A 72,089-nucleotide genomic window follows, 5' to 3' on the forward strand; every position below is an offset into this window, starting at 1 on the left:
CGAGACACTCTGATGTTTTAAAAAGGAAATAATGATGTATTAATTGTGAATTTGAAAACATATATTTTTGGGAATTTATGGTTTATGCAATGATTCTATTATTGAAAAATGAAATTTTTATTTGTAAAAACTGGGCTGTTACACAAAATGAAATAAATTCAAGTTAGTTGATTCAATCCTTAATATAACACCCAAATGAAATATTAAGCCTAGGACCCAACACAATATTCTACAACTCGGAAGAGGGATGCCGTAATCCAGCTGCATACGTATTTGAAGGTAGGTAAATGACGATTTACCAATTTCCACCATAAAAAACAAAAAATTGAAAATTAGGTTTTAAATGAATTGAATCTCCTAGATCTTTTGAGATTCATTGAACTTTTCAATGGCATGTTTAATCTCGATTATGCCCTTCAAGTTTGTGACTGGGATGCCGAGGATCACAAACAAGGTGTGAAGAACCATGCAAATTATCTTGGTACACTCAAAGACGTATATCACCTAATCAATATGTCTGTTAACCACACACGCTCCATTGATTTATGATAATCTATGAGCTACCCATTGCCATCCTTTATTGGTCCCATATTGATGTGTCGATTAACCACACATGCTCCACTAACGAACAACAATATGCAGTGTGCAATTTCATGGATTAGCACCAAGTTCATATTTTTTCTAAAGTAACTAAGATTTAGGAATTTATAAAAGCGTTTAGTTACTTCGTATTTCATTATACTTATAATGGAAGTTTATGTCCTATCCTACCCGTTCGACTAACGACCCTCCACTAGTCGACTGCGGTGGGTAAGAGTGGATACCCAATGTCAGCCATTTTACAGCCCGCTTCCTTAAACACTCATTATAGACCAGCTTCGTGAATGAGACATACTAACGGTATGACTGACCTTTTACTTATACATATATATATATATATATATATATATATATATATATATATATATAAGTATTAAGCTTTTAATATTATAATAGAATAAGAGTGTATTTTAAACATTTCAAAATACTAGGGTTTTTAATCAAAATTAAAATTTTCGAAAAATTAATACATTTTAATTTTAAAATCTTAAATATTAAAACTTTGATTTAATAAGTATCCAAAATTAAAAAATTAATTTAAATTATTAAATCTTAAAGGATTATCCATTAAATTAAATAATTAATTTAACGTAATCTTTTTATCCCCTAGATTTCAAAAATTTAGGAATGGATATTTCAAAATCTTTAATTATCCATTTAAACAATTAATAAGATAATTACCAAAGATAACATTATCCTAATCCATAAAATTTTGAAATCTAATCTTGGGGAGGAAGGTATTTTTTGAAAACCCTAAGGTTTACTAACCCTAAAATCGAAAATATGGGGCCATAGGAAAAGGGTTCAAGAAACCCTAACAAATTTCGAAAACGAGGGTTTTGAAACCCTAATTTCGAACATCCAAGCCCTAGAGTTTATTTTCCATAAACCATAATTTTTCAAATTCATGCTTTTGTATCATATCTAATTAAAAATAACAATCAAAAGCTCTGATACCACCGTTGGATTTTATACATAGCAAACAATCCTATATGTTCATGTAACCCTAATTTGAGGATCTATGTTTTCACTATTAGAAATATAAGCATTGAACACAAAAAACTAGAAACCCTACGAGGCACATGTAATTTTCGAAATTAACATATAATTAGGTTTAGGATACATACCTTTATTGTTATATTGTAATAACAATCAAATCCTTGAAGATCTTGAACTTTGGCAGGGGAGAGAGAAGGGAAGTGGAAAATTTGGCTCTAAGCCTTTTTTGGAGTGCATGGGACGAAATCCAACCCTATAGGGGTTTATATAGGTGATAAGGAAAGTTTAGGATAAGGTAGATGTATCTTAGATAACCCTAATCCCTTAACTTCCTCCCTAAGGCTTCCAAGGCACCCTTAGAGCCCAAGGAAACCCTAGGACACTATAAATTTCGTTCCCCCACCTCTAAGGGAGGTTCTAGAATGCTTAATGCTCAACTTTTGAAGATTGTCACATTTAGTCCCTACAATTTTAATTCCTTTAATCCTAAAATTAGTTCCAAATTAATTAATCTCTGATTAAATATTAATTAAACAATATGATTTCTAATTAATATATTATATCCATAATACATTAATAAATCATTTATCTTGGTTTCAAATTAATTTATTAACCAAATAATAAATTAATAAATCATTATTCTCTCTCCAACAGTTATCCTATTCATTTGCCAGGTTTGAAGGCAACCCAAAAGGACATTGCTACTATCAATTCAATACATACCAATTATAGTTATGAACTTAAACACCTAATCCAACAATATACCGATTATCCTGGTGTTTTGCCATGCGAATCCTATCATCCTTCCTAGTGTTGGTTTGAGTCCTTATTTTTAGGTGTGCGGTAGTTATTGGAAACTGTGTTCGTACATAATTTTTGTTGCGCCACCGTTGTCGATGTATTTTTGTATTGTCGATGTGGGCTTGGATTCTATGTATTTTTTTATTGTCGATGTGGGCTTGGATTATAATTAGGGTTTCTCCTTCCCATTCTAGCGGTGTAGGGTCTTCTGGAGAAAAATATACTTTGTTTGTGGTTATCTTATGGTTTGTGGGTCGCTGGGCTGCTGCTTTCGCTCGTAGGTAGTATGGCGCTCGTATGGCTAGGATTTATGTGGTTCTCCCCTTATCATTATGTTCTTCTTTCTTTACTTTCTGGAGTGGTGTGGTGTCGACATTCGGTCGGATTCTTTTGCGGTACTCGTAATATTTGCTTATGTTTGGGAATTGGTGTGTGATGCGACGTTGGGGTTGTGGTTTGTCAAATACCACTAGGATGTCCGACCTTATGTATATCTTGTCGTCGTGTGTGTAGGGTTGGAATTGCCTATTTTTCCTGTGCGTATTGATGTTGTTTCTCTGGGGTCTGTGAGGAAACGTATGTGGTTCCATCTGGTTGTGTACTAACCTTGCTGCGTGGAGGAAGACTTCTATGAAATTTATTTTAAAATAAGAAGATAAATCCATTAATGAAATGGATATTCATTTATTATTACTTTTATAATAATTATTACATTAAAATATTATGTAAAATTTATTAAAATAGAAAAAACCATAAAATTACATGTGAAAAATAAATTAATTCAAAATAACAACAAAATAACATCTGACAAATTGAATCATGACATATGATAAAAAAAATCTTCATTTATTATAATAAATAGTGGTTAATTTTCTAAATTTTTAAAAATTAGTTATTATTAATAAGTTATTTATTTATGCTCACTAACATTATCAAGTTTTTTTTTTTTTTTTTTTTTTTTTTTTTTTTGAAATTGAAGGTTTAAATTTCATTCTAAACATAGATGAAATTAAGTATTATATTAGGAATAGATTAAATTTACGGGTTAAAAAAATTAATTTAGTTAATTTGGATTTGATTATCTCGAATCCAACAATTTTTAATCGTCTAGATTCACTTATTTGAACTTTTGTTTACTCTCCTTATCCACTTGACATTCCCAATCGGTGCGAAAATAATACTCACAAAAAACAAAAAATAAGCATCAAAGATCGAGAGGCAATTTTACTACGCCAAGCAAGCTAGCGAGCTTTCAGGGGATTGATTCATCACTCCATCCTTTCGTCAATGCCTTTCTTCCTACTCCCTCAATAAAACTACTACCAACTCATCTCATATTCTCATCTCCATCTCCATTTCGTCAACTACCTCTGAAAAAATGGGAACAGAGAACCACAGATCGTCCGTTGAAATATCGGAACCCTTGCTTCACGATTCAAATCAGGAGAAACCCATCGAATTGGATCTAGAAACGATTCCGGAATGGAAAGATCAGATCACGTTAAGAGGTTTAGTTGTGAGTGCTCTATTGGGGACGCTTTTTTGTATCATCACCCACAAGCTCAATCTCACCGTTGGGATCATCCCTTCGTTAAACGTCGCCGCCGGTTTGCTGGGGTTTTTCTTTGTCAAATCATGGACTACTTTTCTCGATAAGTTGGGGTTTTCTGTTAAGCCGTTCACGAAGCAGGAGAACACTGTTATTCAGACTTGCGTTGTTGCTTGCTATGGCCTTGCTTTCAGCGGTAATCCTTTTCTTTAGTTACTTAATTGCAGAGTTAATCGTCATGCTTTTTGACAGTGATTTTACCAATATTTGTTTCTGTTATTATCTGTGCTTGAATGTTTACTTTAGAAAGGAACAATCATAATTTTCGTCTATTTGAAATTGGGCAAATTACAATAGATAACATATCACTTTCATTTCATTTGTAAATTAGGTTTACTTGAGTCAAAAAAGCCATCCAACTTTTTAAATCCATTGCATAAACCATCTAAAGTGCCTACTTTTGGTTGTCGAAAATTTTCTAGTTTTCCATGAAAATTGTGAAAACGCTTTTCATTGATTCAATTTTCAAAAAATTTCCAAGAAAATGAAACTTTTCTGTTTTCCAAATTGTATGTAATTTAGAAAAGTGATTTTTATAGTTTTCCAAATTTCTAAGATGGAAAATGAAATCACTTTTCTAAATTACATACAATTTGGAAAACTAATTTTTTTTTTTTAAAACTGAATCAACCAAACATTTTTTCACAATTTTCATGGAAAACTAGAAGATTTTCCACAACCAAACGCACTCCAAGCCTTTATGTCCGAATTGGAACTAGTGAGGAGGGCATTCACGTCTTTTTGCAATTATAGTCTCAGTTTTAACTTTCAAATGCAATAAAACTTATTCTAAAAGCATGAGATATCTTTTGCATATGAAGAGATCTGTATGGCTATTACCATGTTGTGAATTGTGATAGTGTTTAAACTTTAAAGCATTTGTTTAAAGTGTGTATGTATGTATGTATGTATGTATGTATACAGGTGGATTTGGGTCATATCTACTTTCAATGGATGAAAGAACATACAATTTGATTGGTGCTGATTACCCTGGAAATAGAGCTGAAGATGTTAAGAACCCAGGTTTATTATGGATGATGGGTTTCATTTTTGTTGTCAGTTTTCTTGGCCTTTTCAGTCTTGTACCACTTCGCAAGGTAATAATTAATATCTTTTTCTTTTTTTTCGCTTTGATTTTGCATCTTAATTTTTAAGGTATAACAAGTTTTGTTTTAGTAAAATTATTTGGGAAGTTAACAGAAAACTTGAGAAATGGAAGGAAAAAACTAAAACAGGTCTGAAAAATTTCAGGTGATGGTAATGGATTATAAGCTTACATACCCCAGTGGAACAGCCACAGCAATGTTGATAAATAGTTTTCACACTACAACGGGTGCAGAGCTTGCAGGGTAATATGGTCTTTTACATCGTATGCTTCTATTTGTTATTTTTTTTTTACTTAATGAAGTAAAATAACGTTTATGATATATCTTTCATATAGGAAACAGGTAAACTCTCTTGGGAAGTATTTGAGCATAAGTTTTGTTTGGAGTTTCTTTAAGTGGTTCTTCAGTGGTGTTGGTGATTCATGTGGTTTTGATAATTTTCCTAGTTTTGGATTGCTTCTGTATAAGAACACGTAAGTTATTATTATTATGATTATTTTTTTTTTTTTTTTATAATGGTTTGAAAATTTCCAAGTAATAACAATCTTACAAATTAGAAATTATAATGAAAAAAGTAACAACATACTTTCACCCCACTTTCATTTCTTTCCGTTACAACATTCTTTTTTTATAAAATCAAGGGTAAATTACAGAAATGGTCCTTGTGATTTTGTCAAACTCGCACTTTTGGTCCCTAATTTAAAAAATTGATAGGTTACATCCTTGTGGTTTTAACAAATTACAGTTTTGGTCCCTAATTTGGACAAAGGGACCAGAACTGTAATTTGTTAAAACCACAGGGATGCAATCTATCAGTTTTTTCAATTAGGGACCAAAAGAGCAAATTTGATCAAATCACAAGGACCATTTGATTTCTTACTCTAAAATCAATCCCAGCCAAATACAAAGGAATTTTCACTGCTATAACTGCTACTTATTTTTGATATTTGGTTTTACTTGTTTATGCAGATTTTACTTTGACTTTAGTCCTACTTATGTTGGATGTGGACTTATTTGCCCTCACATAGTCAACTGTTCAGTGCTTTTTGGAGCTATTGTCTCATGGGGATTTCTTTGGCCTTACATTACTACACGTGCAGGCGATTGGTATCCAGCTGATCTTGGCACCAATGACTTCAAAGGTCTCTATGGTTACAAGGTACGTGTTTTTCTACCTATTTGATATATATATATATATATATATATATATTATAGCATCCTACTTTCAATTCATCTAAATATAAAACAATTTTCATGGCTATAATTTGGTTTTTAATTCAAGAAAATGAGAAATAAAAAATATAGAGTGAATTACAAAATAGTCCTTGTGGTATTATTCCCTTTTCTCTCCTTTGGTCAACTTGTGTAACCTTTTTCAGTTTTTGTCCTTATTGCATTGTTTGCTATTGATTTGGTCTGTCTCAAGTCTCAAGTTAAATTACTCTTTTAGCCTCATCCAATATTTTTTTTATAACTTTTATACATTTATTTACCGTGACTTTAATTGTTATAATGTTATTTTATAATGTGGGCCCCACCTCCCCCACTTTGAAAAGAAAGACCAGAAGGAACCAAAACTAAGATAAAGGACCAGAATTGTAAAAATGTCGAAAAATGGACCGGAAGCAGTAAATATTGACGTCCAGAGGGACCATTTTTGTAACTTAGCCAAAAAATAATATATTTACAAGTACAATGTATAATTTGATAGATATTTCAAAGTATAATGCTTTAATAAGAAAAAAAATGAAAGTACATCGTAATAAAAGAAAAAATCAAAGTAGGATGCTATAATACACAAATAAACAAAAGTACATTGCTCTTGCATTTAGCCCATGATAACACATCATCAACATTGTTGCCTTTGCAGGTATTTATAGCTATTTCCCTAATTCTTGGAGATGGTCTTTACAATCTTGTAAAGATAGTTGCCATTTCCGTTAAGGCAATCTGGAACAACACCACCAAACCACAAGATCTCCCTACAGCAAAACAAATCCTAGGTAAGATTCAACTTTTATTTCCATTGTCATATAAACCTTTTCTTTTTTATCATTCAAGTGTATATATATCAATAAGCTAACTACATTTTAAATACCCTAAAACTTTTCTTTCTAGATTCCGAAAAAACCAAAGCACAACTAGAGGAACAAAAAAGAGACGCCGTTTTCCTAAAAGACAATATCCCAACATGGTTGGCAGCCTCAGGCTACGTAGCCCTAGTCGCGATATCCATGGCCACAATGCCTTTAATCTTCCCACCTCTAAAATGGTACCTCGTCCTCGCCTCATATGTCATCGCCCCCGCCCTCGCCTTCTGCAACTCATACGGAACCGGTCTCACAGACTGGAGCCTCGCGTCCACGTACGGCAAAATCGGCCTTTTCATCATCGCGTCAATCGTCGGATCCGACGGCGGCGTCATCGCCGGATTAGCGGCGTGCGGTGTCATGATGTCGATCGTCGCCACCGCCGCCGACCTAATGCAAGACTTCAAAACCGGTTACCTAACTTTATCGTCTGCGAAATCGATGTTCGTGAGTCAGTTGGTTGGCACTGCAATGGGATGTGTGATCGCGCCGTTGACTTTTTGGATGTTTTGGAGCGCGTTTGAGATCGGGACACCCGATAGTCCGTATAAAGCACCGTACGCGGTTATATATCGAGAAATGGCGATTCTTGGAGTGGAAGGGTTTTCTGAGCTTCCGAAACATTGTTTGGCATTGTGTTGTGGGTTTTTTGTGGCGGCGTTGGTTTTGAATTTGGTTAGGGATTGGAGTCCGGCGAAGGTGGCGCAGTTTGTTCCAATTCCGATGGCGATGGCGGTGCCGTTTTATATCGGGGCGTATTTTGCGATTGATATGTTTGTTGGGACGGTGATTTTGTTTGTGTGGGAAAGAGTGAATAAGAAGGATGCGGAGGATTATGCCGGTGCGGTTGCTTCCGGTTTGATTTGTGGGGATGGGATTTGGACGATTCCGTCCGCGATTCTCTCGATTTTGAGGATTGATCCGCCGATTTGTATGTACTTTGGGCCTTCGGTGAGCTCTTGAGGGGAATCGTGTAAACTTAGATTTGTAAATATAATCTTGGTTTCGGTTTTCATTCGGTATTTGATTATTGAAACTAATCGTGTGTATTGTTTCTTGATTTCGTTGTTGTGTTGGTGCATCGACAATTTATTTAATTGGTTTCTTTAATTTTATAATTGATTAAGGAAGTTGAAGATGGTTATAGTTATTCTTACAATAATGATGTTAATGTTTTTGAATAAAAGAAATTTAGGAGGATTTAAATGGTTTATGTTTGGTGACTAGATTCTGTTGCTACAAGATACTTGTTTAAGGATTGCAATACAAGATACTTATTTGAGGATGCTGTCAATAAGATATCCCGCCCTTAGAAACTTTATAATCATTTCTATAAAAAGTCAATCTATAATCAAGTACTTATAATCAGCTTTTTCGGAAAACAATGCAATTTCAACCAATAAAAATATTTTAAATATTAATTAGGGTTGTCTAAATGGTAAAATAGGGTGTCTTTTTCGCCAACCCCTTGTGTAATAATGTATCACCTTTTTGAGGTATAAAAGAAATTGGTGTTATCGACACTACTTTGCCAGGGTATAAAATATTGGAGGCTTTATTTTTGAACGGATGTTTTTTGTTAGGGGGTGTTTGGCTTAGCATTTCAAACCCTAAAAGTCATTTTTGGAAAAGTTACAAAAAGTCAGGATTTTCTGACTTTTCCAAAAACTTCATTTTCTTTATGTAAAAACTTCAAAAGTAGCTTTTAAAACTAGTTTGTCAAACATCTTTTGTTTTTTTTTTCTTTTCCAAAAAGAATTTTTGGTTGTGAAAAGCTAAGCCAAACACCCCCTTAATATGTTTTATACAAACTTCTTAGATTTTGAAATTTATGCTTATTTATTACATCTTTAATTTTAATGAAAGTTAAAAACTATAAGAAAAATATTACACATTAGTTCTCTCTCTCTCTCTCTCTCTCTCTCTCTCTTTCTCTCTCTCTCTCTCTCTCTCTCTCTCTCTCTCTCTTTCTCTCTCTCTCTCTCTCTCTCTCTCTCTCTCTCTCTTTGTTTTTATTTTAAAGAATGGCTGAGATTTTGTACAACGGCTAAAATACAGGATAAACAAGTATACAATCATCACAAATACAATTCAAAAAACCATCATTTAACCATGAGCAACACCAAACTCGAATGTGGTCTTCACGGTAATAGCAACAGACTTTTAGATGTTATGAAGGCAAAAAGAGAAGCGCTGGCCAACACCAATTTGACAAGAAATTTACGGTAATAGCAACAAACTTTGATATATATATATATATATATATATATATATATATATATATATATATATATATATATATATATATATATATATATATATATATATATATTGGAAAGGGAGCTTCTCTAACGAGGGTTTTGGGCTAGCTTTCGAGCACCAACTAATCCATATTGCGAACATGAGGTTAAATGCAGACGGATCTCCATGGCCACAAAGGCTGACTAATGTCATGATTTGAACATGAGTCAATGGGTTACTCGTGACATCTTTTTTGGATTAGTGTCTAAGCCCATAACCATATTTGGTAAGTACTTGACCTGGTTGTGCATGGTCCTTTGGGGTTGCCTTCACCAAAACAATTTGACTGGAGAAATAATAGAGAAAGAGTTTATTATGGTTTATTAATATATTATAAGTATAATATATTAAATGAGAAATCATATTTGTTTAATTAACATTGGTCAAGAATTAATTTTGTGATCAAAAGAAGTTAATTAAACTAGAGGGACTGAACTGTAATTATGTGATAGTTACAAAGTTGGGCAAGGAAACCCTATGGGATAGGGTGGACGAATTCAAGGGGATAAGACCTTAGAGTTTGTCAATGATATGGTGTTTAGGGTTATCCTTTGGACTGCTTGGTGGGCAAGTAATTAGATAATGATAAGGACCGAAACCCTAATTCCTACACATATATAAAGCACCCTTGGCATATGAAAATCTGCCACTTGATCCTAGAAGTTCCTAGAGCTGATTTTCTGCCTCTCCCCCTTCTCTCTCTTGCTTTTTCAATTGTTCTTGGTGTTTATGAGCCATTAGAGGTACTACATGTGTGGTACTTGCTTTCAAAGACAAAAAGATTCAAGATACAAGTATTTATTACAATATAACAGCAAGAGGTATGTAATTCATTCTCTTTTATGATTTTCGAAATTACCTAGGAGCATGTTAGGTTTCTTTTGTGTTCATAATGTTGTGTAACTAATAGTGAAGAAATAGATCCATATCTAGGGTTGCATGCACACATATAATTGTTTGTATAAAACCCATCAGTGCTATCAGAGTGTTTGGTTTTTGCTTTCAATTAGCTTTATACAAATTTATGAATTTGACACATTAGGGTTTATAGCCAATAAATCCTAGAGGCATGATTTTCGAAATTAGTGTTCTTAAACCCTTGATTTCGAAATTTGATAGGGTTTCCCAAACCATTTCCTTAGCCTCCAAGATTTCGAATTCTACGGTTATCCAACCCTAGGGTTTCGAAATTTGCCTCCTTCCCCAAGATAAGATCACTAAATTCAAGGGATTTGGATAATTCCATATCTTGTAATTATCCCCTAATTGTTTAAATATGGTAATTAAAGATTTTGAATTATCACATCCCATATTTTCGAATTTTAGGGGATTTAAGGGATTATGTTAAATTAATTGTTTAATTTAAGATAATCCTTCAAGATTTAATAATTCAAATTAAAAGTTTATTTTTGGGATAATTATTAAATCAAAGTTTTGATATTTAAAATTTTAAAATTAAAAGGTTCTAAATTTGATTAAAACCCTAGTATTTTGAATTGTTTAAAATACACCCTATACTATTATAATATTACAAGAATAATATGTATATATGTATAACTTAAAATGCTAGTCTTACCGTTAGTAGGCCTCATTCACGAAACCAATCTATAAGGGGGGGTATAAGGTTATGGCCTATAAAATGGCCGTTTAATGAGTGTCCACTCTCACACACCGCTTCCTTGATTGGTGGAGGGTCGTTAGCTGAACATGTAGGATAGGGCAAACCCTTCCTCATTAAAAGTATAATGAATTATAAAAGTAACTAAATGCTTTTCAAACAATTCCCAATCTTATTTACTTTAGGCAAAAGTGAATTGATGAAATTCCATGAAATTACACTTTGTACCCTTGCTAAGACGTTAGTGGAGCATGTGTGGTTAACCGGCACACTAATTGGGCTCTAAGCAAAGGTGGCAAAGGGTGACTCATTGTTTATCATAGTTTGATAGAGCGTGTGTGGTTAACCGGCACATCAAATATGTGACTGTAAAAATGAGGGCACCATGTACATTTGCATGGTTATTCATACCCGCTTTGTAATCCTCGGCATCCCAGTCACAAACTAGAGGGGCATATCGAGATTTAAACATGCCATTGAAAAGTTCAATGAATCTCAAAGGAATCTAGGAGTTTTCAAATACATTTAAAACTTAATCTCTTTTTCGTTTTTCATGGTGGAGAATTAGTGAATCGTCATTCACTTACCTTCAAATTATTTGCATATTGGATTACGACATCCCTCTTCTAATTTGTAAATAATGTTGTTGGATCCTAGCCCTAATTTCTCATTTGGGTGTTTAATTAGGGATTCATTTGTAATTAAACTTTGTCCTTTTCTTTTTCAGATGTCGAACGTCAACAACAATGCTTCCGGCTTCAACTCCTCAGGCTCATTCTCACTTATGAACTTATTTGGGAGAGTTGTTTTCGATGGGTCCAATTCCAGTGATTGGATCCATAACATCTGAATGGTCACTCGCTACGAGTACAAAGAATATGTCCTCAATGAGAAGCTGAAGGAGATCCATGTTAACACTGCCTCTCCCGATGAGATCGCCATCTTTGAGGCCCACGAGCGTGATGCAATGAAAGTCCATTGCATCATGCTGGCGACCATGACTGCCGAATTTCAAAAGTCCTATACCGAATTTCAAAATTCCTATGAGGACATGTACCCATATGAAATGCATCAAGACTTGCTGGACCGGTACCACCAGAGCGCTAGGCAAGAAAGGTATGAGATTATCACTGCCAAAATGGGTAATGGAGAGTCCCTTACCACTCATCTGCAAAAGATGCAGAGATATGTTGATCGCCTGCTAAAGTTAAACGTTATCTTCGTTGAAGAGCTGTTAATCGACATCATCCTTCACTCCTTGCCTCCCTTCTACAACCAGTTCCGCATGACCTACCACATGAATAAGGAAGAGGTCACCTTGAGCAAGCTTCAAGGCTTGTTGAGGACTGTTGAGAGCAATATCAAGGATAAGTCTGCTGCACCGACTCCCACTCCCACTGATGCGCTTGTCTTGGCAATAGGTCAAGGGAAAGGCAAGAAGAGGAAAGTCCCAAGATGGTACTTCTTCTAGTGGAACCAAAGTTGGTTTTGCTAAACCCAACTCTAACCCTAAGGAGGCAGAGTGCCACCACTGCCACAAGATAGGGAATGGGAAGATCAAGCCATCTTTCGCAGGTATTTACATAATTAAATCTAATGATTCATCGCATGCTATTTGTTGGGTTCTTGATACAGGATGTGGTTTTCACATATGTTCTTATTTGTAGGAACTAAGAAGAAATATGGATGTGGAGCATGGAAGGATAAATCTAATCATGGGAAACAGAAGATCATCGCCTATCACTAAGATTGGAGTTTATTCCTTAGTTCTTAGTAATGGATTAGGTTTAGTTATAAACAATTGTTGCTATTATCCAGATATGGCAAAAAACATCATTTCATTTCATGGTTTATATAGACAAGGTTTTAGATATTCATTTGATAATGAAAAGGTTTCTATTTATGCTTATCTTAATAGTGTTTTATATTTTGAAGCATTGCCTTGTAATGGAATATATGTAACTGTGATGGTTGTAGATAACTTAGGAACTAATGTGTTATGTGTCGATTCTTCCAACAGTATGGATAAAGCATGCTTGTGGCATTGTCGTCTTGGACATGTCAATAAGAAACGCATAGCCCAACTCCAAAAGGATGGAGTGTTGGAGTCATTCGACCTTAGGGACGATGACGTGTGCAAGTCATGTTTACTTGGAAAGATGAACAAGTCACCCTTCACTGGAACCTATGAAAAGGGTGAGGGTCTATTGGATCTCATACACACCGATGTGTGTGGGCCCTTAGATCCACCACAAGGGATGCGAACCGATTCTATGTGACTTTCACCGACGATTATAGCAGATATGGGTATATCTACTTAATAAAGCACAAGTCAAAAACCTTTGAAAATTTCAAAGAGTTTAAATAAGAAGTAGAGAATTAATTGGGCAGCCAAATAGTAGTATTTTCGAAGAAAGGGACCAGAAGTGACAAGGCTTGGAACTTTGGGGAGCTTGAAGAAAAGAAGAATGAAAAAATCAGAAAAAATCGAGTTCACGGCGTGAGGAAGTAAGATTCACGACGAGAATATGAAATTTTAGAAGATAAGTATCTGGGTGAAGGAATCCTTGCCGATCACGATTATCACGAATTCACGACGCGAGACTTAAATTCTCACGACATGAACGGTAAATTTGGAGATATTATAAATACCCTTGCCCATTACAATTGAGGGACTTTTAGCTGGCCTAGAAGGGTTCCTGGTGACGAATTTCAGAGGAAAAGAAGATCTGGAAGCTGGTTTTAACACCAAGGAAGAAGAAATTCATAATTTGGTTTTATAGATTGGTACACTTAAACATGTTTTTGATTATAGTTTTTGTTTGTTTAGCTGTTAGGATGTCCAGCTAAATCTAGCTGCTTTTGTTAGCTAGATGAAGCTGGAGCTCATGGTTTTAATGCATTAGATTTGACTTTACTTGTTGGTGATTTGCTTGTGTTGATTGATTTTACCTAGCATGCTTTAATTAATTGTTTGATTGCTTAAAATTCTTGTTCTGTGTAGTTAGTGAACACAAATCTGCATGAATCTGAATACCTAATAATATAGTGAACATTAGTTTATTAGAGCTAAGATCAAACCAATGTTAGATAAGTAATTGAATCATTGAATTGAGCTGTGTTAGAGAACTCATATTATGACTGTAATTGTGTTTTGATTAATCAATCTTTCATGGCCCAATCTTATTTAATAACTGATTATGTGTTAACTATTGTGTGACCATACATAGATTTTCATGAATTGATTAATAATTAGTAGATTTAGAACTAAATTGCTAATACTTTTTAATTGGTAACCAACAGTAGTAGTCATAGCTAATGTATAACCATTGAGTGAAAATGGATTCGATCTAACAGAAGTGTTTGTTTATTGATTGAGTTTTTGTTAAAGAATCAAGTTCATCTAAACTTGCAAAATTAGATAAAACCCCTTCATTTGTTAGTAATTAGGTTAGTTTAGTAGTAAATAAATTAATTAGTCAACACCGTTCCCTGTGATCGACACCCGACTTACCAAACTATTCTATAATTCGACTAGGTACACTGCCTAGGTGAATTTTAGTTAGTTAAGTTAGTTGGGTTATAAATTATAAAATTAGTGGGTACTTTCGTGCACATCAAGTTTTTGGCGCCGTTGCTGGGGAACGACTTAGTTAATTATTAGTTTGTTCGCTTTAAATTAATCGATCCTTTTTGTAAGGTAAAACCTGCGAGAAGTTACTTTTCTGTTTTAATTTTTATTCTCTGCATTACAGGATTCACGATGTGAACCTTTTAGATTCACGACGTGAACCTTTTAGATTCACGACGTGAATTCTGAAGTCCTTAGTTTTGTACATTTCAGTTCGTTTTTCTTAGTTCAGTTTTACGTTTTTTTTTGTTTTTACAGGAGTTCATGACCAGAGGTTTTAACACACCTTTGGTGCCACCACTTGAAGATCCCGAGTCTACAATTCACAAAAAGAAAGACAAGAGTGTGAAAGAGAATCAAACACTAAAGAAGACACCTTTACAAGAATTCAAATCAGTGTTCTCAAAGAAATCGGGGAAGAAAACGGGGGAGTCAAGTTCATCTTCAAAGAACAAGAGCAAGCTTAAATACTTGGATCAAATACCCATCCAAACCGAGTCCGAATACGATACCGAGCCTGAATTTGAAGAACATAAAAGTGAACCTGAGAACAAGCCAAGGAACGAGATGGAAAATATTGAAGAAATGTCCATGGGAGCTTACAGAAAGAGAATTCGAGATGATGTTGGTCCAGGCTTAGTACAACCTGCCATCCCTGCCACTACCACATTCGAGCTAAAGGGACATATCCTTTCCGCACTAAAGGATATCCCATTCTATGGAAAAGATCATGAGGATGCGTTCAAGCACTTAGATGAAGTGAACGACATTGCTGATTACTTCAATGTCCAAAATGTTAACAGAGACACCGTCTTGCTAAGGATGCTTCCCGTTACCTTTAACGGAGCTACAAAGGATTGGTTAAAAGCACTTCCACCTGGTACAATAACTACTTGGGCTCAATTGCGTGAGCAGTTTCTAGACCAATTCTGTCCACCATCCAAGATTGCTAAACTCAAGAAGGCAATAGCCAATTTTGATCAAAACCTAGGGGAGTCACTTTACGAAGCTTGGGAACGTTACAAAGGGTTGTTAAGGAATTATCCTTAACATGACCTTAACATTCAACAAGAAGTGTCCATATTCTATGATGGGGTCAATGTGATGGCAATACAACTCCTTGGTTCTCAAGGACCGCTTACAAAGAAAAATCCGGGCGAAGTCAAGGAATTAGTTGAAGAATTCGCAAAACACTCTCGTGAATATCATAGTCCAAGGAATGAAGGCATTACAGGAGTTGGGCGTGCACAAACTGAAGAGATGGCTGCTGTGATGGCAATGCTTAACACTATGGATAGGAGATTGACACAAATGGACCAATCAATTCATGCAATTAGAGTTGGTTGCGAGAGATGTAGTGGCCCACATTTGACAAAAGATTGCAACTTGGATGAATATGGAAACAAGAAAGCTCAAGTTTGCTATTCGAGTGGGGACAAGTATGATTAGGAATGGAGGAAACCAAAGAAAGAGTGGTTGCCTTATGATGAATACAAGAAGCAAAAGGAAGAAAAATATAGACAAACTGGCAGAGGCTTCTACCAAAAAGAGCAACCACCAGCTGAGAAGAAATCAAAATTAGAGACCATGTTGATGAAATTTATGGAAGCTTTAGAAAAAAGACATGATGCTACTGACGCTGCAATGGAAGAACAAAGAACTTTAATGAAGAATCATCACGGAATGATGATAGATCAACAAGACTTAATAAAGAATTAGCAAGCATCCATAAATAACCTTGAAGTACAACTTGGTCAACTTACCACTTTGGTTAATGAGAAGATGTTCCCGAAAGATCCTGAAAAGAAGACCCAATCTCACGTAATGGCCATAGATATTGAAGAAGAAGAAATTTCTTAGTTCCTAGAAGCCTTAGAAGAGGAGCCACAACATCCCGATCCGAAGCCAAAGAAGATGAAGCTCGAATATGAAGAATCTGCTAGAATACCCAGTTCATGTCGTGAGCCCGCTATGCTCACGTCATGGGCCCGGTATGAACAGAAGAATTCTGTATCTGTTCCAGCTTATACACCGCCTTTTCCATTCTCGTCTAGAGCTAATCTCAGTCCAATGGAGAGAAACATCTGGAGTTTATCAAGCAATTGAAGGGTATTCCTATTAATACTCCTTTTATTGATTCACTTGCAAAAATTCCAGAATATGCTAAGTTCTTACAAGACTTGTTAGACACTCGTCAACAACTAAAGAATAATTCTAAGGTGATTCTAAGTGAGCAAAGCTCAAAAGCGATGTTGGGAGAAATACCTAAGAAGATGGGGGATCCTGGACGACTCACTCTCCCATGTGAGTTTGGGAATAATATGAAGGTTTTTGCTTTAGCTGATTCTGGGTGCTAGCATAAATTTGATGCCTTATTCATTTTATAAAAAGTTAAATATTCAGAAAATGAAGGGTACAAAGATGACTATTCACATGGTGAACCATTCAGTGACATAGCCCCGGGGCATTGTGGAAGATATTCTCGTGAAAATGGGGAAATTCGTTTTTCCAATATACTTTGTGGTTTTAGATATGAAAGAAGAACCCAATGTACTGATTATTCTTGGTCGCCCATTACTTAACACTGCTGGAGCTCTGGTTGATATACGCGAGTCCAAGCTCACCGTGAGAGTTGGGGATGAGAAGGAAATTTTTGGAATAGAAGATGGTTTCCAAGGGAATCATGCTCAAGAAGAGGTTTTGAACATTGATGAAGAAAATGAACTTGAATAATTAGAGAAGCTTATGGAAGAAGAGATCAAAACAATTCAACAAGTTAAAAGAACAAAACCAAGGGCATCCGTTCCATTTTTAGTTGAAGTCATTGCCTACACGAATCCAACTTCTTGGGTAAGCAGTGAAGATGATGAGATGTCGAGTGATGAAGATGAGGTTACTTCAAAAGTAACAAGTCCAGTGGTAAAGGAAGAAAAGGATACTATGGAGCTTAAAGATGATGAAGAATTGAAGATTCAAGGAATCAAACGCAAGCTTAATGGAGACGAGGTCAAGGCTAAAAAGGAAATTAAAAAAAGGCGTATAAAAGACGTGTGCAAGCTTACAAGAGGCGTTTCAAGGAGAAAAAGATCCTAGTGGTGGAATCTTCAGATGATTCAACGTAGGAGGCATGGAGTCCAACTCAAGACTCCTCAAAAAGTAGCGCTTCTCGGGAGGCAACCCGAGTTTGGTTTGCATTTTTCTTTCTTTTTATTTTTAGTTTTTAGCATGTTTTAGTTCTTATGAAGTCGATCATGTCATCCGAATTATTATCTGCCTAGGGATTCATTAAAATAAAGTGGTAACACTTATTACATATCTTACAAAAATTAAAATTGGAGAAATTAATGAAGTTCATGATCAGACAGAACTCACGACGTGAACCATTTTGTATTCACGACGTGAATTCAGATAAAATACGGGCATGGTTATTTTATATGATAACTATATTTTTATAAGCCTGCCCAATTTCAGTAATGACCCAATATATGCCTTAGCCCAATTCCTATTTAAATGGCCCAATTTTTCAGTCCAGGCAAAGCTCACAACGTGAACTATTCCGGATTCACGACGTGAGTTGTAAATTATTCGGGAGCACTTATTAAAAGATAAAGTATCAGTTTAACCAAACCACTCTCCCAACCTCACGGAGTGAATATCATTTTCTGGTCCCCCACCAAAATTTGACATAGTTGTACTTAATTTAATCCTTTTGCGTACGTAATCTTCATCACAAAGGTAAATGTCTCTTATTTCTTTTGGTTAATTTTCACTAATTTGTTGAATTAGGGGCTAGGGTTTTCATATGTTTCAATGTCGAAATTTGGCCCAAATTGTTTTATTCATCCATCATATATTACTCGAGTGTGTTTAGAGATGGTTTATGAGTAAACCCTAACAAAAAATTTAGTCCCGACCTGTGATTTTTGAGACCATTCCTCGCTGTGTATAGCGAACTCACGACGTGAGTTTCACGTGACTCACAACGTGAGTCCTGTGCAACAAGAAAACTGTTCTGTGGTTATCTAAATTATTGGATATTTGGTTTTGTGTTTGTTGCTTGTTTGTGCAGAAATGGGTTCTAGAAGGGAGACTCCTCTTGGAGTTGCGGGTTTACACCCGTTTTACAATTTTCACACAACAATGTCCCACGATATTTTTGAAGGGTTTTGAGCATTCTAACACTTCCTAAGTGTACATGCAACCCTAATAAACCTTGGATCTATGTTTGTCTAAGATACATTAAAATAATTATTTTTCCAAGGTTCATATCCTAACTAGCATGGCATGGGGAACATGAATCAAATAAAGCTAGTAGAAATACTTACCTTGTAGTAGTAGTTGATTGCTTGGAGTTTTAGAGCCTAGCAACAATAGTGTGGATGCCTCAAATGGAAATCACATATCACCAAAAACTTGGAACTTTGAGAGAATAATCACTACTATCTTGAAATCGGCCCTCACCTCAACAAGTGTCAACTAGTGTGATTTCAAGAACCAAAGCCTCCTTTATATAGTGTGGTGGATTAGGGTTACATCCATGTAAACCCTAATACCCATGTCTCTTCATTTCCATGAGATCCATGGGTTAAAGGTCCATGGAGTATCCATGGACTTTTCCATGCAAGCCTAGCCCATTCCAAATAAGCTTTAGCCCACACTACATAAATATAGAAGCCCATATTTAATTAGTAATATCTTTGATCTCTAAATTAATCCTAGATTAATTATAGATCAATACTAATTAAATAATATGATCTTATATTAATATATTAGAACTTATAATATATTAATAAATCATAACTTGTACTATTCTCAACATATTTTCCATAAATTGTTCGGGTGAAGTGCAACCCAAATGGACCATGCCGGGTCGGGTCAAGTACATACCAAATATAGTTATGGACTTCGACACTATATCCAACAATCTCCCACTTGGATAAGTCTAATAACTATAGTTGCAAGTATGAATTCAGGAACCAATCAGCAATCGTAGCTCTTTAAACTGTGTTGAACTAGAACGCACCATTTTAGATAAGTGATCATATAATCCTTTGTTGTAGATATCAGCTGGACAAATACATGGAACAATGTCTTACTTATTGTCTAGCATTTGTTTCCCGATTTCCGATTTGTTTGACATAGAACTTAACTGAACACATCAATTTAGTTCTGACCGGGCCCGATACATAGGTCAAAACACAATCATCGAGGGGCCCAAATATCAGCTTCTAATCCTAGAAGGAACAGATAAACTTCGACTCATATGTTTGTTCTACCACTCATTGAATTATACATAAAGGCACGTTTTATAACATCGAGTTACCAATGCGTTTTCGTATAATCAATGCATAATCAACTCGTAAGTAACAAATCATATCTCTAGGTTTGAAGACTTATATGATATTACCATCTTACGATCACTCGAGATAAAATTCCATGAAGTGATTCCAGTAAGCGTGGGTTGAGTCCAATGCTCAGAAGTTATGAGCACTCATGATTGTTGTAGCCATGTCCAACACCTTAGACCTCTTCAATGAATCATGACAGTCTTGATTCATACCTACTTCCGACATATGACCGACTATGGAGGTTTGAAAAATATGATATACCAAACATAATTATTCTGGAAGTCAAAACATGCAAAAGAAATATAGTAAACGATTGACAAGAGATAGCAACACTTTACTCATAAATAAAACACCTTTTATTCATCTTCTAATGTCAATTACACTTTACAAATTTCATAATTTATTAAACTACTAAAACTTATATCATCCTCCAGCCCTATGCTCCGAGCATGCTGGAGATGCTTAACCCTACTCAGTCCCTTCATGAGGGGATCTGCTGGGTTCTCATCCGATGATACCCTCTTTTGCACGAGGATTCCTTCTTCTATTCGATGTCTGATGAAGTGATATTTTCTGTCAATATGTCTGGATCTCCCATGATCTCTTGGTTCCTTGGCTAACGCAACCGCACTATTGCTGACACAGAAAATCTCCATTGGCTCCTTTATAGCTGGTACAACTCCAAGGTCTCCGATGAAGTTCTTTAGCCATATAGCCTCCTTTGCTGCCTCGCTTGCTGCTATATACTCTGATTCACAAGTGGAATCAGCCACTGTCTCCTTCTTGGAACTCTTCCAAGTGATTGCTCCTCTGTTTAAGGTAAAGACCCAACCCGATTGAGAGCGGAAATTATCCCTATCAGTCTGGAAGCTAGCATCACTATACCCTACAACTCTCAAGTCATCACTCCCACCGAAGGTAAGGACCCAGTCCTTAGTCCTTCGCAGGTACTTGAGGATATTCTTTAGCGCAGTCCAGTGTTCCTTGCCAGGGTTCCCCTGATAACTGCTAACCATGCTCAAAGCAAAGGCTACATCAGGTCGATTACACGTCATAACATACATGATCGATCCTACAGTTGAAGCATAAGGTAGTCGACTCATTTATGCTATCTCAGCCTCAGTACTAGGGCTTTGTGTCTTACTCAATCTGGCGTTACTCTGAATGGGTAACTCACCTTTCTTGGAGTTATGCATGTTGAATCTTTTCAACACCTTCTCCACATAGGTGCTTTGACTAAGTGCAATTAGTCTTTTACACCTGTTTCTCAAAATCCTTATCCCCGAGGATATAGGCAGCTTCACTAAGGTCCTTCATAGCGAAACACTTCCCAAGCCAGGACTTTACTTCCTGCAGGGTTGGGATGTCATTTCCTATGAGTAGTATGTCATCCACATACAATAACAAAAAGCTAACTATACTCCCACTAGCTTTCACATAAACACAAGATTCATCTTCACTCCTAGAAAAGCCAAATTCCTTGACCTTTTCATCAAAGCAAAGATTCCATCTGCGAGGTGCTTTCTTTAATCCATAAATGGATTTCTCAAGCTTACACACTCTATTAGGCTACTCGTTGCTGACAAAACCTTCTGGCTGACTCATGCAAACATCTTCAGTCAACTTTCCATTAAGGAAAGCGGTTTTGACATCCATTTGCCAAATTTCATAGTCATGAAATGCAGCTATGGCTAACATAACCCTAATAGACTTAATCTTGGCTACTGGAGAAAAGGTCTCATCATAATCCACTCCAGGAATTTGAGAGAAGCCCTTTGCAACCAGTCGAGCCTTATAAGTTTGTACATTACCATCCATGTCGGTCTTCTTCTTGAAGATCCATTTGCACCCTACAGTCTTACGACCTGGTACATTCTCAACCAAGTTCCAAACTTGATTGTCATACATGGATTGTATTTACCTATCCATAGCCTCTTTCCACTTAGCAGACTCGGGGCCTACCATGGCCTCCTCGTAGCTGTTAGGGTCATCCAGACCTACTAGTGTCCCATCACTAATAAGTGTCTCACATTCTGCAGTAATATGGAAACCATAGTAATGCTCAGGTGCATTCCTAACTCTCGTGGAACGCCTCAGAGGTACAGATTCGTCAATTGGCTCAACATGAGTTTCCTCCTCAAGTTGAGGGCTAGCGTTTGAAGTTCTTTCAACACTTGACTCTTGAATTTCTTCAAGATCAATTTGCCTCCCACTGTCTCCTTGGCTTATAAACTCTCTCTCTCTCTCGAAAGACTCCTCTTCTTGCTACAAAGACCACATTATCACTAGGTCCGTAGAAGAGGTAACCAAAGGATCTTTGTGGGTAGCCGATGAAAATACACCTCTCGCTTCGGGGTTCTAGCTTGTCATGAGTCTCGCATCTCACAAAAGCCTCGCAACCCCAAATCTTGATGTGGTCTAGTTTAGGTACTTTACCAGTCCACATCTTGTGAGGAGTTTTGGCAACTTTCTTTGTAGGGACTAGATTAAGGATATGGGTGCAGTATCTAAGGCATACCCCTAAAATGAGATTGATAGCGAAGCTCGACTCATCATGGAATGAACCATGTCCAAAAAGGTTCGATTATGCCTCTCAGCTACACCATTCAACTGTGGTGTCCTGAGAGGTGTCAATTGTGAGACAATTCCACATTCCCTAAGATAGTCGAGGAACTCTGAACTATGATACTCACCACCTCGATCGGAGCGAAGCATCTTAATGTTCCTGCCCAATTGATTCTCAACTTCTTGTTTAAATTCCTTAAACCTTTTGAAAGTCTCTGACTTATGCTTGATTAAGTAGACATATCCACATCTACTGTAATCATCAGTAAAAGTCAAATAATAACGATTAGCATCCCTTGTGGCATGTTTGAATAGTCCACACACATCCGTGTGTACAAGGTCCAACAAACCTTCACCCCTTTCACAAGAACCTGTGAAGGGTGACTTTGTTATTTTTCCATGTAAGCATGATTCGCAACTATCATCTGAATTTAGGTCAAACGACTCCAAGACTCCATCCTTTTGGAGTTGGCCTATGCATTTCTTGCTTATATGTCCAAGACAACAATGCCATAGTGATGCTTTATCCAAGTTATTATTATTAATAGAATCAATACACAATACATTATTTCCTAAGTAATCAACCACAAATACTGTTTCATACACGCCATCACAAGGTAATGCTTTAAAATAAAGAACATTTTTAAAGAAAGCATCAATAGAACCAACTTCATTATTAAATGAAAAGGTAAACCCTTGTTTATACAATGCATGAAAGGAAATAATATTTTTTGCCATTTCTGGCGAATAACAACATTTATTTAAATCTAAATTTAACCTACTACTTAGCGACAAAGTATAAACTCCAATCTTGGTGATAGGTGTAACTTTCCTATTCCCCATGATTAAGTTTATCCTTCCTTGCTCCACATTCTCACTTCTTCTTAGTCCATGCAAGTCACAACAAATATAAATACCACAACCAGTGTCAAGGACCCAAGATTTAGAATGGGATGAGTTATTAGAAATGATAGTGTAAATACCTGCATGGTTGGGTTTAACTTTCCCATCCTTCACATCTTGCTGGTACTTTGGGCAGTTCCGCTTCCAATGTGCCTTTTCATGGCAATAGAAGCATTCAGCCTCTTTTGGGTATGAAGAAGGAGTGATGAAACCTTTCTTAGTTCCACTTGAAGACGAGCCATCAAGGGTCCTAACCTTGGTACCCTTCGAAGAACTCTTTCTCTTCTTCCCTCATCCTTTCCCGATTGCCAAGACAGGGGCGGAGTTGGTAGGAGTAGGAGTAACAATCGCCTTACCCTTAAGACCACTTTCCGCGGTCTTTAAGAGTCCTTGAAGTTTGCTGAGTGTGACCTCTTCCTTGTTCATGTGGTATGTCATGCAGAATTGATCATAACATGAAGGTAAGGAGTGCAAAATTATATCTATTTCTAGCTCCTCAGGGAAGTTCACACTTAGTAAACGGTCCACAAATCTTTGCATTTTATGCATGTGGCTCATGATGGGTTCACCATCCTTCATGCGAGTTGTTATCATGGAGGAGATGATTTCATACCTCTCTTGACGGGCATGTTGATGGTATCTTTCCATCAAGTCTTGGTGCATCTCATAGGGGTAGAAATCTTCATTGGATTTTTGGAGATCAGCGGTCATAGTTGCCATCATGATGCATGCCACTTTTGTGGCATCCCTTTCATGTGCCCTAAACTCAGTGATTTCTTGAGGAGTTGCAACTGTCTCATCAATCTCCTTAAGCTCCTTATCAAGGGCATATTCCTTGTCCTCGTAGCGAGTAATCATTCTGATGTTTATGATCCATTCATTAAAGTTGGATCCATCAAAAGTGACTTTCCCACACAAGTTCATAAGAGAAAAGGAGCCATTAGGATTATAGCCAGAAGCAACAGTGTTTGCAGACATCTGAGAAGAAGAAACATTTAGTTTAGAAATAAGAATAGTCCTTAATAGAACACCCAAATGTAGTATTAAGGCTAGGACCCAATCACAATATATTATACTTAGAAGAGGTATGCCGTAATCTAAGTAATAACATATTTGAAAGGTAGGTGAATGACGATTCACCAATATCCACCAAAGTCGAAATATTAAAATATTTAATTTGGTTCTTAGAAACTCCTATATTCTTTTGAGATTCAATGAACTATTCAAAGGCCTGTTTCAATCTCGAGTGTTCCCTCCAAGTTATGTGACTGGGATGCTGAGGATCACAAAACGAGGTGTGAAGTAACCATGAAAATTACTTGGTACCCTTAATAAATTACCCCTCAATCGATTTGCCGGTTAACCACACACGCTACATTGATACTATGATAAATATTAAGTCACCCTTTACCTACCTTGTTTAGTCCAAGTTAGTGTGCCGGTTAACCACACACGCTCCACTAACAACTTAGACAAAGTGTAAAGTGTAATTTCATGGATTAGCACCTTATTCACATTTTCCTAAAGTAACTAAGATTGGGAATTTAATAAAACATTTAGTTACTTTATAATATTCATCATACTTTTAATGAGAATTTATAAGTCCTTGTCTTACCCGTTCGGCTAACGACCCTCCACTAGTCAAGCAAGCGGTGGGTGAGAGTGGACACCCATTAAGTTGCCATTTTATAAGCAACAACCTTATACCCACCTTATAGACTAGCTTCGTGAATGAGGCGTACTAGCGGTAAGACGACTTTGATCTTATACATATATATATATATATATATATATATATATATATATATATATATATATATATATATATTATTAACTTATAATATTATAAGTATAAGGGTTGAATTTTAACTTTTAAAATTCTAAGGGTTGGAACTAAAGTTTTAATATGACTTTACTTGTTCCAAAACTTGAGGGCAAGTTTTGTAAACTTTCAAAACTTTTCATTTCTTGTAACTTATGAGTTAAATAGAGTAATAAAATGAACTCTTCATTTTTCTAACTCTTGTGTTCTTTAAATGGTTTTTAATTCAAGTGTGACTCTTGGTTTTCCATAACTTGAGGACAAGTTATGGACTCCATTAAAACACATTATGATCAAGAATTAAACTACAATATAGGTTACAAATAATTCCTATGATCATCTAAACGTCATAAGATCAAGAGCATGAATATGAACACTTTCATGAATCAAAAATTACACATAAAACTTTGTAATTTTGATAACAAGTTGTTGTTAATGGATTATCAAAGACATTACACCATCTAAAACAAGTTTTCAAGTACCAAAACAGTTTAGGGTAATGTTTCTAGTCCATTTCCAGCAACTAAAGTTGAAAATCTGCACTCTGTCGCTCCTACTCGTCGAGTGCATAAACCTACTGGCCGAGTAGGTTGAAGATACACATGAACTCGGCGAGTCCCCCCATGGACTCGACGAGTGCATTTGGCAGACAACAAGTTTTTCAACTTTTTCAACTATATTGCATCAAGTATCAAACAAGCAAGCCTAGGCTCTGATGCCACTAAAGGGTTTTGAGCATTCTAACACTTCTTAAGTGTACATGCAACCCTAATAAACCTTAGATCTATGTTTGTCTAAGATACATGCAAATAATTATTTTTCCAAGGTTCATATCCTAACTAGCATGACATGGGGAACATGAATCAAATAAAGCTAGTAGAAATACTTACCTTGTAGTAGTAGTTGATTGCTTGGAGTTTTAGAGCCTAGCACCAATAGTGTGAATACCTCAAATGGAAATCACAAATCACCACAAACTTGGAACTTTGAGAGAATAGTCACTACTATCTTGAAATTGGCCCTCACCTCAACAAGTGTCAACTAGTGCAATTTCAAGAACCAAAACCTCCTTTATATAGTGTGGTGGATTAGGGTTACATCCATGTAAACCCTAATACCCATGTCTCTTCATTTCCATGAGATCCCTGGGTTAAAGCTCCATGGAGTATCCATGGACTTTTCCATGCAAGCCTAGTCCATTCCAAATAAGCATTAGCCCACACTTTATAAATATAGAAGCCCATATTTAATTAGTAATATCTTTGATCTCTAAATTTTTCCTAGATTAATTATAGATCAATACTAATTCAATAATATGATCTTATATTAATATATTAGAACTTATAATATATTAATAAATCATAACTTCTACTATTCTCAACATATTTTCCATAAATTGTTCGGGTGAAGTGCAACCCAAATGGACCATGCCGGGTCGGGTCAAGTACATACCAAATATAGTTATGGACTTAGACACTATATCCAACAATTTTGACCCGATGGAACAACAAATTAGGATGGCTCTAAAACCGAGAGATTGCAATTGCTCCTACAAATAATTGGATGCGATTGAGGGAAGTCGGGCTCGTGGACAGGCTGTCCCCGTTTTTGACAAAAATGTTTATTTGAGATGGGTATTCATTCACTTGCTCTGGATGGCGCAGCCTGTTTCGGATCAAAGAGCGGGTGTATAAGGAATTTTGTGTTGAGTTTTTCTCAACAGTGACATTCCAGGAGGCTTTCCAAGACCCGCATTGGCTGCAAGCTTTGGTATTATGGTTAGGGGTGAGTATCGGGAGTGCAGCCTCGTTGAATTCTCTTGGAGGGTTGGAATATGTGATCGATAAGAGGCAATGACTCCCGAATTTGGTATGTTCTTGAGCGCGGTAGCTAGAGGGTACACGGAGGGTGTCACTGGATATGCTTTCTGGCATGGGATTGCATCCGGGATTTTTAATTCCAGAGTGTCTCTCGAGAGTAGTATTCGGTCCCCTATCCACCGCTTAATCCACCGTTTCATCACATTCTCCATCAATCAAAGGAGGCATGGAGACAAAGTAACCAAGCAAAATCTATTCTTCTTATGGTGTATCTTGCAGCCCGAAGTGTGTTGCATTATTCCTTATTTTTCGACACGTTTTTTTTGCTGGGTCTGCAGCTAGTTCTCGCCTAGGGAGCCTTATTTGTGGAGGGCAATTTATTACGCATTTGGCCCGCTCCTATCATTTGCTTGTCCTTGATATTACTCGTTCTATGACTTGTGTGGATGAGCATGATTTTGGCATGGGGTAATTGGAGACCATGCGGGTTGTCAGAAACTTTGTGTCGCATTGGGGAATAGTACCTTCAAATGATGAGGGTAATGAGGGTGATGAGCAGCCTAATACACAACCAGAACAACAACCACAACCACGAACGAGGTGCAGAAATGTGAGAGGAAGAGGAGAAAGGGGGCAACCAATGCATCCACCCGCACCCATGGTAGGATCCCATATTGGGGACGATATGGTTGGGTATTTTGACCAGTTATCATTGAGTGTCAACTAGATTGGGGGTACTATGGAGAACATGGTTCAACATTTCCATGTGGAGCAGCCACCTTACCTAGTGTATCATTACCCAATTTGCCCGAGGTGGATAGAGTATCGATGACATAGAGGAGATGGGGCGGGCACTAGTGGAGCAAACGAGGAGGATGAAGATGATTGATCATTTGGTTTTTATTTTGTTTGTTTTAGACTTGTTCGATTTGTTTTGTTTTTAAATTTGTTTGGATTGTAAGACTTTAAGATATTATGTTACTTTTCTTTTCTCTGATTGTTAACTTTCAGCTTGCTAAGGAGTCTTCGGGGAGGTCTAAGGTCGAGTCAAAAGTCGTATTTGTTTTGGCAAGTATCGTTCAAGTCTAGAAGTTGAAAGTCGAAACCCACAATTGGAAATAAGTGTGGGGTGAGTCGAGAGAGAGGTTATAGTTAGAAGAGTTGTCAAAATACACTGAATTTAGAAGGGTCTTAATTCGTTAAGATGATGAGTGGAACATATATATTTACAAGGAAGACGACAATTTTAATTTTGGTTTACCCATGATTCATGTCATGACCCAATATTTCTCACGTCGTGAATAAGGCATCAAGAAAAATCAGAATGCGCGCTTCAGCGTTTTCACGTCGTGAGCCCGTACTCATTCATGTCGTGAGTTGTGAATTTCCACCCTATTCATTTCGTTCCATTATTCTTCGTTATACGGAATTACTACCATTCATTATGACACTTTTGTGACGATTCGATGAGCTATTTTCTCTAAATATACAATGTGGCGTATGCTTTCCGATATTGTCTACACGATTTGGAGACTTGCACCATTCTTTTTGAAGATTGAAGTTTTGTTTGATGGCTGGTTTCTCAAGTTCAAGTCCAAGTTCTTTTTTTTGAAGAGGTCCAATATTCGAGATGCATATTTCAACCACACTTTTGGAGATGTTCACGCCACTATCCCAGGGGATTCTATTCCTTTTTCTCACTTATCTTAATTTTTATATTATTTTAAGCATACAATGTGGACATTGTATGAAATAAGTGTGGGTTAGGGGGTAGAAAAGTCAATTGCTAGATAATTTGATAAATTTTAAAATTTTTAATAATTGAATCTAGTAGTAATAATTTGAGCTGCAGTTGCTAGTGTGATATGGGATGATCTAATGAGAGCTCAAATGTTTAGTTGATCCAATATACGTTATAGTGCATTTGTGGCTTCCCCTATTCTAGTGAAATCATGGGACAAAAACATAACCCTGCTTAGTTTGAGGAATGTAATATCTGTAGCAGCCTAAACCTGAAATGTATCTAGCAAACATATGTCTTAATCAATAAAGGTTGAAGTTAAGCCCCCCTGCTTAAGCATGTAGGTTTTTGAGTGATATAAAAGTGAGATACATGTAAAAAAAGAGAGAAATTACCAAAAGTAAAGAAATGGAAGAATTTTGGAGCATAAAAGCATCAAGTTTGAAGAACAAAAAGATCAAAATTCTCAAAGTTGAAAGTTGAAGATGCCAAAAATCATGAAAGAAGTGAATTCAAAGAAGTCAAAGATCAAACATCAAAGAAAGAAGAATTCAAGAGCTCCAAGTTGTGGTATCTTCTAAAAAGTTGTAATTCTCTAGTTTATGTATGCTTGGGTAGCTTTACAAAAATACTTTGAGGTTAAGTAGGATTTTTGAGGATGGATTCGGAGGGTTGCATAAAATGAGCATTGTTCAAAAGAAGTGGACAAGTGTTTATGAGGATTGTGAGTATTTAGAATTGAGGGGGGTTACTTAGGAAAAATTTTAGACACAAATGCTTGTGTTGAGGTCTTGGGATAATGGCTGAGCTGGAATTGGATTGTTCTATGTAATGCTAGTGATGAAGGTTTAAGTTTAAATAAGTAGATTTGCTTGAGGGCAAGCAAAGTCTAAGTGTAACGACCCAATTTTTTTACGTCCGAAAATTTCATTTTAAAATATTACTTTAGAAAACATTAATAAATAAAAACATTGTTTGATCACACCATAACATATCGTAACCATGTTCTAAAAGGTCAAACCATACATCCCATCAAAATATCAGAGTACAATCCCAGTAAATCTCGAAAATGCGGAAACCGAAGAGTGTGTGTATGACGTGCCGCTACCGCGCCGGCTCCTTCCCCTTCGATGCAGAGGTACCTGAAAACAAAACTGTAAACGTAAGCACAAAGCTTAGTGAGTTCCCCCAACGTACCACATACCATACAATCACATAACATACGCACTGCCAGGCTATTCTGGGGTGCCTGACTACCCGGTACGGCCATTCTGGGGTGCCGACCTACCCATACGGCCATTCTGGGGTGCCGTCTTACCCGTGTCAAGCCATTCTGGGGTGCTGACTACCCATGTCAAGCCATTCTGGGGTGCTGACTACCCATCGGTCCTAACAACCGATCCTCGGGGACTGGTCCCCTTCCGCTACCTCTATCGCATAACATAATAGACCAACATACAAGCATACCATCACATACAGTCAGATAATTCTGGGGTGTCTGACTACCCAGCGGTCCTAACAACCGAACTCTACTACTATTGCATATAACGTATCATGATAGCATGCAACATAACAGGTGATAGCAAACCTAGATGATATCACAAAGACAATCATCTATCATACATCTCCTACTGGTGGGCCGGCCGTGTGGCCTTAGACCCACCACTACTGGAAGGTAACTCACCTCAAAGTAGCTGCTGAACTGATCGGGAACTAACTGACTGCTGCTGCTCCGGGAGTCCTCTGGCTGCAATTCCCACAACATACTCAATCAAACACTGCTAACTGTCCTTTAGGTAAAATGACCATTTTACCCCCGGTCTAGCTCTAAGCCAAAGCTAGAGTCAACTTTCAGTTGACCCGACTCGCCGAGTGGATCTCCACTCGCCGAGTCCCTAGCAAACTATTGTCCTGGGTCCCTGGTTCTACTCGTCGAGTCGGGCTATGACTCGACGAGTTCACCTTCTAACTGTCATTCAACTCCTTCATCCTACTCGCCGAGTTGTATGAACAACTCGTCGAGTTCATCTTCATCCGAAGAACACTTTATGCTAAGACTCGCCGAATTGTATGAACAACTCGCCGAGTCTGTTCTTGATCTATGAAGATTGCCTTGGACTCGCCGAGTCAGGGCATTGAGTCGCCGAGTCCTAACATGGGTGAGTTCAGCTCCCAACTCACCGAGTCACCCCCTGTGACTCACGGCTCAACTCGACACATCATGAAGGGACCAAATCAGTGACTCGCGACCAGACTCGCCGAGTCACCTTTACGACTCGCCGAGTCGTCGCCATGCATCCACCAAATACACAGATTTACTCGATTTCAGTCCATGCCATTCATAGATCTAGACTTCTAGGACCCAAATCACACGTAAAGTTTCCAACTTTACGTGTGGATATTCACTAATGTGGATTTTAGGGTGCAAAATGCCTCAAAAGGGTAGATCTAGGATGAACAAGCCACATGGGGCCATAAAGCTCACAGATCTGAGCTCCTGGAGCTCAATCTTGCCTAGATCAAAAGGTTAATCCACTTATTACGAAACATTAAGCACAAACAAGCTTGAAGAATTGCTCAAGGGTGCCCCAAATGAAATCCTAAGCATAGAAACAGGGGAAAAACGAGATATACCTCAAGGAAAATGTTGAAATGACACAAAGATGGCTGATCTCCTTCCCTTCTTCTTGATCTACTCCTCTTTCTCCTCAAAACCTTCAAGAACACACCAAGAACACTTCAATTTCTCAAGGAAACAAGGGAAAACGATGTTGGGGGAGTTCTGGGGGTGAATGGGGACGAGTTGGGGCGGAATGAAGGTTTAAATAGGGTGCAAACCCTTGAAACTTAGGGTTTCATCCAGCAGCGGTGACTCGCCGAGTCCAAGATATGGACTCGCCGAGTCGCCCACTTAAACGTGTCCTGAGTCTCGTCCCTACTCGGCGAGTCGGACCCTATGACTCGCCGAGTCCAAGGCTAAATTAGGGCAATGCTCAAATAAAATTCACATACCGGAAACCAGGTGCTACAGATCTCCCCCACTTATTTTAGACTTCATCCTCGAAGTCTGCTGCCTGGTCCTGAAACAGCTCGGGGTAATTCTCCATCATCTCGTCCATCGGTTCCCAAGTCCATTCCGAACCCTTGCGGTGCTGCCATTGCACCTTTACTAGCTCTACCCTCTTGTTTCTCAACGTCTTGGTCTTTCTGTCAAGTATTGCGACTGGGCGCTCAATGTAATTCAAGCTGTCATCAACCTGAATATCCTCCAACGGTACTACTGCTGAATCGTCCACCAGGCATTTCCGCAGCTGCGAAACATGGAAGGTGTTGTGGATCTGACTGAGCTCGGCTGGCAGATCCAGCCTATACGCCACCTTGCCCACCCGGGCTGCAACCCTGAACGGCCCGATGAATCTTGGGCCCAACTTGCCCTGCTTCCTGAATCGAATGACACCTTTCCAAGGTGAGACTTTCAGGAGGACCATATCCCCGACTTGGAACTCCAAGTCGGATCGACGTCTATCGGCGTAGCTTTTCTGCCGACTCTGTGCAGTCTGAAGTCTGCTCCGAACCTGCTGGATCTTTTCGGTCGTCTCTAGCACCACCTCGGTGCTTCCCATGACTCTCTGGCCAACCTCCCCCCAACATATCGGGGTTCTGCACTTCCGCCCATACAACATCTCGAACGGGGGTCGGTCAATACTCGCGTGATAGCTGTTGTTGTAGGAGAACTTAGCCAAAGGAAGATAGGTATCCCAGCTACCACCGAAATCCAGTACACACGCCCGCAACATGTCCTCCAAAGTCTGGATAGTCCGCTCACTCTGACCATCTGTCTGCGGGTGAAAGGCGGTGCTGAAATGCAGACGAGTGCCCAACTCGTCATGAAATTTCTTCCAGAATCTGGAAGTAAAACGCACATCCCTGTCCGAGATTACCGATACTGGCACCCCATGCCGTGCCACAATCTCCCTGATATAGATGTCGGCCAATTTTTCGGCTGATATGCTCTCTTGAATTGGAATAAAGTGAGCACTCTTGGTCAATCTATCCACGATGACCCAAATCGAATCCACTCCCCGTGCGGTCCTGGGAAGCTTTGTGATAAAATCCATCGTGATATCTTCCCATTTCCACAGTGGAATGTCCAACTGCTACATCTTGCCATGCGGTCTCTGATGTTCGGCCTTGACCTTCCTGCAGGTCAAACACCGCTCGACATACCATGCCACATCTCGCTTCATGCAAGGCCACCAATAATCCGGACGAAGATCCCTATACATCTTCGTCGCCCCGGGATGAATAGAAAATCGGGACTTGTGCGCCTCCTCCATCAAAATCTGACGCACGCCACCGTGATACGGCACCCACACCCTACGGTGTAATGTCAAAAGTCCTCTGCCATCATAATCAAAGGAGGAAACCTGACCCACCACACGCTCGCTCTTCCAATGCTCCTCCTTGATAGCCTCCTGTTGAGCCTCCCGAATCTGCTCCAATAGGGGAGTCACCACAGTCATCCTCAAACAGACGTCCCTGATCGGCGCCGTCTTGTGGCTAAGCGCATCGGCCACCACATTGGCCTTCCCCGGGTGGTAAAGGATCTCGCAATCATAATCCTTCACCACGTCCAACCACCGCCGCTGCCTCATATTCAGATTCGGCTGGTCCATGAGGTACCTCAAACTCTTGTGGTCCTTGTAGATGGTACACCGAACCCCGTAGAGGTAATGCCGCCAAATCTTGAGGGCAAAGACCACCGCCCCCAACTCCAAATCGTGCGTCGGGTAATTTGCCTCGTGAGGCTTGAGCTGCCGCGAAGCGTAGGCAATGACATGCCCCCTCTGCATCAGAACTGCGCCCAACCCTGAAATGGACGCATCGCAGTAAACCACAAAATCCTCTACGCCCTCAGGCAGGGCTAGGATCGGTGCCTCACACAATTTCTGTCTTAGCATCTCAAACGCAGCCTGCTGCTCGGGTCCCCACCAAAAGACCATGGCTTTCTTCGTCAGTCGAGTCAGGGGTACGGCTATCTTGGAGAAATCCTGGATAAATCTCCGATAGTAGCCCACCAATCCCAGGAAGCTCCGAATCTCGGATGGAGACTTCGGGACCTCCCATCTCATCACGGCCTCGACCTTGGCCGGATCAACCAGAATCTCGTTCTGGTTGACGAGGTGTCCAAGAAATTGCACCTCGCCGCAACCAAAACTCACACTTGGAGAACTTGGCATACAAGCTCTCCCTCCTCAGGGTCTCCAATACCTCCCTCAGATGCTCCTCGTGTTCCTCCCGAGTCTTGGAATAGACCAAGATATCATCGATAAAGACTATCACAGACCGATCCAGCATCGGTCTACACACGCGGTTCATGAGGTCCATGAACGCGGCAGGAGCATTGGTGAGCCCAAACGGCATCACCACGAACTCGTAATGACCATAGCGCGTCCGAAACGCAGTCTTCTGCATATCCTCCTCCCTGACCCTCATCTGATGATACCCCAAACGCAAGTCAATCTTGGAGAACCAAGATGCTCCCTGAAGCTGGTCAAATAGGTCGTCAATCCTTGGAAGCGGGTATCGGTTCTTCACCGTTACCTTGTTCAGCTCCCGATAATCTATACACATCCGATGCGACCCGTCCTTCTTTCTTACGAACAGAATCGGGGCTCCCCAGGGTGAACTGCTCGGCCGAATAAATCCCTTGTCCAGCAGCTCCTGCAGCTGCGTAGATAACTCCTGCATCTCGGGAGGAGCCAACCGATATGGTGCTTTGGCTATCGGGGCCGCACCGGGAATGAGGTCAATCCTGAACTCCACCTATCGCTCCGGAGGTATCCCAGGTAGTTCCTCCGGGAAAACATCAGCAAAATCTCGAACCACCGGGACCTCGCTCACGGTCGCCTTACCTGCCTCTCGGGTATCCATCACATACGCGACATAACCCGCGCATCCCTGCTGAAGGTAGCGCCTAGCCCTCGCTGCTGAACATACAGTGGGTCCACACTGCGGCCGCTCTCCATGAATCACTAACTCTCCCCCGCTTGGGGTCCTGACTCGCACTAGCTGCTGAGCGCAATCTATCACTGCCCCATTAGGGCTCAACCAATCCATACCAATAATCACCTTGTTCCCACGCAAAGGAATGGGAACCAAGTCTACCAGGTAACGCTCCTCAAACAGTTGCAGAACACAATCTCGAAACACCATCGATGCTTGCACCGATCGATCGTCAGCAATCTCTACCTCTAACGGGCAATCTAACTCGCCTGAAGTCTCATGAAACCTCTTGCTAAGAGCAAGAGAAACAAACGATCGGGATGCACCCGAGTCGAACAATACCTGAACCGGGATGCCGTTCACATGGAACGATCCTAATACACATGTATACATACGGAGCACATATCAATATCATAACAACGTAAAATAAAAGATAGAAGGAAGGAATCATACCCATCACCACATCGGGCGCGGCGCGTGCCTCCTCGGCAGTCAACTGAAATGCCCGACTCCTCACCACTGGAGCCTCTGCCTTGCCCTGACGGCCATCCGTGATCCGCAAGGTCGCTGGAGCTGCCGCCTTCACTGGCGCTGAAACTGTCAACATGGGGCAATTGGCCTTTTTGTGGCCCCTCTGGTTGCAGTGGAAACACAGCAACTCCGATGTCTGAATAACTGGCGCAGGAGCAGTGCAATCCCTGCTGATATGCCCAAACTTGCCACACTTGTAGCAGCCTGACGATCCCATCCTGCACGCCCCCTCGTGCGGCCTGCCGCACCTCCTGCAGCGGCTCGGTCCCGACTGGCCTTTCGGCCTCCCGTCTGATCCCTTGGGCTTCTTCCCCGAAGCCCCTGCTGCCTGACCGTCCTCAAGTTTCCGTTTCCGGATGTGCTCCAAATCTATCTCTCTCTCTCTAGCCCTGGCAATCATGGAGTCCAGGGTAGGGCAGGCCGAAAAACTAACATGCTCCTGAATGTCAGCTCGTAGCATATCATGGTAACGAGTCCTCCTCATATCCTCGTCACCTGCATACTGGGGCACCAATAAAGCCCTCTCCTGAAACTTGGCGGTGATCTCCGCCACGGTCTCTGTCGTCTGTCTCATGTCTAGAAACTCCCTGGCCAGCTGTTGAAGCTCGACCGCTGGTGCAAACTCCACCCTGAACCTAGCCACAATTCCGACCAGGTCATTGCCTCGATAGCTGAGGCTCCCAACGAGTCACCCACTGACTCCCACCAATCCCGGGCTCGGTCCCGTAAACACCCTGCTGCGTACCTCACCTTCGACCCCTCAGGGCAGAAGCTGGTCAACTGGGCGGACTCAATATCCGCAATCCATCGCCTGGCGACAATGGGGTCCTTCACCCCATGGAAATCCGGCGCACCACTACCCCTGAAGTCCTTGAAGGACAGTGTGCGAGATCCCGACTGGCTAGAGGCCAAGTCGCTCCTGAATGCCCGTAGGCGATCCTCCATCAACTCCACGATCCCTTCCTTGATCGACCCAAAGATGATGGGGGTCGACTCAAGGATGCCCCTAGTGATCTCCGACGTGATGAAATCACGTAGCCTCTCATCAATCGGCTCGGTGCCTGATCCCTCCCCTGACCCCTCCCCTGACCAGCCATCTGTCGGTCTCGGTCGAAGTACCACCATTCTGCAAAACATCATAATAATCATTAGTGGTACTGCTACTTTCTGAGGGATCTCAACTACTTGCAGGTTCCTTGGTCTCGTCTTGGCCTTCCTCGGCTCGGGTACGGATCCTCTGCTTTCAGTAGTACGGGCCCATACTACCTTCCACATCTATCCGTACCTTCTCGAGGAATTCCTCGACTCCACCAGCTCCCCTTTACTACTGCTACTCTCTGTTATTCTCATCCTAGGCTTGCCCTAGGGAAAACTCAAGTTCAACACAACTGGTCCTCAGCTGCTGTAGGTCTCCTCATAATGCCAGTTAGGCACCACCTAAACACCATCACATGTGATGAGGATTAGATAGTCCTTCAAGTAAAAGATCCGTCCCTACAACGGTTGGACTCAAACAAGAGCTGCGCAATAGGGCCAGTTCCAATACTTTGGGATTATTCAACCCTGATTACATGTGGTGTGACGTGTTTACCTAGTGGCTAACTCCCATTACTCAGAATCCCACCAAGCACGAAGCAAGAAGCATTCGGATAAGGAAAAAAAACAGACTCAAGCCAAAACTATTCTTACAACAAGAAACGACACTTAACATAGGATGCTAAGCTCATACTTTCAGGCATAACCTAAACAGGCTATCCTACTGCTGTCTACTCAATTCTAGCATGCAATATTCATAAAGCTGTAACACATAAGCAGGCACATAAGGCATCACTCCTAGATCCTTAGCCTATTCTAGCATGCAGTTCTACGTAAGCTGATAAACATAACATAAACTTGTACGGGTACTATGGGGAATACTTACTTGAGCTCGGCCGGTCGCGCACGTCACACACTTTGCTCTTTCTTATGACTTTTTTTTTCGGGTTTTAAAGAACAATTTCTTTTTTTTGGAAAATCTTTCAATCCCTCGATTTGAGTCCAAACACTCCCGAAGGCGTGTCCGAATCCCTCAAACCAGGGCTCTGATACCAACTTGTAACGACCCAATTTTTTTACGTCCGAAAATTTCATTTTAAAATATTACTTTAGAAAACATTAATAAATAAAAACATTGTTTGATCACACCATAACATATCGTAACCATGTTCTAAAAGGTCAAACCATACATCCCATCAAAATATCAGAGTACAATCCCAGTAAATCTCGAAAATGCGGAAACCGAAGAGTGTGTGTATGACGTGCCGCTACCGCGCCGGCTCCTTCCCCTTCGATGCAGAGGTACCTGAAAACAAACCTGTAAACGTAAGCACAAAGCTTAGTGAGTTCCCCCAACGTACCACATACCATACAATCACATAACATACGCACTGCCAGGCTATTCTGGGGTGCCTGACTACCCGATACGGCCATTCTGGGGTGCCGACCTACCCATACGGCCATTCTGGGGTGCCGTCTTACCCGTGTCAAGCCATTCTGGGGTGCTGACTACCCATGTCAAGCCATTCTGGGGTGCTGACTACCCATCGGTCCTAACAACCGATCCTCGGGGACTGGTCCCCTTCCGCTACCTCTATCGCATAACATAATAGACCAACATACAAGCATACCATCACATACAGTCAGATAATTCTGGGGTGTCTGACTACCCAGCGGTCCTAACAACCGAACTCTACTACTATTGCATATAACGTATCATGATAGCATGCAACATAACAGGTGATAGCAAACCTAGATGATATCACAAAGACAATCATCTATCATACATCTACTACTGGTGGGCCGGCCGTGTGGCCTTAGACCCACCACTACTGGAAGGTAACTCACCTCAAAGTAGCTGCTGAACTGATCGGGAACTAACTCACTGCTGCTGCTCCGGGAGTCCTCCGGCTGCAATTCCCACAACATACTCAATCAAACACTGCTAACTGTCCTTTAGGTAAAATGACCATTTTACCCCCGGTCTAGCTCTAAGCCAAAGCTAGAGTCAACTTTCAGTTGACCCGACTCGCCGAGTGGATCTCCACTCGCCGAGTCCCTAGCAAACTATTGTCTTGGGTCCCTGGTTCTACTCGTCGAGTCGGGCTATGACTCAACGAGTTCACCTTCTAACTGTCATTCAACTCCTTCATCCTACTCGCTGAGTTGTATGAACAACTCGTCGAGTTCATCTTCATCCGAAGAACACTTTATGCTAAGACTCGCCGAGTTGTATGAACAACTCGCCGAGTCTGTTCTTGATCTATGAAGATTGCCTTGGACTCGCCGAGTCAGGGCATTGACTCGCCGAGTCCTAACATGGGTGAGTTCAGCTCCCAACTCACCGAGTCACCCCCTGTGACTCACGGCTCAACTCGACACATCATGAAGGGACCAAATCAGTGACTCGCGACCAGACTCGCCGAGTCACCTATACGACTCGCCGAGTCGTCGCCATGCATCCACCAAATACACAGATTTACTCGATTTCAGTCCATGCCATTCATAGATCTGGACTTCTAGGACCCAAATCACACGTAAAGTTTCCAACTTTACGTGTGGATATTCACTAATGTGGATTTTAGGGTGCAAAATGCCTCAAAAGGGTAGATCTAGGATGAACAAGCCACATGGGGCCATAAAGCTCACAGATCTGAGCTCCTGGAGCTCAATCTTGCCTAGATCTAAAGGTTAATCCACTTATTACGAAACATTAAGCACAAACAAGCTTGAAGAATTGCTCAAGGGTGCCCCAAATGAAATCCTAAGCATAGAAACAGGGGAAAAACGAGATATACCTCAAGGAAAATGTTGAAATGACACAAAGATGGCTGATCTCCTTCCCTTCTTCTTGATCTACTCCTCTTTCTCCTCAAAACCTTCAAGAACACACCAAGAACACTTCAATTTCTCAAGGAAACAAGGGAAAACGATGTTGGGGGAGTTCTGGGGGTGAATGGGGACGAGTTGGGGCGGAATGAAGGTTTAAATAGGGTGCAAACCCTTGAAACTTAGGGTTTCATCCAGCTGCGGTGACTCGCCGAGTCGCCCACTTAAACGTGTCCTGAGTCTCATCCCTACTCGGCGAGTCGGACCCTATGACTCGCCGAGTCCAAGGCTAAATTAGGGCAATGCTCAAATAAAATTCACATACCGGAAACCAGGTGCTACAAATCTCCCCCACTTATTTTAGACTTCGTCCTCGAAGTCTGCTGCCTGGTCCTGAAACAGCTCGGGGTAATGCTCCATCATCTCGTCCATCGGTTCCCAAGTCCATTCCGAACCCTTGCGGTGCTGCCATTGCACCTTTACTAGCTCTACCCTCTTGTTTCTCAACGTCTTGGTCTTTCTGTCAAGTATTGCGACTGGGCGCTCAATGTAATTCAAGCTGTCATCAACCTGAATATCCTCCAACGGTACTACTGCTGAATCGTCCACCAGGCACTTCCGCAGCTGCGAAACATGGAATTATGGTACTTATAAGGATAAATTGTTATGTGCGGCCAAATAGTAGTATTTTCGAATAAAGGGACCAGATGTGACAAGGCCTGGAACTTTGGGGAGCTTGAAGAAAAGAAGAATGAAAAAATTAGAAAAAATCGAGTTCACGATGTGAGGAAGTAAGATTCACGACGTGAATATGAAATTTTAGAAGATAAGTATCCGGGTGAAGGAATCCTTGCCGATCACGATTATCACGAATTCACAACGTGAGACTTAAATTCTCACGACGTGAACGGTAAATTTGGAGATATTATAAATACCCTTGCCCATTACAATTGAGGGACTTTTGGCTGGCCTAGAAGGGTTCCTGGTAACGAATTTCAGAGGAAAAGAAGATCTGGAAACTGATTTTAACACCAAGGAAGAAGAAATTCATAATTTGGTTTTATAGATTGGTACACTTAAACATGTCTTTGATTACAGTTTTTGTTTGTTTAGCTGTTAGGATGTCCAACTAAATCTAGCTACTTCTGTTAGCTAGATGAAGCTGGAACTCATGGTTTTAATGCATTAGATTTGACTTTACTTGTTGTTGATATGCTTGTGTTGATTGATTTTACCTAGCATGCTTTAATTAATTATTTTATTGCTTAAAATTCTAGTTCTGTGTAGTTAGTGAACACAAATCTGCATGAATCTGAATACCTGATAATATAGTGAACACTAGTTTATTAGAGCTAAGATCAAACCAATCTTAGATAAGTAATTGAGTCATTGAATTGAGCTGTGTTAGAGAACTCATATTATGATTGTAATTGTGTTTTGATTAATCAATCTTTCATTGCTCCAATATTATTTAATAATTTTTCTGTGTTAAATACTGTGTGACCATACATAGATTTACATGAATTGATTAATAATTAGTAGATTTAGAACTAAATTGATAATACTTATTTAATTGGTAACCAACAGTAATAGTCATAGCTAATGTATAACCATTGAGTGAAAGCGGATTCGAACGAACAGAAGTGTTTGTTTTTTGATTGAGTTTTTGTTAAAGAATTAAGTTCATCCAAACTTGAAAGATTAGATAAAATCCCTTCATTTTTTAGTAATTAGGTTAGTTTAGTAGTAAATAAATTAATTAGTCAACACTGTTCCCTGTGATCAACACCCGACTTACCAAACTATTCTATAATTCGACTAGGTACACTGCCTAGGTGCATTTTAGTTAGTTAGGTTATAAATTATAAACTTAGTGGGTACTTTTGTGCATATCACAAAGAATCCCAATAGAGTGTGTAAGATTGAGATGTCCATTTATGGACTTAAGCAAGCATCTCGATGATGGAATCTTTGTTTCGATGAGAAAGTCAAAGAGTTTAGTTTTCTGCAAAGCGAAGATGAATCATGTGTATATGTCAAAGCCAGTGGGAGTATAGTAAGCTTCCTCGTATTGTATGTCGATGACATACTGCTCATAGGAAACGACATCCCAACACTGCAGGAAGTAAAGTCCTGGATTGGGAAGTGCTTCGCTATGAAGGACCTCAGAGAAGCTACCTATATTTTGGGAATAAGGATAGTGAGAAACAGTAGTAAAAGACTAATAGGACTTAGTCAGAATACTTACTTGGAGAAGGTACTAAAACATTTTAGTATGGAAAATTCCAAGAAAGGGGAGTTACCGATCCAAAGTAATGCCAGGTTGAGTAAGACTCAAAGTCCGAGTAACAAAGTCGAGATAACAGAGATGAGCTGAGTACCTTATGCTTCCGCGGCTGACTCGATCATGTATGCTATGACGTGTACTTCCCCTGATGTGGCCTTCGCTTTGAGCATGGTCAGAAAATATCAAGGGAATCCTGGCAAAGCACATTGGACAGCAGTTAAGCACTTATAACACGCTAGGAGCATTGGGCTGAAGGACGATATTAGTTTAGATTACATTTTTTAGAAACATGTAATAAATAAATGTAATTAACATTCAATGATTAAATAAATGTGTATTATTTATGAGTAAAGTTACTGTCTTATGTTAATTGTTTACCTATTGTTTCATTTTGCATGTTTTGACTTCCGGAACAATAAAACTATTCAAACGGTTCACGGTCGTCCATATGTTGGAAGTATGTATGAATGAAGATTGTCATGAATTGGTGTGTAGATTGTCTAAAGGGTATTAGGCATAGCAAAGGTTTTCTACAACGTTCATGAGTGCTTATGAACAAGCTTTGAGAATTGGGATAAACCCACGCTTGCAGGAATCACTTCATGAAATTTATCACGAGTGATCGCAAGGCGATAATATCATATGGTCTTAAAACCTAGATATATGGTTTATTGTTTGCTAATTGGTTATGCATTGATAATGCGAAAACGCATCAGTAACTTGATGTCATAAAATGCATTGTTGTGTATGATTTAATTAGTGAATATTAAATGCATATAAGTTGAAGTTTATTTGTTCCTTTTATCCTAAGAGGGTAAAAGCGATATCAGGTCCCCTCGATGATTTGGTTTGACTTATGTGCTAGGCCCTGTCAGGACTGAATTGATGTGGTCAATTAAGTTCTATGTCAAACGAATTTGAGATCGAGAAACAAACTGTTGGACAATAAGTATGACTATGTTCGATGTGATTGTCCGCACGATATCTAGAATAGAGGATCATACGATCCCTTATCTAAAGGACAGGTTGCTGATAAGATCAGAGTTCAACAACGTCTTTGAGAGCTACGATTGGTAATCAGATTCTACTTGCATTTATGGTTACTGCACATATCCAAGTGGGAGACTGTTGGATTAGTGTCTAAGCCCGTAACCATATTTGATAAGTACTTGACCCGGTTGTGCATGGTCCTTTTGGGTTACCTTCACCAAAGCAACTTGACAGGAGAAATAATAGAGAAAGAGGTTATTATGGTTTATTAATATATTATACGTATGATATATTAAATGAGAAATCGTATTTGTTTAATTAACATTGGTTAAGGATTAATTAAGAATTAATTTTAAGTTAATTAAACTAGGGGGACTGAACTGTAATTATGTGATAGTTACAAAGTTGGGCAAGGAAACCCTATGGGATAGGGTGGGCGAATTCAAGGGGATAAGGCCTTAGAATTCATCCATGATAAGGTTTTTAGGGTTATCCTTTGGAGTGCTTGGTGGGCAAGTAATCAGATAAGGATAAGGACTGAAACCCTAATTCCTACACCTATATTGTAACGCCCCAATTTTGGTATGTATTTAAATATTTATTTTTTAAAGTTTTCAAAAGCAACTCGACGATTCAGTAGCCCGAATCGTCGAGTAGAGACGAGATAAGCACGTGTTTAGAGTCGGCTAGTCAGCGAGTCCTTATGCTTGGACTCGGCGAGTTCGCCAGTCTGGATGAAACCCTAAATCTAAGGGTTTGCACCCTATTTAAACAACTTTTTGTGCACTAATCATCCTCAATCACCCACAGAGAGTTCCATACTAAAAACCTAGCCGTTCCTTATCATTTTTGGTGTGATTTCTCAGTTGTTGGTGCATTTAAAGCTAGAAGAAGAGAAGAGAGGAGGAGGAATCAAGGGGGAGCAAAGTAGATCTGATATTCTTGTTGTATTATAGTCTTCTTTAAGGTATCAAGCTCAAACCTTTGTCCTTCTTCAATTAGATCTCTTATTTGGCTAGTTTTTGCCATTTTTGGCTTTGTAGTTGTATAGAGAACATGTGGTGATGAATAGCCACCAGATCTACCCATGTTTAAGCTCTAGAAGCTCATATCTACTGCCTTTATGGGACCATTCTTGTATAAAAGCCCTAGATCTACACTTTTGGTCCCTTTGGAGCCTTTAAACCTTCATTGATGCATATACACACACGTAAAGTTGGAAACTGTATGTAGATTTTGAACAGGAGGTCGACTTTGACCAGGGGTAAAATAGTCATTTTACGCTCAGTATAGTTATCAGTAGTTGATTGAGTGTGTTTATGGGAATTGTAGCCGGGAGAGACCGGAGCAGCAGCAGACAGTTCCCGAGTAGAGTTTCAGCAGCCAGCTTTCAAGGTGAGTTTCCTTCCATTAGGAACGGGTTTAAGGCCACAATGCCGTCTCGTTTAGTTAGCAGTAGTTTCCGACCTTCGGTCCGATGCAGTAGTTAGTATGTTTGATGCCTTCGTGGCTCAGACAAGAATTATGTGTTAAGTGTTACGGGCTACGGTCCGATGCAGTATGCAGTATGTGTTGTTATGCTAGTTGATATGTTTATGCCATGCTATGTTTAGTAGTTCCGGACTTCGGTCCGATGCAGGAGACAAGGTCCTCGTCAGTTTTCGGACTTCGGTGCGACGCAGTGGGGAAGGCCCAGTAGTTGTTTATATGTTTGTATGGTATGTGGTAGTTTGGGGGAGCTCACTAAGCTTCGTGCTTACAGTTTCAGTTTTGGTTTCAGGTACTTCCGCATGTAAAGGGAAGAGCTCGGGATGATGGCATCGCACACACCACAGGTTCAGTTTTTATCCTGGGAGTTGGTTCAGTTTTTCTTAGATATGACTTGACACAGTTTTGATACAGTTTTTATCACAACACTTCATTATGGATTTGAGACATTGACATATGATTTTTATTTTATGACATTCGATGTTATGGTTTTAGTATTATTTAAACAAAAATTTTTGGGTCGTATTTTGGGATGTTTCAAGTTGGTATCAGAGCCTTCGTTTGAGGGATTCAGATACACTTTCGAGTGTGTCTGAACTCACACTAGGGAAACAGTAAAAGAATTTCAAAAGAAAAACATTTTCGAAAAGGATTTTTGAAAAATAACTTAGAAATAAAAAAAGTTTTGGTAAAGAGAAAAGGGTGTGGTGCATGCGATCAGTTGAGCTCAAGTAAGTACTCCCAAATTGACCATATAATTTTATGTTATGATTGTCAGTTCCAGTTTCAGTTTCAGTTTCAGTAGAACAACATGCTAGTATAGGACTAAGGATCTTGGAGGATGTCTTAGGTGCCTGCTTTGTGTGCTTCAGCCTTATGAGAATTGCATGCTAGTATTGAGTAGACAGTAGTAGGATAGCCTGTTTAGGTTATGCCTGATAGTATGAGCTTAGCGTTGTATGCTAGTATATTTTCTCATTATGAGAATAGATTTGCTTGAGTAGTTTCCCTGTCTGAATGCTGTTTGCTTGGTGCTTTTTGGGACTTTGAGTGATGGGAGTTAGCTATTAGGTGAATATGTTAAAGTCACATGCGATCAGGGTTGAATAATCTTAGAGGATTGGATTTGACCCTATTTCGCAGCTCTCGTCTGAGTCTTAACCGTTGTAGGGATGAGTGCCTTACTCAAAGGATTATCCGACCCTCGTGGCATGTGATTGTATTCAGGTAATGGCTAATTGGCATTACAAAGAGGCCTTCAGCAGTTGAGGACTGGTTTGGGTGGAGTCAGAGGTTACCCTAGGGCAAGCCTAGGATGAGAGTAGCAGAGATCAGTAGTAGTAGAGTGACTTAGTGTAGTTAAGGCAGTTCTTGAGGAAAGTACAGATAGACGTGGAAGGTAGTATGGGCCCATACTACTAAAAGTAGAGGATCCGTACTCGAACCAAGGAAGGCTGAGATGAGACTAGGAAACTTGTAGTAGTAGCGATTCCCTGAGATATTCCAGTGTTCTGAAGTTTGTCTTGATGTGTTTTTAGAATGGTGGTTTTATGACCTAGACCAGTAGCCGGCAGTTCAGGCACCGGAGAGGGATCAGGATCAGGCTCGGGGGCCGAGCATCTAGATGAGCAAAATAAGGAGTTTCTCTCCTCAGAGATTACTCGTATCATACTTGAGCAGACTCCTGTTATCTTCGGTTCCATCAAGGAGGGTATCTTGGAGCTTATGGATGAGAGATTGGGCACCTTCCGTGCTGAGGTGGCGGTCATGATGGGGTCGCACACACTTACTTTCAGGGAGTTCCGGGCATGTGGAGCTCCAGATTATCATGGGGCGCGGGACCCCATTATGAGTACTAGATGGTTGGCGGATGTGGCCAATGCATTCCGCACTAGAAGATGTCCCGAGGGGGACAAGGTCAGATTAGCGTCCTGTCTTCTGAAGGACAGGGCACGAGATTGGTGGGAGGAGGTTGGACATGTCATTGGAGATGACGTAACTTTGGATGTTATGACCTGGGCTAACTTTACTGCCAGGTTCAGAGTTGAGTTCGCACCAGTTATTAAGGGGCAACAGTTAGCCAGAGAGTTCCAAGACCTCACCCAAACTACAGAGACAGTGGCGGAGATTACCGCCAAGTTCAGGGAGAGGGCACTTCTCGTTCCTTAGTACGCAACTTATGAGGAAATGAAGAAAGCCCGTTATCATTATATGTTGCAGAGTGATATCCGCCAGTTTGTGAATCGGTTCAGTTGTAAAACGCTGGATGGCATGATTGCTAGGGCTCGTGAGAGAGAGAGAGAGATAGATCTGGAGATTGATAGTAAGAGGAAGCTAGAGGTGGCTTCGGGTACAGGGAGTTTTGGCAAAAAGACCAAGGTTTCAGATCATAGATCCCGAGGTCAGCAGAGCCATGTTCGGTGTGGCAAGTGTGGGAGATTGCACGATGGGGCGTGCAAGGCAGGGAGTTCCGGCTGCTACAAGTGCGGTCGGACAGGGCACATGAGCAGAGATTGTACAACTACCACCACCACCACCACAACATCAGATCTGATTTGATTTCATTGCAATCAGAGGGGACATAAAAAGTCCTAGTGTCTGAGTTTGGTAGCCGCATGGAAGGTATCGACACCTACCCCTGCTACCTTGAGGATTACAGACGGCCGACAGGGCCGGGTTGAGACGCCAGTGGCGAAGAGTAGAGCTTTTTAGCTGACAGCAGAGGAGGCGCGAGCGACTCCTGATGTGGTGATGGGTATGTATTTTTCCATTATCTTTGCATTCATTATTGATTGTTTCTTATAGTTATATATTTTGTATAGGGTCCTTCTTAGTGAACGACATTTCAGCCACAATATTGTTTGATTCGGGGGCTACCTGATCATTTATCTCACTTGCGCTTAGCAAGAGGTTTAGCAGAGCTCTAGGGGAGTTGGATTGTCCACTTGAGATTGAGATAGAAGATGACAGGACCTTTAGGGTCGCAAGAGTACACAGAGGATGTTCGATGAGCAGTTTTCGGTGGACTTGGTCCCTATTCCCCTGCGAGGGAATACGGTCATAGTAGGCATGGATTGGCTGAGCCCCAATGGGGCAATTATTGATTGTGAGCTACAGTTAGTGAGGGTTGACACTCCCAGTGGGGGAGAGTTGGTGATTCAGGGCGAGAGGCCACATCGTGGACCAACTCTTTGTTCAACAGTGAGAGCGAGGTGCTACTTCCAGCAGGGGTGCGCCGGTTATATTGCCTATGTTATAGATGCATGGGAGAAGGGCAAGGCGACAGTTGACGATGTATCGGTAGTGCGAGACTACCCGGACGTATTCCTGGTGGATCTGTTTGGGATACCTCCGGAGAGACAGGTTGAGTTCAGGATTGACCTAGTCCCTGGTGCGGCTTCGATAGCCAAGGCACCGTATCGGTTGGCTCCTCTAGAGATGCAGGAGTTGTATACACAGCTACAGGAGCTGTTAGACAAGGGTTTCATCTGACCGAGTAGTTCACCATGGAGAGCCACAATCCTGTTTGTGAAGAAGAAGGATGGGTCGCACCGTATGTGCATAGATTACCGGGAGTTGAATAAGGTAACGGTGAAGAACCGTTACCCACTCCCGAGGATAGATGACTTGTTTGATCAGCTTCACAGAGCGTATTGGTTTTCCAAGATTGATTTGCACTCTGGGTATCATCAGATGCAGGTCAGGAATGAGGATGTGCAGAAGACTGCTTTTACGACCTGCTATGGTCATTATGAGTTCGTGGTGATGCCGTTTGGGCTCACCAACGGTCCAGCCGCATTCATGGACCTCATGAACCGCGTATGCAGGCCAATGCTGGATAGGTATGTGATAGTATTCAATGATGACATCCTGGTTTACTCCACGACACAGGAGCAACACGAGGAACACTTGAGAGAAGTGTTGGAGACGCTGAGAAGGGAGATACTTTTTGCGAAGTTCTCCAAGTGCGAGTTCTGGTTGCGCGAGGTGCTGTTCCTTGGTCACCTCGTCAACCAGAAGGGTATTCTAGTGGATCCGATCAAGATTGAGGCCGTGATGCAGTGGGAAGTCCCAAGGTCTCCATCAGAGATTCAGAGCTTCCTAGGTTTGGCAGGGTACTATAGGAGATTCATTCAGGATTTCTCCAAGATAGCAGTACCACTCACCCGACTGACCAAGAAGTCGATGGTGATTCATTGGGGGCCTGAACAGCAGGCGACGTTTGAGACCCTGCGGCAACGATTGTGCGAGGCGCCGATTCTTACCTTGCCAGAGGGAGTGGATGATTTTGTAGTATACTGTGATGCCTCGATCACAGGAATAGGAGTAGTGTTGATGCAGCGGGGGAATGTGATCGCTTACACCTCTAGACAGTTGAAACCTCACGAGGCTAACAATCCGACGCACGATTTGGAGTTGGGGGTAGTGGTGTTCGCCCTCAATATTTGGAGATACTACCTCTATGGGATCCATTGTACCATCTACATGGATCACAAGAGTCTGAGATACCTCATGGACCAGCCGAATCTTAACATGAGGCAGTGTCGATGGTTATATGTGGTGAAGGTTTACGATTGTGAGATCCTTTATCAGCCAGGGAAGGCCAACGTAGTGGCTGACGCCCTGAGCTGCAAGGCGGCAGCGGCCCCGATCATGGATATATGTGTAAGGATGACAATGATTACTCCATTGTTGGAGTAGATCAGAGAGGTGTAGGTCGAGAGCCTCAAGGAGGAGAGACAGAAGTGTGTGAGGATCGTGGGCTGAGTAACTTCCTTTGACTATGACAGTCGAGGATTGTTGACCCTTCATGGGAGAGTTTGGGTACCGTACTGGGGCGTAGTATGACAAATGCTGATGGACGAGGCTCATAAGTCTCGATTTTCCATCCACCAAGGGGCTGCGAAGATGTATAGAAATCTTCGACCCGATTATTGTTGGCCCTGCATGAAGCGGAATGTCGCCTGGTATGTGGAGAGATGCCTAACCTGCAAGAAGGTCAAGGCAGAGCACCGGAGGCCCCACGACAAGATGCAGCCGTTAGACATTCCAGTGTGGAAATGGGAGGATATCACCATGGATTTTATCACTAAGCTTCCCAGGACCGCACGTGGAGTGGATTCGATTTGGGTTATTGTGGATCGATTGACGAAGAGTGCTCATTTTATACCGATCCAGGAGAGCATATCGACTGAGAAGCTAGCCGATATTTATGTGCGAGAGGTTGTGGCACGACATGGAGTGCCTGTTTTGGTAGTGTCAGACCGAGACGTCCGTTTTACTTCCAGATTCTGGAAGTGGTTTCACGACGAGATGGGTACTCGTCTCCATTTCAGCACCGATTTCCACCGTCAGACGGACGGGCAGAGCGAGAGGACGATTCAGACTCTCGATGACATGCTCCAGGCATGTGTCCTAGATTTCGGTGGTAGTTGGGATACGTATCTTCTGTTAGCGGAATTTTCATATAACAACAGTTACCATGTGAGTATTGACCGCCCTCCCTTCGAGATGCTCTATGGGCGGAAGTGCAGGACCACGATTTGCTAAGGCGAGGTTGGTCAGCGAGTCATTGGGAGCACTGAAGTAGTTCTCAAGACGACAAAGTTGATTCAGCAGGTTCGTAGTAGACTACAGACTGCGCAGAGTCGGCAGAAGAGTTACGCCGATAGGAGGCGTTCAGACTTGGAGTTCCAGGTGGGAGATATGGTCCTCCTGAAGGTGTCACCCTAGAAGGGTGTTATTAGGTTCCGGAAGACGGGAAAGTGCCTTTTCGAGTTTAAGCTAGAGTGGTTCGGGTTGCGTATCGGTTAGATCTTCCAGCAGAGCTTAGCCAGATCCTCAACACTTTCCATGTTTCTCAGTTGAGGAAGTGTTTGGTGGACGAGACAGCAGTAGTACCCATGGAGGATATTCAGGTTGATAGCAGCCTGAATTATATTGAGAGACCCATAGCGATCTTGGATTGGAAGATAAAGACCTTGAGGAACAAGGTGGTTTAGTTGGTGAAGGTGCAGTGGCAGCACCGGAAGGGGTCTGAGTGGATGTGGGAGGCAAAGGAGGAGATGAGGGAGCATTACCCAGATCTGTTCTCAGATTCTGCAGCAGCAGACTTCGAGGACGAAGTCTGAGACAAGTGGGGGAGAGTTGTAACGCCCCAATTTTGGTATGTATTTAAATATCTATTTTTTCAAGTTTTCAAGAGGAACTCGACGAGGCAGTAACCCGACTCGTCGAGTAGAGACGGGATAAGCACGTGTTTGGAGCCGGCTACTCGGCGAGTCCATATGCTTGGACTCAGTGAGTCCGCCAGTCTGGATGAAACCCTAAATCTAAGGGTTTTCACCCTATTTAAACAACGTTTTGTGCACCAATCAGCCTCCCTCACCCACAGAGAGTTCCATACTAAAAACCTAGCCGTTCCTTATCACTTTTTGTCACATCCCGAAAACCGAAGGCGAAAACATTTCCGGGGTTGACTCCACGTAGAGTATCAAATCCAATGTACATAGTAAGTAAAGTAAATCAACCATTACATTACATATATGAAAGTTTTACATTTGTTTCAAAAGCATAAGTTATACAAGTGATACATAGTATATATGAACAATACAAAATGAGTCTTCTGAGAACTCCGTCTTCACACAAAAGGATCTTCGGGTACCTGTCTAACATGGACCTGAGAATACAAGCGGTTTGAAAATCAGCATAAAGCTGGTGAGTTCATAAGCGGTTAGTTTTTCTGAAAATGTACGAGTTCCTTTGTTTTCCTGAAAAGTGGTTATCCAAGAAAATCCCATATTTTCTTATGTAAAGTTAGTTTCCAAATCCGAAAGTAAAGTAAACGATGTTTAATTAAAACATGATTCTTCTTGTGAAATGTAATTCAATTGTTTAACTTATTACACTTCTCTAATTTCGTACTACTATTACTCAGGAAGAACCCCATGTTCTCCTGACTGTGTGTGTGTGAACTGTTACTAGTTTCTGACTATGTTCGGTGTCCTTCCCAGGAAAACCCCATGTTTCCCTGACTGTGTGTATATCTTTACCGGTTTTGTTTATGTTCAGTGTTCTCCCCAGGAAAACCCCATGTTTCCGTGACTGTGTGTGTGTGTGTGTCTTTACTGGTTATGGTTATGTTCAGTGTTCTTCCCAGGGAAACCCCATGTTTTCCTGACTGTGTGTGTATCTGCAATCCCTAAATGTACATTATCTTTACTACGTACATAAAGCTAGTAAATGAGTCTGAAACGTTAATAATCTAGATTGCGAGTCCTTAACCATACTTAGACTGGATATGACTCGGACCATGGTCAGTATCCTTTTTATAACTTTTGTCACCCTTGAACCATTCGGTTCGGCTGTAGCTAGCAGCCAGGTGTGGGATTGTCAGTCCCGTATAGATCTATACACTCAAGCCACGCTCTCATACGAATGGAGATTCTGGTTACAGGGTTAGTCCCCCACTATCTCGTGCCATGGAAGTGTTACAAGGACGTGTCTCCAATCATTAAGATTACTCTTTACTTTTCGACTAGGAAAGTAGTATTTACAACTGACTATATTCTACGTACCTGTCCATTACACTCGAGCCTAGGTGTTTTATTAAGGACATTACACTTGAGCCTAGGTGTTATTTAATGATGGCTGTCCTTTTACACTCGACCCTAGGTGTATTATTAAGGACATTACACTCGAACCTAGGTGTTATTTAATGATGGCTGTCCTTTTACACTCGACCCTAGGTGTATTATTAAGGACATTACACTCGAACCTAGGTGTTATTTAATGATTATGGTCCTTTACACTCGATCCTAGGTGTATTATTAAGGACATTACAGTGATTTGTGTGTTATGATGGTATTTATCTATCACACTCGAGCCTAGGTGTATTGTTAAGGACATATAGATGTTTCATGTTTTCTAATGGAGTCTGTCTTTTACACTCGAACCTTAGTGTTTTATTACAGACATTACAATGGTTTGTGTATTCTATCAGTTTAAATGTGAACAATCAAATGCAAAGTACACAATATAACAGTGTATAATAAGAATTGAAAATCGGGTTAAAAACAAACAACTCTGCAAGTTAAAACAGTTTGTTTAAAAGGTTTTCAATTCTTAAATTGTACAATTATGAAACCATTCAACTGAAATCATGTGATTGAGTACAAGTTATTCTTGTACTTTTGCTTGTATTCCCCCCCTGAAAACATTGAAAAATCATTGAAAAAAAGGTAGGGGTATGAACTCACCGGACGCGGAAATGTGTCGATTTCGGATGCTAAACGTCGAATCGTGGCCTGATAGCACGCGAGGTTCCTATGTAAAATGAAATGGCATACAAATATATCTATTAGATTTACAATCTCTAATTAGATATGAAGATACACTCCAACGAACGAAAACACCTCAAAACAGGTGTTTGGAGTGACCCGGGTGACATCTACGGACGGGAATTGAAGCGTGGGACTTGGGATTTGAGTTTACTCCCCAATAGTAAACTTCCTAATTGAGTTTACGGCCTAAAAACCCATTCCCCATGAGTTTACGTCCGTAAACTCATAGAGGGGTGGTTTATGGTGTTTAATGGCTCACAAATGGGTATGGACACATGGAAATGCTTGGAATAATTTTAACTAAGGCTTGGATTGAATTAAAATCATCAAATACAACACTTAAGGGAGTTTACAGCCTAGGCATGGGATCTTTGGCCGTAAACTCTCAAATCCCCTTGATTTAGTGTTTTTAAGGTGTTAAAATTAATCACATGTGATTCTAAAAATTCCCACAAGCCTAGAAATGAGTTTGGGGCACAAATTGACACCATTTTATGAGTTTACATCCATGAGACATGTTCTACGGCCGTAAACTCTCATATGTGGGGTTTTGATGTTTTCAAAGCCCTAAAACTATTTTTGGTTGGTCCTTTGATTTATTTCAAGGCTTTTGGTGGTGTTGGATGGCTTTCTAACACCTTATAATTGAATCTATACCCATTTATAAGGAGTTTATGGCCCAAGCATATGCCTTGGCCGTAAACTCACATAAATCCACCAAAAATTATGTTTAAGGTGTCCAAATGCTAAAACCAATATTCTATAATTCATATCTAAGCCTTGTTTGTGATTTGGAAGGGTTTAAGGGCATGAAAACCCCATTTATATGAGTTTACGGCCCAAGCACATGCCTTGGCCATAAACTCCTTCAAACCTCACAAAATCCATGTTTTAAATGTTTAGAGTCCAAATCTTGAAGCCATTTAGCCATATCTAAGTCCCAAACTTGTCAAGGAGGGGTTTAAGGGCTCAAAACCCTTCATTTTTGGTGTTTACGACCTAGGCACCTTCCTGGGCCATAAACTCACATGTCATGTCCCATTTCATGATTTAATCTCGAATTTGGAAGTCAAATAAGCTATACAATGAGGTTAGGAAGTTACCTTAAGGATTTGAGGCCTTAAAATTGAGTTTTGGACTCTAAATCTTGGATTTTAGGAGAGAGGTTAGAGAGAGAGTAGAGAGAGAAGGAAAAAGCTTCAAATGAAAGGTTTAACATGTTTATATAGTTCCCAAAACTTGGACGCGGTGGAATTCTACCCGATACCGGCATTAGACGGGGCTTTTGGTCGCACCCGGCCAATTTGCCGTAATCCGATATGGTTGGTTCTAAAAATGTTCCGATCATTAATATGAGACGTTAGAATGAGTTCTAAGGGTATTAAGACACTTATTAAGTCATAAAATAAAATTCACATTAACGACTAAATAAAAGGTCGGAAATGGAAACGAAATCGGAAACGGCGATTGGATGATCGGAACGAGTTGTAAAATGGGTTACAATTAAGGATATGAATTTCGGGTTGTTACACTTTTTGTGTGATTTCTCATATTGTGCAAGTTGTTGGCGCATTTAAAGCTAGAAGAAGAGAAGAGAAGAGGAGGAATCAAGGGGGAGCAAAGTAGATCTGATATCCTTGTTGTATTACAGTTTTCTTTGAGGTATCAAGCTCAAACCTGTGTCCTTTTTTAATTAGATCTCTTATTTGACTTGTTTTTGCCATTTTTGGCTTGGTACTTGTATAGAGAACATGTGGTGATGAATAGCCATCAGATCTACCCATGTTTGAGCTCTAGAAGCTCATATCTACTGCCTTTATGGGACCATTCTTGTATAAAAGCCCTAGATCTACAATTTTGGTTCCTTTGGAGCCTTTAAACCTTCATTGATGCATATACACACACGTAAAGTTGGAAACTTTACGTGTGAAACAAGCCTTAGGAACCCAGATCTAAAAGTTGAATGCATTGGAATTGATCAGAATCGACTGTATAGTGTTTACATGCAAGCGACTCGACGAGTCCTTGATTTTTCCCCTTTTGAGTTATGCCGAGTGGAACCAATGAGTTAGAGGTGGACTCAGTGAGTCGGAAGTTAGACTCAACAATGGAGGGACTCGGCGAGTTAATGCCCTGACTCGGCGAGTCCAGGGCAATCTTCTTGCCTCAAGAACAGACTCGACGAGTTGGTCATAGTACTCGGTGAGTCACAGGCTAGAATAATCTTATGATGAAGGAGGAATCGACGAGTTGTTCATACAACTTGGCAAGTCAGATGAAGATAGAGTGTTTATTAGTATCGAAGAGGAACTCGTCGAGTCTATGCCAAACTCGACGAGTAGTAGCGGGCAGGAATGAGAAATAAGAGTAGGGACTCAACGAGTTGGCGGCCCAACTTAACGAGTTGGGTCAAATGTATGACTTTGACCAGGAGGTTGACTTTGACCAGGAGGTCAACTTTGACCAGGGGTAAAATAGTCATTTTACATTCAGTATAGTTATCAGTAGTTGATTGAGTGTGTTTATGGGAATTGTAGCCGGGAGAGATTGGAGCAGCAGCAAACAGTTCTTGAGTAAAGTTTCAGCATCCAGCTTTCGAGGTGAGTTTCCTTCCATTAGGAACGGATCTAAGGCCACAATGCCATCCCGTTTAGTTAGCAGTAGTTTCCGAACTTCGGTCCGATGCAGTAGTTAGTATGTTTGATGCCTTCATGGCTCCGATGCAGTATGCAATATATGTGGTTATGCTAGTTGATATGTGATGGGTTTTGAGCATTCTAACACTCCTAAGTGTACACACAACCCTAAATACCTTGGATCTATGTTTTCTCTAATATACATGAAAATATGATCTTTCCAAGTTATTCATCCTAAGTAGCATGATAACATGATTCATATGAATATATCAAGTTAGAATTACATACCTATTTGATGTAGAAAGTCTTCATGAAGCTTGAGTGCCTAGTGCCCCAAGTGTGACACCTCAAATGGTTCACACAACACCAAATACACATGGAATGACTTGAGAGAAATTCACACTTCATGAAAAATCGGCTAGCCCTTTCTTCTCACACATAGTGGTCGATTTTCTCCAAGAATAAGATCATTATATAGTTAGGGTTACACTATGTACACCCTAATTTTCATGGCATTTCATTTCCATGATCCATGGGTACAAATACACCATGGAGCATCCATGGAGCATTTTATGGGTTTTAGCCCAACTTGACAATCCATGAAGCATTAGCCCACTATACAAGTATGGATGATTTACACAATCAACCTATATATTTAATTAGGCTTCTTTTGATCACTTAATTAATCCTAGATTAATTCTTGATCAATACTAATTAAATAATCTTATTAATATATTAAAACTTATAATATATTAACAAACCTTAAGTGTTATTTCTCTCATTATAGTCTATCCAAACTCATGATGCCGTGCAACCCAAATGGACCATGCCGGGTCGGGTCAAGTCTCACCAATTATGGTTATGGACTTAGACATTAATCCAACAATATGTTTATGCCATGCTATGTTCAGTAGTTCCGGAATTCGGTCCGATGCAAGGGACAAGGTCCCAGTTAGTTCTGGAATTCGGTCCGATGTAGTTAGTTCCAGACTTCGGTTCGATGCAGGGGACAAGGTCCCAGTCAGTTTCCAAACTTCGGTCCGATGCAGAGGGCAAGGCCCTGGTTAGTTCCGGACTTTGGTCTGATGCAGTTTCTGGACTTCAGTCCGATGCAGAGGGCATGACCTTGGTTAGTTCTGGACTTCGGTCCAATGCAGTTTCTGGACTTCGATCCGATGCAGTGGGCAAGGCCCAATAGTTGTTTATATGTTTGTATGATATGTGGTAGTTTGGGGGAGCTCGCTAAGCTTCGTGCTTACAGTTTCAGTTTTGGTTTCAGGTACTTCCGCATGTAAAGGGAAGAGCTCGGGATGATGGCATCACACACACCAGAACTTCAGTTTTTATCTTGGGAGTTGGTTTAGTTTTTCTTAGATATGACTTGACACAATTTTGATACAGTTTTTATCACGACACTTTATTATGGATTTGAGATATTGACGTATGATTTTTATTTTATTACATTCGATGTTATGGTTTCAGTATTACTTTAAAAAAAATTTTGGGTCGTATTTTGGGATGTTTCATATATAAAGGACCCTTGGCATAGGAAAATCGGCCACTTGATCCTAGAAGCTACTAGAGCTGATTTTCTACCTCCTCTCTCTCTCTCTCTTGCTTCTTCAATTGCTCACGGTGTTTGTGAGCCATTAGAGGTACTGCACTTGTGGTACTTTCTTTCAAAGACATGAGGAAGATACAAGTTGCTATTACAATATAACAACAAGAGGTATGTAATTCATTCTCCTTTATGATTTTCGAAATTACCTAGGAGCATTTTAGGTTTCTTTTGTGTTCATAATGTTGTGTAAATAATAGTCAAGACATAGATCTGTATCCAGGGTTGCATGCACACATAGGATTGTTTGTATAAAACCCATCAATCTTCCACATGCCTTACCTAGTCGCCACAACCCAAGTAGTAACGCAATACAAAAAAACTAATAAACCAAGCAAGAATGGGATACATGCAAAAGATATGCTAAACAGAAAAGAATATGCCTATATCAAAGATACACAAACAAAAAATCCATGTCACACAAAGAAATTCCACAAATGTTAATAGATACCCCTTTGTTATAGGTCTAAATCTCATCACTGAATGTGATCTCACCCCTTAACATACACTTACTGAAAATAGTGTTTAAAGTATATCAGAATCACATACACTAGCCTCATTTTTCCCATGTATATATAAGTACCAAGTAGAAAAAGACAAGCATTTGTCCATTTTTTTTACCTTGGATAATAAGGATTATTGCAAGATGTGAATTTTTATAGTTTAAACACACACACACACACACACACCATTAAAGTGATTCTAACCCAATCTATCAGGTGCTGCTTTTCCTCCTTGAGATCGAAAGTTCAAGTCCCGTCTGGGATGTAGGTGGATTCACGAGTAGATTAGATTTGCCGTTAAAAAACATACTCACACCAAAACGTACTTGGAAAGACCTATACCAAAATACATCGGTATTGTAACATCCCATATTTTTAACCAAAAATTTCTTTTTATAAACATAAATATAACATTATTTTTCTATACATACAGAATACCATCAGTTAAGGCCACAAACTATTCATAAAAACAATATATCAAAAAAAAAAAAACAAAAATCAAACCATAATCATCAGTGATGCACATGTCGTTAATCAGCCTGGAGGCTTTCTCCAATTAGAGGAACTACCTAAAAACATTAATCAACAATTGGTGACTTAGACTCGCTAAACATGGTGAGGAAACTCACCTCACACTGCCGAATCTCATAGATAAATCTTTGACTGATGGCCCACTAAAATCCTCGAGCTATAAATCATAAAATAATTATCCAATCAATAATTGGATACCAACTCATACTAAGAGTCTAAACTAGGGTAAAAGACATTTTTACCTTTTACCCAACTTGGCCCAAATCCTAGGCCTAATCCAATTGTCCAAAAGCCCAAAATTCCAAAATAATCATTCCCAGCCCAATTATGGACCAATTTTCCAAATTGGGCCCAAATCTCTTTCGTGGGCTTTCAACCAAATGTCTACTAAAATACCAATAACCCAACACTATAACTTTGATGACCCAACAAGGCCCAAGACAAAAATGGCCAAAGACCGAGAATCCCATAACACCAAAGCCCATTACTGAGTACGCGAGGCGTACTCGGCCTGTACGCTAAGAGTACTCGCTTTAGGGCTTTTACGTTGTCCGTATATATATCTATACACAAACCCTCGCTCTCCCTCCCAGAGACTCTAGTTATAACTATAGGATATGATCGTACACACATTAGGTGTCAACCGGAACATCTTAGTAGATCCTTAATCAAATTTTATGCAAAGAGAAACATATAAAACTCATTACGGGCCCAACGAACCATGTAAGCGAAACAACTTGTATTCTCCCCCAAAACCAAGTAAAAATCGAAAAATAGGGGGTATGAACTCACTTTGCTTTGAAGTTTCGGTTTTTGGTGAGGAAATGAGAAGATCTCGGCCCTAGAAAGCTTTTTGAGAAGGTTTTCGAACTTATATGGTTCTAGGAAACATGATTCAGGAAAACATGTGTGTAAGAGGAGTGATTTGAGTTTAAAAATAAAGTATATCAACTTGGGTTTGTAATATCTTACCAAAATGTGAAGCTTGAATTGATACTCTTGATAACTCTCCTAAGACTCACGAATTTCTTACGGGAAGAAGAGTGGAAGAGTGTTGAGAGAAATTGGTGTTGATCTTGAAATGTGAGAGAGGTTAGAGAGTGAGAGAGAGGCTGAGAGATAAGAGAAAGGAGAAAGGTTGGCTTTGGTAGATATTGAGTTGATGTTTGTCTAGATACATGCAAACCTTGCATGGATATCCAACAAGTAATAGTCAGGTGTCACCCCATTTCCCTCCTATTTGTTTTTCCTTTTTGTTGTTTATGTTGGGCTGAGAGAGAGGAAAGAGGAAAGAAAAAAGAGAAGATTTGGGCCCTTTCTTGTCTTAGTTCGAGTTTATGAGGCCCTAAATAAATATTTTTTGGCCTATTGGGCCTTTATGAGGTCTCACGGCCCAAAGAAGCCCAAGGATGTAGTTTACGGCCCATTAGGGCGTATGAAACCATTTGTGGCCCATCATGACCCATTAGAGATAAGATGAATCATTCTAGGCACACATGACCCAAAATGCTTTAGTTTCATGGATGTAGGTCTACTTAGAGCCCAGATAGGGTATCTTCGCCCAAAACAGTCAAATTGAAGGTATTTTTGTCCATTAGGCCCAATAAGACGATCCTAGTCCATAATAAACTTGAGCTAGGATTTTTAGGGTTTGCAACCCATAGTTGAATATATGAGATGTATTAATTAAGTTTTGAACTTCAATCAGGAGTTTAGATTCAAATAGATGATTTCATGTTAGCATATAGCATGATTTTTACTTAGAGTGCAAATCTTACAACAACTGATGTTTACATGAAAATAGAATTTCCTAGCTAAAAATGCTAGTTATGACATCATTCCGCCGTTAGAGGGAATTTCGTGCCGAAATTCTTTTGAAAAGTAGGATTATGAATGAGAGAATAAGTGAGGGTATTTCTGCTTCATCTGGTCTTCGCGTTCCCATGTGAATTTCGGTCCATGTTTGGCATTCCATCGAACCTTTACAATCGGAATGCGGCTCTGTTTCGTACGCTTGACTTCCCTATCCATTATCTCGACTGGTTCTTCGACGAAAAGGAGATTCTCGTTTATTTAAATCTCTTCTATAGGAATGACAAGAGTTTCATATGATAACCACTTTGTCAAATTCGAGATGTGGAGCACGGGGTGTACGTTGCTTAGCTCTGAAGGTAGCTGCAACTTATAAGCTACCAGACCAATTCAGGCAAGAATCTAAAATGGTCCAATGTATCATGGGTTTAGTTTTCCTCATTTCCTGAAACGAATCATCCCTTTCCAGGGAGGGATTTTTAGTAGCACTCAATCTCCAACTTCGAATTCCAGAGTGTTTTGTCGATTGTCAGCACAACTCTTTTGTCGATCACGTGCCGATTGGAGTCCGGCTTTGATTTGAGTTATCTTTTCTATAGTCTCTAAAATGATTTCTGGTCCTGTAAGGGTGTTGTCCTGTGATTTCTCTTTAGCTAGCTAGGTGTCACCCACCTCAGCCAAGTAGAGAGGCGATCTGCATTTGCGACCATATAAGGCTCAAAAGGAGAAGCCTTTATGCTTCTGTGATAGCTGTTGTTGTACGAAAATTCAATCAAGGGCAAGTGGGTATCCCATGAATTGCCGAAATCGATCACACAGGCTTGGAGAATGTCTTCGAGTGTTTGAATGGTTTGTTGCTTTGGCCATCAGTTTGAGGGTGGTAGGCAGTGCTCATGTCTAGCTGTGTTCAGATGGCCTTCTGGAGTGACTTCCAAAATTGTGAGGTAAATCTACTATCCCGATCCGAGATTATAGATACTGGCACTTCGTGGAGTCTCTCGATCTCTTTGATATCGATCCGTGTTAATCTTTCCATCTTGTACGATTCTTTTATTGGCAGGAAATGAGCGGATTTAGTTAACCTTTCGACGATTACCCAAATAGCATCCAATCCGTCTTTCGTCTTAGGTAATTTGGTCATGAAGTCCATAGTAATCCTTTCCCATTTCCACTCGGGTATTACTAGCTGTTGTAATGGTCCCGAGGGCTTTTGGTAGTCTACTTTGACCTTGGTGTAAGTAATACACTTGCCCACGTAAGTGGCAATCTCTGCCGTCATATTTGGTCACCAATATTGTTGCTTAGTGTCCATATACATCCTATCCGAACCCGGATGGACGGAATATCGTGTATTGTGGGCTTCATTCATGATCATTTCTTTGAATTCCCTAAGTTTAGGGACCGAGACTCTATTCGTGAAGTAGTAAGTTCCATCCTTCTTGGCTTCAAGGTTTCTATCCATCCCATGCAGTGTTTCATTTGCGACGTTCTCCGGCTTCAATGCATATGTTTGGGCTTCCTTGATCTGCAAAGTTAGGTGGGATTGGATGGTTATTGATAGGGTTTTCACCCGGCAACCCGAATATTCTTTTCTACTCAAGGCATCGACTACCACATTAGCCTTGCCTGGGTGGTACTTGATCTCATATTCATAGTCATTTAGCATCTTAACCCACCTTCGCTGCCTCATGTTTAACTCCTTTTGGTTTAGAATGTGTTGGATGCTTTTGTGAGTTTGTACCATAGAGGTAGTGCCTCCAAATATTTAGGGAGAAAACCACAACTCCCAGCTCGAGATCATCGGTGGTGTAATTTACTTCATGCGTCTTTAATTTCCTAGATTCGGAAGCTATCAACTTTCCACACTACATAAAGACACAACCTAACCCTTGATTTGAAGCATCGCAGTAGACTACGAAGTCTTCGGTTCCCTCCGGTAAGGATAAAACCGGTGCACTACAGTGGGCTCACTTTAAGGATTGGAAGATAGTTTGTTTGTTTTCCGTCCAGTTGAAAGACACACCTTTTTGTGTCAATGTGGTGAGGGTTTTGGCTATCTTGGAAAAATTATGGATAAACCTTCGGTAGTAGCCTGTGATACCCAAGAATTGTCGGATTTCCGTTGGTGTTTTTGTTGGATTAGTGTCTAAGTCCATAACTATTTTGGTATGTACTTGACCCGATTATGAGCATGGTCCTTTTGGGTTGCCTTCACCATAGCAATATGTAGGATGATTTAAGGTGAGAAAGGTTTAAATATGATTTATTAATATATTATGAGAATAATATATTAAAGGAGAAATCATATTGTATAATTAATATTAGTCAAGAATTAATTAAGAATTAATTTTGTGGCTAAAAGAGATTAATTAAATATAGGGGACTGGACTGCAATTATTGGATAATTGAGTTATTGGGCTAAGGAATGCTAAAGGAATAAGGGGTGAACGAAATTATGATGGAAGCCCATCATATTTTCGTCCATAGCCTTGTCCAGAGGGTTCCATGGGTTGCTTAGAGTTTAAGCTGTCCATTAGGGTTTTGACTGAAACCCTAGCAGCCTAGACAAGTATATAAAGGACCCCTTAGGCCCCAAAAACGTGAACAACTGATTCTCTAGGGTTTCTAGTCGTTTTTGTGCAGCCTCTCTTCTTCTCCTCTTCATCCAAGTTGTATATGGTGTTTGTGACTCCATTAGAGGTGCAACACTTGAGGCACTAAGCTTTTGAAGCCAATCCAAGCAAGGAATTAATTGTTATTGCTATATAACAATTAAAGGTGATTCTATAAACCCTAATTCAGTTTATAATATGTTAGATCTAAGTTTATTAGTCTTGGATTCAAAGCATGTACAATAGAGAAACCTAGATCCAAGCATTAGGGTTTGTATGAGCACATAGGATTGTTCTTATGCCCAAAACCCATTAGTGGTATCAGAGCCTTGATTGGTTTCTATTGTATGTGATGCTATGTTGAATTATTTACTGAAAATCGAGTTTCTTGCCTCTGCCCGACTCAACTCAGCGAGTCAGTATCTGGACTCGGCGAGTTTGCCCTACTCGGTGAGTCCAGGTCTGACTCGGCGAGTCAGTGTGTCAGGCAGAGGGTATTTCGGGTTTTAGCTGCTGTTTTGACTTGGATTTGATGCTTAAATTGTTTTATGAAGTTAAAATCCGAATTTTATCTTAAATTAAGAGTTTATCCTTGCCAAAACAATAGATAATTTCAAATCTTTTAAATATTGGTTGTTAATGTGATAAATATGGATTATTTAAAGTTATTTGGTAATTATCCAATGACTAAAAATAAGATTAGGTCAAATATAGATAATGAATAATTTAATTGTTTAACTTATATTATTTGTTATTTGATCCTTTGTGATGTGAAAAAGTTTCAATTGCACCCTTTAGGTTTTATAGTTTAAATTTGAAGTTAAAAGTTTTTGTTTATGAAATTTAAATAAGTTCAACCCTAATGTTTTGAAATGTTTTAAAACTTGCCCTCAAGTTTTGGAATTTAAAAGTTGATTAAAAGTTTAATTTTGAAATGTTAAATTCTAAAACCCTAGTAATTTGAAAAGTTCAAATCACGCCCTTATGGTTTTATTAATTAATTAAAGTGTATAATTAAAAGTGATTTAATAAACCCATAAAGTTTTGGTTTACATTTAATTAAATTAAAGGTATAATTTACTAAGATAAACCACCTAGTATTTTAAAAGTGTAAAATACACCCTATACTATATATAACATTGAAAGTCTAATATTATATATGTATGAGTAAACAGTCAGTCTTACCGTTAGTAGGCCTCATTCACGAAGCTGGTCTATAAGGGGTGTTTAAGGAAATTGCCTATAAAATGGCGATTGAATGGGTATCCACTCTTACCCACCACACTCTTGACTAGTGGAGGATCGTTAGCCGAACGGGTAGGATAGGACATAAACCTTCCATTATAAGTATAATGAAGTACAAAGTAACTAAATGCTTTTTCAAATTCCCAAATCATAGTTACTTTAGGGAAAATGTGAAATTGTATGCTAATCCATAGAATTACACTTCGTACCCTTGTCAAACGTTAGTAGATCGTGTGTGGTTAACCGACACACTAATTTGGGGATGGCATTGGTGGCGAAGGGTGGCTCGATGCTTATCATAGATCAATGGAGCGTGTGTGGTTAACCGACACACTGATTTGTATGGTTATTAACACCTTGTTTGTGATCCTCGGCATCCCAGTCACAAATAGTAGGGCATAATCGAGATTAAACATGCCATTGAAAAGTTCAATGAATCTCAAAAGATCTAGGAGTTTCAATTCATTTAAAACTTAAACTTCTTTTTCGTTTTTCATGGTGGAAATTGGTAAATCATCATTTACCAACCTTCAAATATTCTGCAACTAGATTACGGCATCCCTCTTCTAGGTTGTAGAGTATTGTGTTGGATCCTAGCTTGATGTTTCATTTGGGTGTTGCATCAAGAATTCTAATCAACTTAACTTGAATTTTCTCCCGTTTTGTAGATGTCTGAATCTTACAATGGTCTTCCTAAATCCTTTGGAACAAGCTTTCCAAATGAAGATGACATTCCGAGATACGATCGAGGAAATGAGAGTCATGCTTCACTTCCTCCACCTCCTCCAATTATTCTCCCTGACCCACAAGTTCAAAGGCTTGAAAAGTTAAAGCTCACTCAAGCCCTTTTGGCAAGTAAATACGAAGATGGGAAACTTGTGTGTGCACACGTCTTAGAGATGAAGTCACACATTGATAGGTTAAAGATGTTGGGTGTCAAGATTTCAAGTGAGTTGGCTGCTGATTGGGTTCTTCAGTCACTTCCTGAATCATATAGTGAGTTCATTAGAGAGTACTATATGATGGATCACGACGTGACCCTCATTAATCTCACCTATTTGCTTATAGCTGCTGAATCAGCAATGATTTGGCGTGTTGGTCAAGCAAATTTGTCTGGTGAATCAAACTCCCAAACTTCAATGGACACTGGCAACATTGGAAGTCCAGAAAGAACTAATTCTGTGATTGTCCGATGTGTTGTGCCAAAGAAGTCCATTTGCTTTTATTGCCAAGAGAAAAAGGCATTGGAGACGAAGATGCCCTAACTACCTAAGATATCTAAGAGATGGGAGAGTCAAGACGTATGGCTCTACTTCAGGTAAAATCCATTATCTAACTCTTTTGAGTTCCTATTCAAGATTCTTAATACATGATGTAATAAGATTACATTTTGATGTTTTGTAGGATCGAAGCAAAGAGAGGAAGCTTGAAAAAGAAGTGAGCTGAATCTAATCATGAAGAAATGGATTTCGATCGCATTAGTTGAAGAATGGATTCTTGAGCTACTACTTGGAGTTAGAATAGATTGTTAAGAAATATGTAATAACATAGTTTTTTCAATTGAATTGCATTGTAAGGACAAATTTTTTCCGCAATAAAATGAATTTTGATTTTATCTTATTTATTTATCCTTGCAATGGCATGTATGAAAAATTGATGTTTGAAGGTTTCTATTATTAGCAATAATGGATTTGATTCTTAATTGGATTATTTGTGGACCTATCAAAAGTTTACCAAATAGGGAGAGTTTCTCATCACCCAAGTTTCAATTGGCAGAAACTTGGAATCATGCAATGTGTATTGTATGATGAATGAAAAACTTTCACGTTTGGGAAACTTAGATTAATTCTTTGACAAAGTATCAATTGAAGGACTAGGAGATCAAGTACACTAGGTTGTGCGTTGATCAAGTCCACCACAAGAGTGACAAAGATATTCGTCATGATTTACTAAAGTTAGTAAATATGATTATACTTATAAGATTAAGTGTAATTCTGTGTTGATTGAAAGAGTTTCAATGAATAGTAGAACGAATAAAGAAGAATCAAGTAGGCAGAAAGATAAAAGTTTCTCTACTCTAAGAAGAAGGGAGAGTACCTTTTATTGTGTTTTATGATAAGTCTTAATGATTAAGAACCATGTCTCAATTGATCCTCTAAGTGAGTCTTAGTGCAATTGCATGTCTAAGAAGAGGAATCGAGAATTGTAGAAATGGTTAAATCACGAAGTCAATCATACTTCGTTCCAATATCAAGTCTTAGAGTCAAGACTGTGACTTGAGTGAAAAAGTCTTTAGTAGGTTTATAACACTTAACAAATGTGGAATTTGAAAAAGTTTTCTTATTTCCGCATATTAGAAATTGGTAAGTTGTGATGTCTTGGATAAGACAAAGACCAACTAGGACAAATTTGTTAAGTGTTTTGTCTTGATAAATGCTTCACTAACTCTTGAATATTTGTTTGTCAAGAAATGTTTCTTGACAAGAGAATCTTATATGTCAAGGAGTCAGTGGGAGTCTTAATGGTCTTGAAAAGTTTCAAGAACAAATCAAGAATAAACCTTATCGATCATCACTAGCACACGACTTGAGGTTTACAACCTATCGTGCTGACATTATTTTGTTTCTGTGCCATTTCAATTGAGTTAATTGTGTATATGAGTTCTATGGTTCTCATTTGAATACAAACTAAAGCGTTAGTCGATGGAAAGTACATTGATATGTAAGGACAAGTTACTAAACTACTTGGAAGACATGGTGGGCACTCGTGTTACCATAGGGCAAGAAATCAAGATTAAGAAAGTTCAGTCCATATGAGTTTGGATTTGTCGCAAACCTTGGTTTTGGAAAATTCACATGGATAGGAACTCATACACCATAAAATCTAAGTGTCATAAGATTCCCTCCTTCATGAAAATGACTGTGAGGAAATGCTTTCACTAAGAGAGATTTTAAGAAGATAGTAATTGTGAAAATTGTATTCTCAAATTCGATTATGGTTACGGCATCCCTTTCCATAGTTCGAATTGTGAGATTTGGCAATTAGTTTCAACATTTGGAACTTAGTAACATAAGCTTTGAATTGCTTAAACACACATATGAGCTATCTAAGGCAAAGGTGTATAAGGTTAAGAAGCTTAGATAAAGGCTTATCGAAGCATCTGGTATTAGAAATATGAATTTCAGAAATTCAATAGGCATTGTTTTCTGGAAGTTCATTTGTTTTCTGAATACATGTCAAAGCTAGTGGGAGCATAAATGTTATGCTTATATGATAATCATCATGCTAGTGGGAGCATAAGTGTTATGCTTGTATGATTATTATGGCGAGTATTGCAAGTTAGCAATATTAATTATAGAAAAACAAAGATTCCATTTGCAAAGTTGCATGGGTTGAAAAGTTGTTTTGCTATAATTAAGGGAGAGAATATTATACTCTGTTTCAAAATCTAAAGCTTAGATTAAGAAATTTTAATATTTTCAGTCAAAGGATACATTGTGTGTTCTTAAAATTCGATTATGATTACGGCATGCCTCTTCATAGTTCGAATTGTGAGAATATGACACATAAAATATTATGGCAAAAGATTGGTAAAGTATCATATCTTTATGTAAGACATTATGCATCGTGTCCCATACGCTTCGGGTATAGGATCGATTGTAAATGCTATAGTATTTTACCATTCTAAAATTTTCCAAATGTCTAACGCATTAAGAGGGAAAAAGGACTAAAATTGGTTTTGACTAAAATTATTAAACAACTATCAAAGGACGATCCAAAGTTCGCTGAGGATTGGTTGCTTGTGAGTAGTTGGGAGTATGGTATTGGATGGACCATATCGACATTATTATGAATAGATAAGATTCTATTAAGAATGAGTTGTCATGTGGCAAATGTGGAAATGTTTCCATATTGGGAGTTGGATATTGGGAATCTATGTCTAGATTAGAAACTTTATGCAAGAAGGATGTTCAAAGGAATGTACTTTGAATATGAGACTTCACGTCTATGGAATTGTCTTGTAACAATTTCTAAGAAAGTACTTTGTGATTTCATTAGCCAAGTCTTGGTGACTTTTGTGCTATGAATTTATGAAAGGATCGTTGCATAAGATGTTAGAATCTACCATATTCTAATAGTAGCAAAGAACCTTGTGTTCTTACACTAATGATAAGGATTGAGAATTGTGAAATAAGCATCATTGAAAAGGTTTTTCAATTGATCTATGTCACAAAGCATGGACCATAGGAAACAAAGTGTGCATGTTTAGAGCATGGGACAATTGTTATTGTAATTCAAGCAATAAGTTGATTATCCGAAACATTAAACAATAATAATGAGTAATCAATATGGTGGATAAATAGAAGTGTTTTATTTACTCTCACAAGTTTGGGGTCATATAGGATTAAGTATTATTATTATGTTTCAGTTTGCATGTTTTGACTTCCAGAATAACTAGGTTATTCAAACATCCACAGTCGGTCATACGTTGGGAGTAGGTATGAAGGAAGACTGTCATGAATCTGTCTGTACATTGTCTGAAGAGTTTAGACATGGCACAAGTTTGCTGCAAAGTTCATGAATGCTTTGATAAGATTAGAGTATTGGATTAAACCCATGCTCACTTGGATCACTTCATGGTTTTATCACGAGTGATTAGTGAGACGATAATATTGTATATTCTTGAAACCGAGACATGTGAGTTATTATTTGTTGGTCGGTTGCACATTGATAATAAGTAAACGCACCAGTAACTTGGTGTTATAAAACTTATTGTTGTGTGTGATTCGATCAATAAATGCAAGCGAGCATTTGAGTCGAAGTTTATCCATTCCTTTTACCCAAGGTGGGATAAAAGCGATATCTGTGGGCCTCTCGATGATTTAGTGATGACACCTAAGCGCTTGGCCAAGTCGGGACTAAGTTGATGTGTTCAATTGTAGTCTGTTATCAGTCGTCATAAATCAGAAGTCGGGAAACAGTATAGAGAGAATGATTAAAATTCATGTCTTATGTCTATACGATATCTTAAGAATGGAGGAATATATAATCCCTTATCTAGAGGACACATTATCTGATAAGATCAGAGTTGACAGCGGCTTTTGAAAGCTATGATTGCTGATCAGGTTCTGAAGTCATACGGAAAGTAGTTATTAGACTTATCCAAGTGGGAGACTGTTGGATTAGTGTCTAAGTCCATAACTATTTTAGTATGTACTTGACCCGATTATGAGCATGGTCCTTTTGGGTTGCCTTCACCATAGCAATATGTACGATGATTTAAGGAGAGAAAGGTTTAAATATGATTTATTAATATATTATGAGAATAGTATATTAAAGCAGAAATCATATTGTTTAATTAATATTAGTCAAGAATTAATTTTGTGGCTAAAAGAGATTAATTAAATATAGGGGACTGGACTGCAATTATTGGATAATTGAGTTATTGGGCTAAGGAATGCTAAAGGAATAAGGGGTGAACAAAATTATGATGGAAGCTCATCATATTTTCGTCCATAGCCTTGTCCAGAAGGTTCCATGGGTTGCTTGGAGTTTAAGCTGTCCATTAGGGTTTTGACTGAAACCCTAGCAGCCCACACAAGTATATAAAGGACCCCTTAGGCCCCAAAAACGTGAACAACTGATTCTCTAGGGTTTCTAGTCGTTTTTGTGCAGCCTCTCTTCTTCTCCTCTTCATCCAAGTTGTATATGGTGTTTGTGACTCCATTAGAGGTGCAACACTTGAGGCACTATGCTTTTGAAGCCAATCCAAGCAAGGAATTAATTGTTATTGCTATATAACAATTAAAGGTGATTCTATAAACCCTAATTCAGTTTATAATATGTTAGATCTAAGTTTATTAGTCTTGGATTCAAAGCATGTACAATAGAGAAACCTAGATCCAAGCATTAGGGTTTGTATGAGCACATAGGATTGTTCTTATGCCCAAAACCCATCAGTTTTCGGGATCGCCCAACCTTCAGTGGCATTGACCTTGGAAGGATCTACATAAATCCCTTCCTTGCTGACTACATGATGTTTACACTACAGAGCCAGAACTTGCATTTGGAGAGCTTCGCATATAATCTTTCAGCTCTTAGGGTTTCCAAGATTTGATGGAGGTGTTGACTATGCTCTTCTTTTCTTCGAGAGTATATAAGGATATCGTCGATGAAGACAATCACATAATTATCAAGGAATGGGCGGCAGACTCGATTCATGAGGTCCATAAATGTAGCAGGGGCATTTGTTAGACCGAAGGGAATCACAACAAATTCGTAATGACCGTATTGATTTCGAAAGGCAGTTTTTGGAATCTCTTCATCTCGGACTCGAAGTTGATGATAACTGGATCTTAAGTCTATTTTGGAAAGGTAACTAGCTCCTTGAATCTTGTCAAATAGATCGTCAATCTGAGGAAGTGGGTATCGGTTTTTGACAGTGAGCTTTTTTAATTCTCTTTAACCGATGCACATTCTGAAGGATCCGTCATTTTTCTTAACAAACAAGACTAGAGCTCCCCAGAGTGAGAAGCTTGGTCTGAAGAATCCTTTGAGAAACAACTCGCTTAGTTGGATGGATAACTCCTTCATTTCAGCGGGAGCTAACCTGTAGGGTGATTTGGAAATTGATGTGGCTCCTGGTATTAGGTCGATTCGGAATTCGACTTGCCTTTCTGGGGGTATCCCCGGAGGGTCTTCTAGAAATACATCCGGGAAGTTACATGCCACTTGGATGTCCTTAATATTTTTTTTTTTTTTTTTTTTTTATCCACAACATGAGTGAGAAAAGCATGGTTTCTCTTGTGCAGGCACTTTTGTGCCTTGATGCACGAGATGAGACGAAGATTGGCTCCAAGTTTATCACCATAGATTATTAGGGTTTTGTGGTTGGGAAGGTCAAGCTGAACGTCCTTCTCGTGACACATAATATCAGCATGATGGGGGCTTAACCAATCCATGCTGATTATCACATCAAAACTCCTAATATTTACTGGCATCAAATCTATTTGAAAAAAAGTGATTGTTTAGTGTTAATGTGCACCCTACATAGACATCTTTGGTTGTTTCGGTTTTCCCATTATCCATTTCCACTGTTAAGGCTTCATTGAGCTTTTTGGGGTTACTGATTTAGTAAGTGTTTGAATTTGCTACTAACGAAGCTTCGTTCGGCTCCGGTATTGAATAGAATGCATGCATAAGTGTTGTTAAGATCTTATGCTCAATTATCGTTTGAAGTTCAACTTCCCTTCCAAAATAAACAAAAACCAAACCAACAACAACTAGAATGTAGGAAAATAAAAATTTTCGTGCAATAGGGTGACAAAAGATAAAGAAATAAAGCAAAATGTGTATGGGATGTGAGTGATGTCCTATTAGAAGACATGAAACAGATGATTCTGGGCAAGAATCATTTCCTTCAAAGTCAAGAGAGACTTGAAGTGCTTGTGTAGTTTCCCGAGAAAATACGATTAACTATTTGTAGAGAAACATCTAAAGGCTTCTTTTAGTTTGTAGGCTAAGGGTAGCTTATCTTCAACCGAACATCAATACTTAACATAAGATCGATCGTTAGTAGAAGTACTTGTGAGACCGATGTGGTATGTTGAACAAGTAGGTTGGATATAATTTATAGCGACTAAAGAAATGATAGAAATCCAAAAAAAATTGGATCCTTTTGGGAAGAAAGGCCTTGGTGTTAGATGATTTCATAAAAGACCACAAAAAAATAAAAGAGATTTCAATAGGTGCATAGTAGGATTTTGAATATAATAATTCAACATCAATGCATTGTAGGTGTTGGATTTTGGGTTTCACTCAGCACGTGGTATACGTACCTAATGTCACAAACAAAAATGTTATGCAACCATAAACCTCAATAGTAAGGACCAAGAGTCTCAAGGGTTACAGTAGTGAACCGAAGGTTTATGGAGAATAAAAGGAGGATGGTTTAAAGAATCGAAAGTACCTCTGCTATATAAATATGACAAAGCAGAAAACTCTTAACTCATATGAGAAGAGTAAGCTAGCTCTTGACTTGAGTTAAAGTAGCAGCCCGATTGGGAAGAAACGATAGGTATACATCGAATCATTAAGGCCTTACTCTTAGTCATAGAGGCTTTAGTCAACATGCAACATCATGCTTCTAGGGACCCTTAACTAGTTCAAATGAAAAAAAACAAAAAAAAAAATATACCAGCCTTAGCTCCAAATGTTGTTGTACTGACATACTTGGGACCTATGTAAAATAACAAGCGAACAAACACACCACACAAACAAAACAAACAAACCAAAAATAAAAAAAATATTTTTGAGTTTTTGAGATTTTCTGAAAAATAATAAAAACAGAAAGAGAAAATATTTTTGGATTTTTGAAGTTTTGAAATTTTCTGAAAAATAATAAAAACAGAAAGAGAAAATATTTTTGGATTTTTGAAGTTTTAAAAATTTTTGAAAAATAATAAAAACAGAAAGAGAAAATATTTTTGGATTTTTGAAGTTTTGAAATTTCCTGAAAAATAATAAAAACAGAAATACAAAATATAAAGTAGCATAAAACACCAAAAAGATGTAGTTAATAGTATAAACAAAATGTACAACCGAAACCTTATCTTAAAAGAATGAAGTGAAATAAGCCAAGCAATCGGTTCATTTCGGTTCCATAAAATT

General features: G+C 39.4%; 1 protein-coding gene and 1 non-coding gene across 2 annotated transcripts; one reads left to right on the forward strand and one right to left on the reverse strand.

The window, feature by feature from the left end:
- The first annotated feature begins 3,574 nt into the window (after window positions 1-3,574).
- LOC145037324 (putative metal-nicotianamine transporter YSL6) lies at window positions 3,575-8,323 on the forward strand. Its single transcript, XM_078985964.1, has 7 exons — window positions 3,575-4,145; window positions 4,934-5,106; window positions 5,261-5,358; window positions 5,451-5,588; window positions 6,085-6,274; window positions 6,986-7,118; window positions 7,234-8,323. Exons 1-7 carry the CDS (start codon window positions 3,779-3,781, stop codon window positions 8,166-8,168), a joined length of 2,034 nt encoding a protein of 677 aa, XP_078842090.1. The 5' UTR covers window positions 3,575-3,778; the 3' UTR covers window positions 8,169-8,323.
- Window positions 8,324-15,706: 7,383 nt separating this feature from the next.
- Window positions 15,707-15,813, reverse strand: LOC145038201 (small nucleolar RNA R71). The gene has a single exon (XR_013679263.1). It is a non-coding gene; the product is annotated as a small nucleolar RNA R71 (small nucleolar RNA).
- Between the last annotated feature and the right edge of the window lie 56,276 nt (window positions 15,814-72,089).

Source organism: Lactuca saligna, chromosome 3 (assembly GCF_052625555.1).
Source record: "Lactuca saligna cultivar CGN05327 chromosome 3, ASM5262555v1, whole genome shotgun sequence".
Lineage (NCBI taxonomy): Eukaryota > Viridiplantae > Streptophyta > Magnoliopsida > Asterales > Asteraceae > Lactuca > Lactuca saligna.

What these genes read in the sequence shown, in the direction of transcription:
- LOC145037324 (XM_078985964.1), top strand. Translation starts at nt 3,779, where the DNA reads ATGGGAACAGAGAACCACAGATCGTCCGTTGAAATATCGGAACCCTTG. An exon ending in CTATGGCCTTGCTTTCAGCG is followed by an intron (nt 4,146 to 4,933) that starts GTAATCCTTTTC and finishes GTATGTATACAG; the next exon opens with GTGGATTTGGGTCATATCTA. An exon ending in ACGGGTGCAGAGCTTGCAGG is followed by an intron (nt 5,359 to 5,450) that starts GTAATATGGTCT and finishes TCTTTCATATAG; the next exon opens with GAAACAGGTAAACTCTCTTG.